The 63,651-nt window shown below is 39.7% G+C and overlaps 4 protein-coding genes and 1 long non-coding RNA gene across 5 annotated transcripts in view; 2 read left to right on the top strand and 3 right to left on the bottom strand.

Moving 5' to 3' along the window:
• The window catches only part of LOC110864958, a 1,241-nt gene extending 1,092 nt beyond the window's left edge, over positions 1 to 149 (bottom strand). The window contains exon 1 of the mRNA XM_022114133.2: positions 1 to 149. This exon is cut by the window's left edge and continues 206 nt beyond it. Coding sequence (XP_021969825.1) covers positions 1 to 87 — 87 coding nt within the window. The 5' untranslated portion in view covers positions 88 to 149.
• Positions 150 to 7,312: 7,163 nt separating this feature from the next.
• Positions 7,313 to 8,122, bottom strand: LOC110944518 (glucan endo-1,3-beta-glucosidase 11). The gene has a single exon (XM_022186178.2). It carries the CDS (start codon positions 8,045 to 8,047, stop codon positions 7,313 to 7,315), a length of 735 nt encoding a protein of 244 aa, XP_022041870.1. The 5' UTR covers positions 8,048 to 8,122.
• A 656-nt stretch (positions 8,123 to 8,778) lies between these two features.
• LOC110864956 (putative pentatricopeptide repeat-containing protein At5g65820) lies at positions 8,779 to 11,153 on the top strand. The gene is made up of 3 exons (XM_022114131.2): positions 8,779 to 8,922; positions 9,056 to 9,105; positions 9,222 to 11,153. Exons 1-3 carry the CDS (start codon positions 8,823 to 8,825, stop codon positions 11,043 to 11,045), a joined length of 1,974 nt encoding a protein of 657 aa, XP_021969823.1. The 5' UTR covers positions 8,779 to 8,822; the 3' UTR covers positions 11,046 to 11,153.
• Positions 11,154 to 12,606: 1,453 nt separating this feature from the next.
• On the bottom strand, positions 12,607 to 16,741 carry LOC110864955 (adenylosuccinate synthetase 2, chloroplastic). The gene is made up of 4 exons (XM_022114129.2): positions 16,317 to 16,741; positions 14,413 to 15,105; positions 13,454 to 13,765; positions 12,607 to 12,967 (listed from the first exon to the last, which is right to left on the bottom strand). Exons 1-4 carry the CDS (start codon positions 16,626 to 16,628, stop codon positions 12,797 to 12,799), a joined length of 1,488 nt encoding a protein of 495 aa, XP_021969821.1. The 5' UTR covers positions 16,629 to 16,741; the 3' UTR covers positions 12,607 to 12,796.
• A 270-nt stretch (positions 16,742 to 17,011) lies between these two features.
• LOC110863839 lies at positions 17,012 to 18,343 on the top strand. The gene is made up of 2 exons (XR_002549408.2): positions 17,012 to 17,213; positions 17,890 to 18,343. It is a non-coding gene; the product is annotated as an uncharacterized LOC110863839 (long non-coding RNA).
• Positions 18,344 to 63,651: the final 45,308 nt, after the last annotated feature.

The following is a 63,651-nucleotide window of genomic DNA, read 5'->3' as shown; positions in this document are numbered from 1 at the left end:
TTCTAAAGAATCTGAATCTTGGTCGGTAATCTGATTAGTTTCAGACGACGTCGTCTTCGGTCTCCGGTTTCTTGCGGTACGGTACATTGAAAGATTGTGAATGTGTTGATTGAATGAAACAGAAGTATTAGGGGTAGGTAAATCAAAGAAATTACATCCCAATAACATAGAATGGTAGTTTAAATAGTGGGTTTGCAAAAAAAAATTTACCGTTACAAAAATTTAAAAACCACGTTAATTTGCGTAAACATATCGTAATTTCCTCCGTTAGTCGGTTTCAATTGATTAATTATTCGGATTACTTTTTTCTTAAATATTTATATAGATTTAGGTGCGCTTTTAAGTAGTTATATTTAACAATTAAATCATGAATGTCATAATCTCATTAATTGTTTTATTAAACAACTAAACCGTAACCTTTTAATTATATCTCTATATAATTAATTAACGTAATTAATTCCGTAATTCGTGAACTAATGTTTAACCCTAACTGTACAATTAACTGTCGTCCGAAGTGTAACTCTTTGGATCGTACCTCATGGTAACGTTGAATAATCGATCATCGGATATCTAATATCCAACAATCTCCCACTTGGACAATTCATCAATTAATTACCTCAACGTAGATAGTGTTGGACGCCTAACTGCATCTCACTACCCCTAGCAAGATATAACGTTTTATATTCCTCAACTACTTCATTGTTAGGAATGACAATGAGTCGGGCTTGGGCCGAGTATTCGTAATCCCAGACCCGTACCCGGTTGTAATTCTTTGTCCCATACCCGATCTGTTACCCGTCGGGCATTTGTCGGGTATTACCCGTCTGGTATCGGGCATATCCGCAGTTATCGGGTATACCCATTAATACACGTTGGGACAAATGTGCAATTTTTACTTTGATGTTTATATAATTTACTATTTTAATGACTATAAGAAATGAAAATGTGATTAATAACTTACATATCATGTTCAGACCACATATACCAAAGTAAATCAAAACGATTACTTAATTAAGTAATTGTATCCGAACCACCTAATTGCATAAACATCCACATAATAAAGGGTGATAGCTTCCATATCCAATATACAGGGTGGAGATACAATAGGAAGTTTATTTGGCTAGGAAGGATAGGAAGTGATCTTGGCTATCCATTAAGTTAATCAAGGGCTAAGATTAAATCAGGGAAATTGAAAGGAAGAAAAGAGGCGCGTGAGTTTGTTCAAGGGCATTCTAGTCAATCCAAGCCAATAGTTTCTCTTTCCTCCGATTCCCCCCCATTTTTTAAACGTTAATAACTCTTTCATACGACATTATTTTTTTTATAAAAATTGCACCAAAAAACGAGCGTTTTTTTATCTTTAAAACGAGTATACTGTTGCTATATTTAAAAAAAAAAATTAAAACCCAGTTGCGTAAAACGCAATAGAAAAACCACCAGTTACGTAAAACGCAATGAAAAAAAAAACCTAAAAAATGACATTTTTCTAAAACGCAATGCACCAAAAACACAAAGAAATGACTTATTTGTAAAACGCAATGGCCAGAAAACACACAGAAATGTCTTATTTGTAAAACACAATGGCCAAAAAACACATAAAAATGTGTTTTACCTAAAACGCAATGCACCAAAAACACAAAGAAAATGACTTATTTGTAAAACGCAATGGCCAGAATACACTTAAATGTCTGTTTTCTAAAACGCAATGGACTGAAAACACATAAACAAGTGTTTTACCTAAAACGCAATGCACCAAAAACACAAAGAAATGTCTTATATGTAACACGCAATGGCCATAAAACACTTAAAAATGACTCATTCTAAAACGCAATGGACTGAAAACACCTAAAAAATGTGTTTTACCTAAATGAGCGAATTTATGGACAATTAATTTTTCTAAAAGCTCAACCCCAGCCAGGGGCTCTGCCCCTTGGACCCCGCCAGGGGCTGCCGTCCCTGGGACCCCGCTATCAGGGGCTGCCGCCCCCGGACCCCCGCAAAGATCGTAAAACGCAATGACTAAATCAAAAACCCAGATCATGAAAATGAAATTAAAGAATTTCTTACATGGATCGAAGCCGATTTCTACATCAATTGACAAAATTTGAATGATAGAAACACTTATCAACGCTCGAATCGAACGAATCGAGTGATTATCTCCAAAATCACCGGAAAAAAACGAGATTTTTTTATGAAATTAAAATGGGTTTTCTTCAAAAAAAGCTGAAGAACACGTTGAACGGGTTCTGAATCATTGATTGGTGATGAAAATCGCACTATAATGTAGTGATTATTGAGATAGAAAGTGAAGAAATAGTTGAAGATGGTGGGTTTTTGAATTTACTGGGTTTTGAAAAAGGAAGAAGAAGGAGTTGGGTTGACTAAAATACCCTTTCTCTTTATTTTAAAATTTGCCACATGTCATAATCCTATGGCTTCCTATCCTTCCTAGCGAAAATTAACTTCCTATTTGATCTTTTCCCCCAATATACATGCTCAAAAACAAGTTATTTGTTCACTAAGCACCTGCCAAATATATATCCACACATGACTATAAAGAAGGTAATAAGCAGTGGCGGACCCATGAATTTTTCTATGGGGGTGTGGAACATTTTAAAAAATATTAGGCCCCTAGGTATATAAGTAAAAAAATCGGTTCGTATCGGTTTGGGTCGGGTCATCTAAAACAAGCGAACATCAAACTAAATTTATATAATCATCAAAAGCATGTCAAACCTTGTTACAAACATAATTAAAACGTCGACGCGCCACGGGTTTTCATTTCTTGAAACCTATCCAAAACATCATCTAAAACTAATTTCTTAAGCAATTCTTTCTCTATATAACATAAGTTCATCGCTCCATAACATAATGTTTCAATTTTAATTTTCAACTATTCAAGCCCTAGAAATCATAACGTAAGTTGTAATCACCCTAAAAATATATAAACAACATAATCACCCTAAAAATATATAAACAACATAATCACCCTAAAAATCATCTAGACAACCATAAACAATGTCAAAACACACAAAATTTCAAATCTATTTAACAACTTTATTACCCTTTTTTCTCCTGTAATATCAACCAAAATCATCAAAATAACAAAGAAACTTACCCGTGTTCAGATTCCGGTTAGATTTGATGTCAAACGACGGTGGTATGGTGGCTGATTACGGTGGTCGCCGGCTGCTGGACTGTTGTCGCTGGGTGATGTTGTTCGTTGGCAGTGCAGAGACGCAAGAGAGAGAGAGAGAGAGAGAGAGAGAGAGAGAGCGAGAGAGAATTTCTAAAGGTTTTGGGCTTCAATTATTTTATTATAGTTTGAAATATTGTTGGGTTTGGTTAATGGGCTAAGACTTAGTGGGCTAGCTAGTTAGAAATTATAAGTGGGTAAAGGTATGGGTATTTGGGTTTAGTTAGTTAGATATTAAAAGTTATATAATTTAGGTAGTATTTTTTTTTTTAAAAATAAGAGTTTACTAAAAAAATTTAAAATATAAATTGATAACACCTTTTACCTAAGGGGTGCGGACGAAAAATTTCAAGGGTGCGGTCGAAAAATTCCAAGGGGTGCGAACGAAAAATTACAAGAGGGTGCGAATGGGATTTTCGACGAAACTTAGAACTAATTTTTTTTCCGCGGGGGTGCGCCCGCCTACCTTGGGCTGGGCTTGGGTCCGCCCCTGGTAATAAGTACATGTACTAAGTTTATATATATATATATATATATATATATATATATATATATATATAGAAATCTACAATATGATACTTTCGGGTATTATTCGGGTAAATGGGCCGGGTGTCGAGCAGGTATCACTAAATCCGATACCCGTACCCGATTTTTTTCTTTTTAAGCCCGTACCCGACCCATACCCATTGGGCTTCGGGTATACCCAGCCCGTATGTTTCGGGTTTTGGGTAAGCTTGGGCTTTTTTACCATCCCTATTCATTGTGTTCAAGTAAGGGGCTGTTTGGTAGTATCTGAATGACATTAAGAGGCTACCTTTTAATGAAATCATTTAAGAGTTTAACAAAGATAATGTAGAAGAATGTGACATGTGATGGTTTACCATTCAGATATTACCTCTTATCCAGTCAGACATAAGGTTACCTCTTATTAGGGATGGCAATGGGTCGGGTTTGGGACGGGTTTAGGTAATTCCAAACCCAAACCCGGTTAGATATGCTTGTCCCAAACCCATCCCAAAACCCATCGGGTTCTAGCGGGTAAATACCCATTGGGTATCGGGTATACCCGCGGGTTTCGGGTAAACCCGTTAATTTAAAAAGATTACTCGTTGGGTATACTCATCTCAAAACTCATTGGGTATCTATCGGTAACTATTAACCGGTTACATTTTGTATTGGTATTATAAAAATATATATCAAATAACTACAATGTATACGGAATAGAATACCTATATGTGTAAAATGGATGTATCATATATATACATATTTAATTATATAAAAGAAATTATATCGGGTATACAATCGGGTAAACGGGTACACTTTATCGGGTAATTGGGTCGGGTAAACGGGTATATAACTAAATCCCAAACCCGTCCCAAACCCGCGAAAAAAATAAAACTATTCCCAAACCCATCCCAAACCCGATTAACCGATCCCAAACCCGTCCCAAATGTGTCGGGTTTCGGGTTTACCCAGCGGGTTCGGGTTTGATTGCCATCCCTACCTCTTATTCATTCAGACATAAGGGCCATAAATGATTTCATTAAGAGACAGCCTCTGAATGGATTAAGAGGCTACCAAACAGCCCCTAACTCTTTAGTTAGCCAGGTACAGTAACCATGATTACCTTATTTATTTATCTTTTCACATTTTTTAATATTTAGGGCCTATTACATTTAGCTTCATTTGACTTGGCTTAGACTAACCCTAAGTTAGTAATAACATGTAAACATAGTTATGCCAAGAAAATGTTTTAAAGGTCTAAGTTTTTAACGAGATGCAAACTTCAAATGACTAGGGTTTCTAGTTTAAATGTTAGGGTAATAAACTAAACATTAAATAATAATAATATGAAAAAAAACCTTTGCTTACGGAACATAAACTAAACAAACGACCATAAACAAATGTAAATGAATATGAACCAACATATTACCAAACATTCACAAATGCAACTTAACGAACATGACCTTTGTTTGGTTATTTCATATAATTAATTGAACAAAACTCTTTGTTCATGTTTTTTCTTTTATCAAACAAATTTTTCGTCGAACGATTCGCTGAACGTTTTGGTCTTGACAAATTAAAATTTTGCCCCCTTGTTCAAAATTACAATCTTGCCATCGTTTAAGTTTTTTTCCGCAAAACTATGGTAGTAGTGTTTTGTTTTAATTGGTTGACTCGATGTAATTTCTATTGAGATTGTGTTATGAGTAATATGTACAAGTAAACAAAACGACATGTTATGAAGCTGAGAAATATTTGGCTTAGCACCTACAACGCGAGGGGGGCATAAAACTAGTTTATTGTTTAATGGGTAGCCACAAATAGTGTCATCGAAGGTTCAGTAACCTCTGTCAGACTCAAAAGGTTGTCCCAACTTCCTCACACAACACTCGTCACTTTAAGCTTAGGCTACACGGTAGGGAGACCGTCTAGCCCCGTCGTCGGCCCCCAAGACCGTTTCCACAACCCCGTCGTCGTCCTCTTAGTTGGCCTGCAGAAGTTCAAGCCGGCCCTCCACCTCATCACTTTTAGTCGTTCAACAACTACTTTAAAAAAAATAAATTTCGTTGTTCACCTGAAAGATCGACGGCGGTGATGGGTGATGGGGATCTGGTGAGGATCTGGTCGGAGAGATCTACGACGGTGAGGATATATATATAAATTTCGTCGTTCACGTGGTGGTGAGGATCTGGTCGGAGAGATCGACGGCTATGAGGATATATATAAATTTCCATGGGATAACCGGAGACGAGCGGAGGAATTCGCAAAGATAGAAGAGGGATGGATGGGAGGTGAGAGAGAGAGAAAGAGATTTGCAGAGAAAGTTGAGTGTGATGTAAAAGATAATGATGCAGAGTTAAAAAAAACATGTTGAATTTATAAAAATATAAATGAAATAAGCGAGGTTGGGCCATCAACCATTTCCTTGATTCCATCCTTGAATGGGCATCTTACAAAAGGACTCTGACGTGACGCTGAGGTAGAAGGTCATCCTCCAAGAACTACCCTCCTCCGTACCGAGTAGCCTTATACCGGTAAGACCGGAGGGTATGGGGGCTTGGCTTTGGCCCGGCGCCGCACCCCCACACCGCCCCCCTCATGTCCGTCCCGTCTTCACCGTTGTCTAGAAGACGAAGTCGCCGGCCCTCCTTTCTTCTCTCTCTTGCATCTTTCTCTCTCCTCTCTCTCTCTCTCTAAAATCAAATCAATTCAATATTTTTTATTGTTTTTATAAATTGTGTGGGGCCCCATCCTCCACCCCGTTAGTCCATCCCCTTTGGGCCTATCCTCACTTCCGGTGACGTGACGTCGGCTCATCCCCTTGGGGATACCCTCACCATACAATACACAATTACAACACTGACCAAACGTAGTTATCAAAACACCATATACGTACGTTCTTTCACATAAACATACAATATCTTTAGTATCCTAATCTTATAGCATGGGTCGAACACACCATCAAATGCTTATGTTCAACTCAGTTTAGGGGGTGTTTGGCCTAGCTTTTTTATCTAAGCTTATAGCCTTTTTAGCTTATTTTTATAAAATAAGCAATAATGGGTGTTTGGTTTAGCTTTTTAAGCTTATGCTTATTAGCTTATATAAGCTAATTCCAAGAAGCTTATGGGAACATGGTTTTTTAGCTTATTTGAATAAGCTTATTTGAAGAAGATGATTTTTTACTCACTACACACAATGATATTATACCCCTTCCCATAATACAAAATGACTTAACAAACAACTAAAGATTAATTATTAATTAGAGAAAAATGCCCGGATAGTCCCTGTGGTTTCACATTTTTTCACCTATAGTCCCCAACTTTCTAAAACTACCTGAATAGTCCCCAACTTTTCATTTTTTGTTCCCGGATAGTCCCTGGGTCTAACTTCAGTTTGTTTTCTCTGTTAAGTGGGCGTGAAATGACAAAAATACCCTTTCCTTTAAAAGGCCAAACCACAGGGACTATCCGGGCATCTTCTACATTTTTAGAGAAAAACCCCACCACCACACTTTCCGGCGAACTTTTCCGGCGAAATTAATTTCTGGCGACTTTAAATCTTGAACGCGAGTTATTCCGGCACCGCCGCCTTTTCGCATGATGGTCGTTGTTATCGTAATAACATGTTATCGTAACGCAAATTGTTGTCAGAATCAACAACTCCGGCGTTAGGTTGAAACAGTACGAAATCCAAGGACTCATCCTTAGGGTTTCGCTCGAACGCGAAGAACGGATACGCGTTTATTAAAAACGGCGAACACGTTTTAACGAGAAAATCCAAAACAGGAGACATTACTCCGTTTAAATCCGACCGGAAAGTTCCAGAAGACGGAGGATATGACGTTGCCATGACGGAAAGTGAGTGTGCTGTTGTAACGGTTATCTTCTGGTCTAGGTTAAACTTAACCAGAGCAGAATGAATGTTCTCCATCGCCGGAAGTAAGTAGCCGGAAAGTGACGTGTCATTTGACGTCAGCACTTCGTTTCCAATGGCAATGGAGGTGATTTTAGTCGCCGGAAGATAGGGTTTAACGTTGCATTGGATCCAGTTTTCAGCAGCGGATGGATCTTGTAGTTTTGTAAGGTATTCGTTGCCGATGCCGAGGGTGAAAGCGATGCCGGTGTTGGCGAATGCTTTGAGGACGGTAGGGTTTGCATCGTAGAGTTTGAGTTTGTTTGCACCGGTGGATTTGACTAAGGGGACTGCTTGCTGTGGTGAGGGGAGGTTGTTGGCGATTTGGCCGTAGTTGATGCCGATTGCGGTTGCGAAGAGTGGTGAGATGGTGAGGAGGAGGAGGGCGGAGATGTGGAGGAGAAGGGTGGTGAAATGGTGGTGTTGTTCCATGAGTGATAAGTTTAGATAAGTTGAGTGTCACCGACTGGAAGTGAAAGTGATGATGGACCAGTTGAGTGTCACCAGTTTTTTTTTATTCCCTTTGAGTTCGTTGTTCTCCTTTCATTCTACCACTGGTTCACTTATTTAAACCACTATTTGATTTAAAAGAACCATGATGCTGAAGATTTACAAATGTTTAGAATCGAAGTCTGACAAATGTTAGTTTCCAACCATCATGCGGAAAGGCGGCGGTGCCGGAATAATTCGCGTTCAAGATTTAAAGTCGCCGGAAATTAATTTCGCCGGAAAAGTTCGCCGGAAAGTGTGGTGGTGGGGTTTTTCTCTAAAAATGTAGAAGATGCCCGGATAGTCCCTGTGGTTTGGCCTTTTAAAGGAAAGGGTATTTTTGTCATTTCACACCCACTTAACAGAGAAAACAAACTGAAGTTAGACCCAGGGACTATCCGGGAACAAAAAATGAAAAGTTGGGGACTATTCAGGTAGTTTTAGAAAGTTGGGGACTATAGGTGAAAAAATGCGAAACCACAGGGACTATCCAGGCATTTTTCTCTATTAATTATCAACTTGCAAAATATAAGCTAATCCAAACACTTAAAAATAGCTTATCAAATAAAAAAAATAAGCATAAGCTACTTTAAAATATAAGTATAAGCCAAAAAAAAAAAAAAAAAAAAAAAAAAAAAAAAAAAAAAAAAAAAGCTAGTCCAAACACCCCCTTAAATTAGGGTTTTAGGGCACATATTACAGAAACTACACAGACAAAATGAGAAGAATAATCTTTGTAGCTCGTTATAAAATACCCATCTCCCAATTTCAATCCGGACAGCCTCCTTCCAATCCGAATCACTGTTTCTTCTCATCAGGTTAGATCAATTCTTCTCATACCCTGTTTGTAAATGGCCTTTAATTTTGTAAATTGGGTATTCAAGGCATAAATTAGTTAGGGTTAAGGTTCCTAATTTGATTTCAATCATAAAGATTCTTGCTTTGTAGCAGGAACTGTAGACAATGCATCTGTTAATGGAATTCAAAGAAAAAGTTCAGAGGTAAAGCTTGCACATTTATATTTCAAACAACCAAATTATTTGCTGCTTTTAATCAAACATTTATATTATTACATATTTACAGTTATCGTATCATAATGATGGAAATGTATGGTTAGGGATCATTCGGTTCGACTTCAAAAACCAGTCTTTCTCCCGAGACGGATACGCGATGGTCAGGGCTCATTCGCCTTGACGACAAGTCTGGACGTGTGCCCCATGATCAACCCTACGATGAATTTTCGGGTGATGTTGAGAAGGTTTATAGGATTTTAAGGAAGTTTCACACGCGGGTTCCGAAATTGGAACTTGCTTTGCAACAATCCGGTGTTGTGGTCCGCTCAGGGTTGACAGAACGCGTGTTGAACCGTTGTGGGGATGCGGGAAATTTAGGATACAGGTTCTATGCGTGGGCGTCGAAACAACCTGGCTATAGTCATAACCATGATGTGTACAAAGCGATGATCAAAAGTTTAGGGAAAATGCGGCAGTTCGGTGCGGTATGGGCGCTTATCGAGGAAATGAGGAGAGAGAACCCGCAGCTTATAACGCCCCAGGTGTTTGTTGTATTGATTAGAAGGTTTGCTTCGTCTAGAATGGTTAAAAAAGCAGTCGAGGTGCTCGATGAAATGCCCAAGTACGGGTGTGAGCCGGATGAGTATGTGTTCGGGTGCTTGTTAGATGCGTTGTGTAAAAACGATAGCATTAAAGAAGCCGCTTCACTTTTCGAAGACATGAGAGTTCGGTTTCCACCGACGATTAAACATTTCACCTCGTTGCTATACGGTTGGTGTAAAGAAGGTAAACTAATGGAGGCCAAGTTCGTATTGGTACAGATGAAAAATGCCGGTTTTGACCCTGACATTGTTGTTTACAACAATTTGCTTAACGGGTATGCGCAAGCGGGGAAGATGGTCGACGCTTTTGATCTTTTACAAGAAATGAGAAGAAAAGGTTGTGACCCAAACGCAACGTCTTTCACCATTTTGATTCAAGCACTTTGCGGTCAAGAAAAAATGGATACCGCGATGCAGGTTTTCTCCGACATGGAGAAACACGGTTGCGAGGCTGATGTTGTTACGTACACGACATTAATAAGCGGGTTTTGTAAACGCGGAAAAACCCAAAAGGGTTACGAGCTTCTGGATCACATGATACAAAAGGGTCATGTTCCGAATCAAACAACGTACTTACATATTTTAAACGCTCACGAAAAGAAGGACGAGTTAGAAGAATGTTTAGAACTTGTAAACGAGATGCAAAAAGCCGGTTGTTACCCCGATCTTATCATTTACAATACTATTATCCGGTTAGCATTTAAGTTAGGAGAGGTTAAAGAAGGGATTCGCGTCTGGAACGAGATCGAAGCAAGTGGGCTAAGCCCGCGACTCGACAATTACGTGAATATGATCCACGGGCTTATCGATCAAGAATGTCTCGTTGAAGCTTCTGAGTACTTCAAAGAGATGGTTGAAAGGGGTCTGTTTTCGACCCCACAATACGGGCTTTTGAAAGATCTATTGAATTCGTTGTTACGAGGTGATAAAGTTGAATTAAGCAAAGATGTATGGAGTTGTGTTATTAACAAGGGGTGTGAGCTTAACGTTTACGCGTGGACAATTTGGATTCATGCGCTTTTTACGAAAGGGCATGTGAAGGACGCGTGTTCTTACTGTTTGGACATGATGGATGCTGGTGTGATGCCGCAACCGGATACGTTTGCTAAGCTTATGAAGGGTTTGAGAAAGCTGTATAACAGACAGATTGCGGTTGAGATTACGGAGAAGGTGAGACAGATGGCGGCTGAGAGGAAGATAAGTTTTAAAATGTATAAAAGGCGCGGTGAGAGGGATTTGAAAGAGAAAGTTAAGGCGAAAAATGATGGTAGGAAACGAAGGGCGCGTAGACGTCAGTGGGGCAGTTCTAAAGCTGGTTTGATTTGATAACAGTTTTGAGCAGATTATTATTAGTGTGAGCTAGTTGTAACATGCGAGGCATTTCACATTGATGTATATAGTTTCAATACAAATTTTGATTGATCTATTCTGTTAGTATTGCCAAGCATTCTATTAATTGGTGTTTGCTAATTGCTAAACCATTTAAACCATGGGCTAATTATCAGAATACACATTTTGAAAGTGATTAAAGCTATATAAGTAATCAAGCTTAGATAGTAAAAAACAAATGCCAGAAACTCTTATTATAATCAGAAGCAAGTTATCTAAGCAAGAAAAATGATCATCAAGTATAAAGCACGTTCTTGATCTATGTATGCATTTATGTTTTAAAGTACATTTATATAACAGACATGAATGAGTATTATGCAGATTATGCAAGACCTGGTGGTCGGAATGGTTTGTGTGTTCTCTGAATTTGTGAACGAGGGATTGCGCGGATCATAACCCGACCCGTATGTGAGTTCTCGTGGATCATAACCCGACCCGTATGTTGAATGTATTTTGTTATTTGTCTATACTTGGAAACCAATTTAGTTAGTATTTGGATTTGTTAAACTATATTTTTTTATATTCATTATTATACATTTAATTTATGAACTTCTTAGCTACAGTGATTTTTGTCCTTCTGTGGATTTTTTCCATCTTTCCTTTTTTTCTTCTAATTTTTGCTTTTTGTTTTTCTTTTTTAAGTTTCAATCGAACCTGGTGTTATACATGTAACAAAACGAACGGTCTAATACTGACTGAACAACATCAGTACCGGAATTGGTATTCGTTTTTATTGTTCCGATCGATGTAAACACATCTCGGTATTTTTTTTTTTGTCGTATCATGACTTTTTTTTGTTTCTCTTTCGGTAAGTGCCGGCATCTTAATGAACCGAACCGATATCAAACGAATTCCGGCCATTAACGTTATTTTTACTATTACGTCTACGTTTCCATTAAAAATTGGGTTGCACCGCCGCAGAGCGCGGGGTAACCCATTACTTATTCAAATTAAAATAAATTCATGTTAAGTTATAATAAATCTTAAAGACCAAATCTCCTTTTGTACATACCAAATTATATAATTTTCTTTTTACACATTGTACATTTTTGCACATATATTGTACTTTGATTTTTTTTTTTTTTAATCATACAACCCCATGAAATTCACGGGTCTATAACCTAGTGGTTTATATATGTTTTTACATTTGACTTGTTTAAATAAGTTTTATAATCTGCTCTTCAGGTATTTTTACAAGTTTTACACACCGACACTTGTATAGAGATAGAATCTAACCCAGTGAACCCATGTTTCTTTAAAAAAAACGGCAGCTAACTTACACACCATCCAAACCTACTTATAAATCTACATTAATGTCCACCATAAGACTAGAATACTGAACCACTTGGGAAGAAACACCTTTACTACACCTTGGATACTGCGAAGTTATAAGCCCTTTGGTGTTTATTATATACAAGGTGTTTCCTCTGACCTCAAATCCATTTGTAAACAAGATAATATGATTCACCATTTCACCTACTCTCCAAACAGCAAGAGCTGAAAATTCTCAAAACACAGTAGTACTTTTGCTTTATTTGACAACCAATTCCAATAGCAAAAAGATGTCAAGAAACCAATTAACTCCACCCTCTATGTTATCAAAACCAAATTCACTCTCAAACAAAACAACATGAGAGATCATATCAAACTAAAATCCTTAATCCAAATTCACGCATGTCGTGACAACTTCATTTGTATATAAGAGCATCACGTCCAGGTCCAACACCGATGTAATGAACTGGTACTCCAACAAGTTGTTCTATTCTTTCCACGTACTCACGTGCAGCCTTCGGGAGATCAGAGTAGCTTCTTACCGATGAAATATCCGTCTGCCACCCTGGCACAGTTTCGTATTCCACCTATAACATAATACACGAAAATCTTAGATAGAAATCCATTTGAATAAATTTCACATGTATATTCCTACTAATAGAGACATTGTGAATTAATTTTCTTACGGATACCCAAAAATGGCTGGTTAGGCAAACATGCATTTCTACTAGGGATGAGTTTTTTCCCAAATACCCGTACACGTACCTGTACTCGTACCGGTTTTAGGTATTTGGTACATGTATCGGTTTTCTCAGTATCGGGATGGGTATGAGAAAAAAAGGATACTGGTACCGAATTTTATATAGAACTTTAAATGTTCTTTTATATTATGTTTTATTTCGTATCATGATATTTATGGTACTTTACCCAGTTTTGTTCTAATTCCGTACCAGTATTTTTGGTACGACCTCATCCTTAATTTCTACTTCTGAACATCATTATCTAATACTTCCCATTAACCCCACACATAATCCAAATAAAAGTAAGAGAAACAAGAAACGAAATAAACTTGCCTTTGACTGCTCGAGATCACTTAAATCAGCAGGAAATGAATTAAAGGGTGTGCCGTCAGGACGTTTGTAAGAAACACCCAGCTTAATCTCAGAAAGATCCGACAAAACATCAAGTTTAGTAAGATTCAAACTCGAAAACCCATTAATCTGGCAAACATATTTGAGAGCAACAATATCAAGCCACCCACAACGACGAGGACGACCCGTAGTTGTACCGAACTCATGCCCAGCTGCCCGAAGAAGATCCCCATCATTGCCCAACAGTTCAGTAGGAAACGGTCCAGATCCAACTCTTGTAGTGTAGGCCTTAACCTACATGATGAAAGCCATTAAAGACCATATAAACAACATCAAGAGCGAATCTAAGCAGTCAATAGCGGTTAGCGGACCTCGGATCACATAGTGGTCAAAAAAGCGGTTCCGCGATTATCGGTTCTATAGGCCGCTATTTGAGCGGCGTATAGCGGTCATAGCACCGCTTTGAAAGATCTTTTAATTTGGGCCAAAAAGTAGGGAAAAGCCCACAAAAACCAATTTTTCTCTTAATTTGGGGCCAAAAGTAAAGGCCCAAACTTGAATTTTGATATTACTAGTAATATTTTGCATGATATTACTATTAATATTTTTTTTTTCAAATATATATATTTTAATATATAGGGGAAGGTTAATATACAATAGTCCCTTAACGTGCGACGGTGCAGGAGTGAATTACGCATGTTCATTTTTAAAATACACACGTTATAATACATAATTACACATGTTATTTTCATAATAACGCATGGGTAGGGTTAAGCCCTAATTACGCATGTTATTGTTCACTCCCGCACTGTCGCACGTTAAGACCGTTTTGTATTTAGAACTTTCACTGTATATATATATCAAATAGCGGACCTGGACCGCTATTTGATTTTGGACCGCTATAACTACATAGAGAACGATTAAAAATAAATCATACTCACCACTCCAATCAAATCACCAATGACTCTGGGAGCAATGCCGAGACCAGTGCAGATTCCACCAGCAGACGGACTTGAAGACGTTACAAACGGGTACGTCCCGAAATCGATATCCAGCATAGTCGCCTGACCACCTTCGACCAAAATCTTCTTCTTCTGCGATATAGAATCGTTCATATAATGCACCGTGTCACAAATAAACGGTTCCAATCTCTCCGCAAATCGTTTATACGCTTCCACTTCCTTCTTGAGTACATCAGGGGTATAGTTAAAACCCTTGAACCTCGCAGCCGCATCCGATAACAAAAGATCGAGCTTATCCGGAAAAGTATCCATATGCCTCAAATCACTTACTCGTATACCGTTCCTAATAACCTTGCTAGAGTAACACGGCCCGATTCCTCTCTTGGTGGTTCCGATAAACGACTTAGCTAGCTCCGCTTCTCTGAGTCCGTCTATTTCTTGATGGTAATCGAATAACAAATGAGCGCGGTCCGAAACTAAAATCCTTCCCTTGCATGAAACACCGTTGGATTCAAGCCCGTCGATTTCTTTAAAAAGTCCGGGAAGATGAACAACCACTCCGTTCCCAATAACGCACATCGTCTCCTCGTTAAGAATCCCGGAAGGAACAAGATGAAGTGCAAACTTCTTGCCTTCGGAGTTATAGATAGTGTGTCCAGCATTAGCTCCACCCTATAGGAATATCAACAATGTTATTAGACAAATTATTGCGTGCAGGGGTGTTTTTGTCATTTCTTGTATTTCTTGTTAAGAGGTTGTTGTAGTCATCATCAGTGTTGTAAAAATCGGGATTAATCGGTAATCAGTAGTTTACCGATTAAAATTACCTAATCGGACCTAAAATCGATATTCAATCCAAGGCAGTCAAAATCTTTGAAGTATTTGAAAAATTATACTTATTAGTCCATTCCGGTTAACAATTTTGAAAACTATATAAAAAATTTTGGAACTTTTTGTTTGTGTGTATAGGGGTGGGTTATCGTACAATAGCCCCTTAACGTGCGAAGCGTACACAGTCCACGTTTCGAAATTACACATGTTATATACATAATCACGCACACTGTAAAATTCAAATCTTGCATGCCACCAAACTTGAAAATTACGCATGGTTAAAACTCCAACTATGCATAGGTTGGTTTAACCCTAATTACGCATGTTATATACATAAATACACACGTTATTTTGGTCACTTCGTACCGTTGCACGTTAAAACCCATTTGTATTTATGGCTTCATTATGTGTGTGTACATATATAGATAAGAGATCATTAGAAAACTTAAAAGATACAAGAAAACTTTGAGAAAAACACTTTTAAACAAGATTTATTTTTTTTTTCATTCTTTTTATACGTTACTATTATTCGTGGAAACTAAAAAGAAAACAAAAATATATATGTAGATCGACCAGCTACATATATATATATATCTTATGTGTACCTTCGCAACCTACATATATGTAGCTCGCCAATCTACATATATTTCTTGATTTGATTTCTTACAATACTAACTTTATAATTAAAGGAAACAGAAAGTAAAAAAAAAGAGTAGGTTTCTTGGTTTTCAAGTTTTTTATGGTTTTCTAACGAGCCTAACCCTATATGGGCCTAGTGAATTTTACAACCATGGTCATCAATTCATCATGTATCTATTTTTCACTAATTGAGGCTCCTAGCATTATATTTAGTTAAGCTGATTAATACATTTTTACTCACCTCAAAAAATACACAAATGTTAATAATGATTTAAATCCATATAAGCTAAACCCTAAAAAAAACTTAAATAACTGTAAAGCAAACAATAATCCCCAATCATATGCACATAATCAATATATAAACAATTAAACACAATCAAACAAATAACAAGCATTAGGTCAAACAAAACTACCTGACAACGAGCCACAACATCAAAATGCTTAGCCAAAATGTCAACAAGCTTGCCCTTGCCTTCATCACCCCACTGGCAACCCAACACACCGGATACCTGACCTAACGACCCGATTCGACCCGGTATTTGACCCGTCTTTTCTTCCGGAGCGACAATCGGTGAAGCTGAGCATGTAATTGAAACATTTCTCCGGTGAAGAAAGGTGCGATGGAAGGCGGTGGTGGTGTAGGTACGGCCGGTGGCGGTGGTGGACCTGAACGGCGGCGAGGTAATAGGGTTTGTGTCTAACTTGACGGAGGTGGTGGCGTTCATGACTGCGAGAGTGAAAGGAGTAAAGAGGCGGAGGTTTTGATGGGTTAAAACCCTCAGGTTAGTGGAATTTTATAAAGGACGATTTGAAATTAATACATTTCCATATTTTGGAAATTTGGTAGTTTATTCGATGTGATTTTGTTGTTAGGTACTTATAGACCAGTGAAATTAGCGTAGGAATGTTTTGGAAATTATTGGTACATATTGTAAAGAGAAAAATGCAATTTGCGTCTCTGTGGTATGTTTCAAACATCAACCTGAGCCCCTAAATTAAATTTTTGGTTTTTGAGCCCCTGACCTTATGAATTCATAACAGTTTGAGTCCCTGTCGTCAGGGTTCCGTCAATTTGACCGTTTGACAATTGTAAAAAGTCCTTTATGCCCTTGACCCTTCACATCTACAATTAATAGAAGATATGAATGACCAGATCAGTTTCATCACACTTCTCAACCCTTAACATCCCAACTCCCAACACCCATTATCATTATCATCAGCTTCATCTTCATCATCTTCGTTCATCATCTTCATCAGCTTCATCTTCATCATCTTCATCTTCATCGATAACAATCCAAGGTAAAACAGAGGTTAGATTCTTCATCATCTTCATCTTCATCGATAACAATCCACACCATCATATTGTTTGATTCTTGTGGGTTTTTTTGTCTCGGATATCAAAACAGGGGTTTGGTTTTGTTTGATTCTTATGGGTTTTTGTCTAGGGTATCAAAACAGAGGGTTATCTTCATACGGGTTAGATAACTCATATACGGTTTTGAATGTGTTTTGGTTTTGTTTGATTCTTGTGGGTTTGATTCTTGTGGGTTTTTGTCTCGGGTATCAAAACAGAGGTTTTGAATGTGTTTTGGGTTTGATTCTTGTGGGTTTGATTTTTGTGGGTTTGATTCTTGTGGGTTTTTGTTTCGAGGTTTTGAATGTGTTTGAGAACTGTTTAAAAAGAACTGATCGGATCAGTTTCGGATTGATCAGTTTCGGATTGAACACATCAATATTGATACTTGAAATGTGAAAATTGATTTTTGGTAAATCTCGAATCGTTTTGGTTGGTTGTTTGAGTTTGGGTATTTTGGGTTTGATTCAATGATTTGAATGTGTTATTTGGGTATTTTTGGGTTTGATTCAATGATTTGAATGTGTGATTTGAATGTGTTCCTCATCATTGATTCGAATGTGTTATTTGGGTATTTTTGGGTTTGATTCGATGATAACAGTTATTTGGTTTTGGTTTGATTCGATGTACAGAATGGTTGCGGATGTAAAGATACGCAAAACACCAACTACGAAGGCAAGAACACTTGATACCCTCCTAGAAGATGGTGCGGTGCACATAAGGAAGTGATTGATATGAATGAATATAACCCCAGTGTAGCTCTTCGATTTTCCTTGAAATTCCAGAGCTCGCTAATTACATATCTACCACTTGGGTTATATTCATTCATAACCCTAGTGGCAGATATGTAATTACCTACACTAGGGTTGTATTCATTCATATCTGCTACATTCCGAAGTGCACCCGTCAGTAAAGATCCACAATTGCTTGTGGATCTTTGACGTTTTGTCTCTATATTGTATGTTACGGTCGTTTGTTATCGAGTCTGTAAGTTCCGTCAAGTCTACGAAGTTGGTATGACGTTTTGTCTCAGTATTGTATGTATTAAAAGTTTACATTTAATATACAGTTTAAGCTTTAATGATTTGTTATATATAGTATACATTTAATTATTATATTGTATTTATTAGATTGCATTTATTTAAAAATAAAAGTGAATTTAGGCTTTAATAATTTGTTATATATTGTATACATTTAACTATTATATATTTATTTAAAAAGAGTTAATTATTAGATTGCATTTATTTAAAAATAAAAAAGTTAATTTGAATTATTAGATTTCTTAAGAAAAAAGCAAAAAAATGAATTTAGGGGCTCAGGTTGATATTTCACTCATACCATAGGGACGCAAAGTGTTATTAATATATGTCAAAAGACGGTCTTACCCCTGCCTCAAACAGTTAAACTGACGGCAGGGACTCAAAGTGTTATAAATTCATAAGGTCAGGGGCTCAAAAAACCAAAAATTTAATTTAGGGGCTCAGGTTGATGTTTGGGACATACCACAGGGACGCAAATTGCATTTTTCTCTATTGTAAAGTTGTTTGAAATATAATGGAAAAAGATAAAATATAAACAGTCTTGTCCTACAAAATGTACGAAAGACATGAAAAAAATAAAAAAAATACGGTAGTATTTTCGTAATTATTTACTCGTAGAGTAATTATTAAAATTACCTTACAAATGATCTTGTAGGGTAATTTTGTAAAATGACATTGTAGGATAATTTTAATCATGCAGGGTAATTTTGTAGAGTATCATAAATACTCTACAAATGATCTTGTAGGGTAATTTTATCTTTTAGTATAATTTTGATCTTGTAGGACAATTTTGTTGAGTATCATAGTTACTCTACAAATGATCTTAGGGTGCTTGGTGTGGTTTCGAGGAGTGACTCAGGGAGTCACATTCACCGATCGGTGAATGGATGCCGATGAGGAATCGGGGAGCAGGGAATGGTTTAGACGGCGTATACTTACCGATGCGGGAAGATGAGGGAAGGAGGAGAGAGAGAGGGGGTTTAATGGTGGGTCCCAATCTCTTTCAACAAATCGTATTTTCTTAAAATTCTTTACCACTCTCCATGTGTTTGACCATTGCCAGTGGCTGAGTGCAAAATGGGAAGTGGAATGTGCCAATGTGGACTTGACATGGCATGGCATTATATTATTGGCTAGAGAAAAACTCAAACACTCAACTAGTGATTGATCACTCCCTCCACCCTTATAGGGTAATTTTGATCCTTGTAGAGTAATTACGAGTAAAATAATTACGAAAATGCCACAACATTTTTTTTTCCTTTTCATGTCTTTCGTACATTTTGTACGATAAGGCTATTTGTACATGATATTTACCCGAAATATAACATGTTTGTATTTATGTTGTTTTATATAGATAAGAAATCATGTAAAGAAATAATTCTTGTACGAAGTGTAGGAGACAAGCTCAATCATTGATCTCCCAAGATCAATGGCTCAAAATTAGACAGTGACATTTTTGTAAATGTAAGGTTAAAACAATTGAAGAAACAAAAAGAGAAACGATATTCTGGTTATTTCTCACTTGAACTCTCCCCTGATTTTCAAAAGGCTATAACCTTTTCATACGTTAATATATTTTTTAAAATTACATCGTATTAACGAGCATTTCATTCTCTTTAATTCGAGCAGCCTATTGCTATAGGTTTCTTTAAAAATTTTACATGATTTTGAATACTCATTACGTGATTACGTGATTTTGAATACCCAGCACATGACTGCGTGATTTCGAATACCGATTACGTGATTTCATTATAGAATGTAAAACTACACTAAGTGATTACGTAATTACGTGACAATAGTTGACTATGTATTATTAAGTGACTACGTGATTTTGAATACTCATTTCGTGATTACGTGATTTTATTGTAGTATTTTATGTGAAACACACTGAGTGATTACGTTATAAGCATAATTGTAATACTATTAGTTATAACAAATTATATTGAATGTGTATTCAAGTAATGGATTTATATTAAAATTGTAATCACATAATGGTTTATGTTGAATGTGTAATCACGTAACAGGTATTCAAAATCACGCAGTCATGTGTTCGGAATTCAAAATCACGTAATGGACTAATGAGTATTCAAAATTCTGTAATTTTTTTAAGAAAACTATAGCGATATGTTGCTCGAATTAAAGAGAATGAAATGCTCGTTAATACGGTGTAATTTAAAAAAAATATATATATTAACGTGTGAAACAGTTAGGTAGTGTTTGGTATGCAGGAATGAGAAATGAAATGGAATGAACTATTGCGAGGGAATGAAAAAACTGTGTTTGGTTGGTCAACGTAATGAAATCACCAATTCCATAAGTCATTCTAGTCCCTTAAATTCATTCCACTCACTCCCTCTGTTTTTTTTTTCCATTCCATTCCCTCTCTCACCCTACGTCACAAACACCGCCCATCACCACCACCATCTGCCACCACCACCACTTGCCATCTTAACCACCTGCCACCAACCTCCGTCGACCACCACCACCGTCCTCCGTCGCCACCGCCGCCCTTCGCCACCGCCACCGACTACCATCGCTGCCACCCGCCATCGCAGACCCCGACCACTACCGCCACTGTCACACCCCCAAAATACCACCATGGAAACTCTATTAGGCGTGTGACGTACCAATAACGAGCCACTAATCATGTTGAACTCATAACAAGTTTTCAAATGAAATTTCCAATTATTAATGCAATGTACCAACAATAAGTTTAATGAAAATCCAACAAGTTCAGCGGAAGCAATAAGTAAATAGTAGTTTAACTGTTTCAAAGCAAATGTGTATAATCAATGAAATAAACCCATCATGTGTATCAAATCAGTACAACCCATGACCACTCCAGCTACTCCAGACAGCAAGTTCCAAATCCAAGAAATCTAACGACCTGCGAGCATGCAACGAGTGTATCAGAGCAACGCTGGTGAGTTCATAGTTTTTACGAAAACGTTAGTTACCAAGTGTTTAGTTAATCCATTGAATTTAATTTCGAAAGTAATTTTGATAATATCTCGATACTGAACAAGACGGCTCCTGTGGATGTTTTGCCCTTTCCCTAGTGCTCCTATCAAAGCAATGGGCCCGACTGGGTCATTAGTTCACAACCGTCCTCCCCGGTACGGCGTGAGGGTGCCAAACCTAAGTAGCGTTACCAACTAATACCCCGCTACCACCCACGATAGCAAAAGATGGGACTTAAGAGATAGAGAGTGAGAATATTATCCAACATCTCAGTTTTACCCAAAAGATTTATCCCTCCCCGGGATACCCACTGACTGTCCCAAACCACCGGGACGCATGCTCAAAGTAGTGAAATCACCTTAGTTTTGCTCGGTAAGATTATTTACTAGTTTAACAGTTGATCAAATACGTCCTATCACAGTTACCGATAGCAGTCAGTTCCATGTACGACTAATTCACATATTCATCGTTCACATCACACAAGTAGCGTATCAACAAAACACATAGGCATACTTACTCAAATCATCAATACACAATTAAGCAGGTCTCATGTGTGTTACATAAACAATAGTTCAAGCAAACACGTAATTCCTAAAGTGTACGACCCTTTTTGCTCAAGCCCAAACAAGCATATGACCACTATAGGTGTTCGGCCCAATACGTAAGCCGTCGATTCAGACTCAGCGGGGTGTTCGGCCCAACTCCGAACATACAGCCCAATGATTTAACAGTTTTCATGCGGCCCAAGACTTTACACAACCCACAATTTAACTAATTAACACAGCCTGTAACAACTCTCACTAAAATCAATACTTATTATGTTAATTGTCTAATAAGGAAAGCCTAACTAAGAAACCCAAGAAATTCTGCATAAACCCTAAAATTTTCAGAACATTCCAAATCAGGATCAGGGCCCCTAAAACTCAAGGGGGTTAAACCCTAATTGATAATTATCTTCCGAATTCGCTGTCTATATTGAATTTTCGTTATACGTCGACTCAGCAGGGCTACCCAGGTGACAAGCCTACCCTAGGCTAGGGGGACCTGCCCCGCGACACGCGATGGGGACCAAGGATCCCTCCGCGACACGCGGGAGGCTCCAATTTCGGGTATAAATATGGGGGCTTGGGACTTGATCAGATTGCTTGTTTCGACGTATAATTTCGTTTCATACACTGAGATATACGTAGATTACTACAAACACACACAAATCACGAAACGCTGCCGCGATAATCAGGGTAATAACTCGATCGCTATTACGATTCAACGTCCGATCGATTGAAACTATCCAACGAATGTTTAAGTGCTGCTCAAATTGAGTTTATACTTTGTCATTCGTCGTTAATTCGATGAATGTTTAAGTATCGCACTTTGTCATTTGTTGTGAGGGTTTTAATCTCGTGAATTGTCGTAAATGCTGTATTAGTTACTAACCTGGTTCGTGTGCATTGTTATTTAAATTAGGTTAACAGGCTAATCAATAGGCTACGCTCTGCTTACATAAATCTGCAATGTGAGTCATTCTCTTTTTATCAACTGTTTTACAAAACTCCAAGTTATTTTCAAAGTTATAATTACAGGGATTAAGTCTTTGTAATCACCAAATTACATCCGGTATGTGGGGTTTTGTATACATTACTTGATAACCGTCACCATTGGACAAACGGGTTAGCCAAGGGGTGATATGACCATAGTCACAGACACCATTGGGCACAGGCTACCGATGGCTGGTCGAGTGACAAATACCGTGGGTAGTTTGTTGATAAACAGAAACATTGTAATCGCTCTTAATACTGTCAATTATAACAAATGCGTCGTTTAAATAAAATGAATGATTCACTCAGTATTTCCCGCTGACAAAACCTTTTTCGAACATGTTTCAGGTGATCTGTTGTAATCCAGGAAAAGTGCCGTGAAGCACTACAAGCTTAAAGGAGTGGTTCAATATAAATAAATAAAGAAACATGTTTTGGAAAATAAAGATTTCCCAGTGAAATCCCTTTATTGTAAATTACAGGGTTTTATTCCTAAACTTATGTAATAAAGTAAACGGGCATTTTTAGTATTAAAAGATCCTGTATTAAAGACTTTCGCTGTCGCCTAAATTAAATACCACGGGGTTCCTGTCCTGCGGCTCTTGACCAGGTCAAACCAGGGCTAGGGCCGTGACAGGAAAAGGTGGTATCAGAGCCACTGATTTAAGCCTATTAAAGTATTTAAAATTTCTGATTGCCATTCTGTGATTACGTGTTTTATTAACTGATTATTTGTTAGTTACATTATGGGTAAACAAAGACTTTCGGCTATCTATCACAAATTAGATACTTCACTTAAAGAAAAAGGAACCTCATCCTCAAAATACCCAGCAGAAATTGAGGAAGGAATCCTTGTCCGTAAGGCACAATATGAGAATCCTCTTACCCCAGAGAAAAGAAATTCGATTATTAGGAAAAGTCGAGAGAAAGGAAAGAAATCACAACCAAAGAAAGTGAGGTTTAATCCAGAAATCCAGGAAATAGGCAATAATCCACCTTGGGAAGACAAATTAGATGAAAAATGGGCAGATCTTTACATGTTATCCACTGTAGCAGTGAATGCAAACCTTTAAATCAGTATTAGTACCTATAGTACCTACAAGCCAGAAGCTCTAAAGAAAAGTTATCCCGTAAATAAATAAGTTACGATAAATCCTAGTGTATTTAAATTTCAGTTGTCCTTTGTATTAAATTAATTATACGGTATGCAATAATACTTAAATGTTATTTGTGAAATTTTGTTATAAAATTTTAACTTAGCATTTTGTGTGCATTTTGCATATATGCTAAACAGCATGAATGAGCTATCTGAAACCTTTCAGAATCTCAATCTCTATCCTGTACCAATAGAAGTTTCCAACGACTTCACTGGTTACATTGCTGATGTGGAGGAACCTATGGAATTTCAAGCTCCACCTCTGGAGAAAGCAAAGCCTAAGAAAAGAAGAAGATATGTTGGATGGAGGAAAGTGCGCAGGAGGAAACCAGCAATTAGGAAAATTCTCAAAATAGAAAATCCTATGGATAAAGGAAAAGGGATAGAGACCGGAGAAAGTTCTAGGCCAGCAGGGATATAAGTCAAGGAAAATTCTAAGCAAATGGGAATAGAAATCGGGGAAAGTTCTAGGCAAATCGAGGAGTTGCCGCTGCAGGAAGAATTAGATCGTATACTGGCAAGTTGTGACATTATCAGGCCTATTAACAATAACCTCTACTCTTATCCTGTTCAAACCCAACTTCCAGTGAATTTTGAACCAGCTATTCCAGACCCTCTAATCCGCACTCAACCTTTAGGAGGAATGGACGAGTGGTGGACTAACGATTGGCAGTTTCAAAACATAATAAATAGTCCTTATACCTTTCTCCCTCAGTTCGACCCAGAACCTATACCAAACCCACCGATGAGCAACGAAAACTTAGCCGAACTCCGCCAGTTTGGCGAAGAGCTGATAGGCACAGGGAATAGGATTCGGGAAATGGGAGAACAAATCTCCTGGAAATACGACGAGAGGGAACGTCGCTATTAAAATGCTAGTTGACAAAGGAATAAAGGGTTGGGAAACTGTATTTGTATAATAATAGTAGTAACAAAAATATAACTTTGTAAAATAGGAATAAAACGTTGTAAGATAAACAATGTGTACGGATGCCTAATATTTATAAAAATGGAAGTCGAGAAATCGACAATTTTGACTATACATGTGTTGAAAGATTTATGTGATTATGTGCAATTATTTTATTATATTCTAAATTATCGATTATTTGACACTAATAAATTACCCCTATAATAATTACCAGATGGAAAACGCTGGTAATGAACCAGTTAATGAAGCAAATCAATCTGATCAAAATCAGGAAAATCAATTTATGACTAGGCAAGATATCGAGAATATCGTTGCTCAAGGGATAACCAATGCTATTCCCGCAATCCTGGCTGCTGCTCAGAAACCTGCTGAACCTCAACAAATTATTCCTAGTAAATGTACTCCGAAAGATAACGGTAGTAATAGCATAAATGGAGGTGGCAATCATGACGATAATAATCCACGACTTCCTAAGAAAATGAAAGCTGCAACGCCTGGTTGCACCTACAAAGAATTTCTTGCCTGTAAACCAACAGAATTTGCAGGAAATGAAGGGCAACTGCAACACTGCGTTGGTTAGAGAAAACCGAAGCAGTAATTGCGATAAGTAAATGTGCCGAAGAAGATAAGGTGATGTATGCGTCACACCTTTTTAAAGAAGGGGCGCTAGAATGGTGGAATACGGTACTTCAAGCCAAGGGAAGGAATGTGGCTTATGCCATGAATTGGGAAGATTTTAAGCAACTAATGGAAAGAAAATTTTGTCCCGAATATGAAAAGGAACAAATGGCAAATAAGTTCCTGAGCCATCGTATGGTAGGTGTAGATTGTCGAGGATATACTTCCACATTCTTTGAATATGCGAGAGTAGTACCAACCCTGGCTTCGCCAAAACCAGTACTCATTTCCCGTTATATTTGGGGATTAATTGGAGAGATCCGTAATATCGTTAAAGCTGCAAGACCACGCACTATTGACGATGCGGTAGAATTAGCTAACACCTTTACTGACGAACTGGTACGTACAAGGGAAGAAAACCGGAAGAAAGAATTAGCTCAGAAAATTACCCAAGGATTTCGTATGAGTAATAATAGCAATACTAAGAAAAGAGGAACGGGGCAATCCTCAAATCCGCCTTTCTGCAGGAATTGTAGAAAGAAACATTTTGGAAGATGCAATGTGACCTGCAACTTTTGCAAAGCTGTAGGACATCGTGAAGAAGACTGCAGAAAGAAAACAAGAATCTGCTATAACTGTAGAGAAACTGGACATTTTCAATCAGAATGTCCCAAAATGGTCAAACCAGCAGATAAGAAAGCCAAGACGACTGACGGAGCTACCAAAAAGAATGCCAGAGCATTCCAGCTGACCACTTAAGAAGCAGAACTCATTCCCGATGTGATAGCTGGTACGTTCTTAGTTCACGACGTGTTTGCAAAAGTATTATTCGACTCTGGTGCAAATCAAAGTTTTATTAATACCTCATTCTGCCAAGCTCTTAACTTACCTTTAAAGACCCTTAGGCAGATTTTTACAGTCGAAACGGCAGATGGAAATTCTGTCAACATAGATAAGGTTTTGCAAGAAGGAAAGATAGAACTCTTAGGTCATAAATTTTCTGCGAACCTATTACCTATGAAATTAGCCGGATTCGATGTCGTGTTAGGAATGGATTGGTTAGTAACCAACAATGCTCGAATCCTTTGTGATAAGAATTCCGTAGAAATCCAGACACCTACAGGAGAAGTAATTTCAATTATAGGAAATAAACCTTGAAAACCACTGAAATTCATTTCAGTAATGAAGTTAGCTAGTTATTCAAGAAAACAAGAAGTAGTGTACATGATTTCAGTAATCATTAACACTAAGAATAAGGAACTTCAGGAAATCCCAGTAGTCTCAGAATATTCCGATGTATTCCCAGAAGAATTACCCGGGTTACCACCTGATAGAGAAGTAGAGTTTAGGATTAATCTAATTCCTGTAACTACACCAATAGCCAAAGCACCTTACCGGCTAGCACCCACTGAAATGCTAGAATTAAAAAAAAACAGTTAGATGAATTACTAAGCAAAGGATTTATACAACCTAGTTCATCCCCTTGGGGAGCACCAGTGCTGTTTGTGAAGAAGAAAGATGGATCAATGAGAATGTGTATCGATTATAGGGAACTGAATAAGGTTACAATTAAGAATCGATATCCATTACCTAGGATTGACGATCTTTTTGATCAACTCCAGGGAGCTAGGTATTTTTCTAAGATAGACTTACGCTCCGGATATCATCAGTTGAAAGTACAAGAGGAAGACATACCTAAAACTGCTTTCAGAACAAGGTATGGTCATTATGAGTTTACAGCCATGCCCTTCGGGCTAACGAATGCTCCTGCAGCATTCATGGACATGATGAATAGGATTTGTAAACCATACTTGGATAAATTCGTAATTGTCTTCATCGACGATATACTTATTTATTCCAAAAGTCAGGAAGAACATTGTGAGCACCTGCATGCACTCTTAACTTTGTTAAGAAAGGAAAAGCTTTACGCCAAATTCTCGAAGTGCGAATTCTGGCTGCAAGAAGTGCAATTTTTAGGGCATATGGTAAATCACGAAGGTATTCACGTAGATCCTTCTAAAATAGAAGCAATCACCAAATGGAAGGTCCCACAAACAGCTATGGAAATCAGAAGTTTTCTAGGTTTAGCTGGATACTATAGACGATTTATTAAGGATTTTTCTAAGATAGCTGTACCCTTGACTAAGTTAACCTGTAAAGCAGTTAAGTTTGAATGGGGACCTAGACAAGAAGAAGCTTTTAAGATATTAAAGCAAAGATTGACAAATGCTCCAATTCTAGCCTTGCCAGAAGGAACTGAAGATTTTGAAGTATATTGTGATGCTTCAAAATTAGGATTAGGATGTGTGCTAATGCAACGCAAGAAGGTAATTGCGTATGCCTCCAGGCAATTGAAGAAACACGAGGAAAACTATACAACTCATGACTTAGAATTAGGAGCTATAATTTTTGCCCTTAAGATATGGAGACATTATTTGTATGGAAATAAGTTTACTGTTTATACAGATCATAAAAGCTTAAGGTACATATTTGGGCAAAAAGAATTAAACATGAGGCAAAGAAGATGGATGGAAATCCTAAGTGATTACGACTGTGATATTCAATATCACAAAGGAAAAGTAAACGTAGTTGCTGACGCCTTAAGTCGTAAGTATCATGAGAAGCAACAACGAGTTCGTACTCTTAGGTTAAATCTGCAATTAGATTTAATGGAACAATTAAAGGAAGTTCAAGAAACAGCAATCAAGGACGATGCGAAAGGAATGAAAGGATATATAAAAGAGTTAGAACAAGGAAAAGATGGAATTTGGAGATTCCACCAGAAAAGAATTTGGGTACCTAAGCAAGGAGAATTAAGAAATAAGATTTTAGAAGAAGCCCATAAATCTAGGTATACCATGCATCGCGGTAACAATAAGATGTACCAAGATTTAAGGAATAATTTCTGGTGGATAGGTATGAAAAAGGAGATAGTTGAATATGTATCAAAATGTCTTACTTGTTTCCAAGTTAAAGCAGAACACCAAAAACCTTCAGGACTACTACAACAATTAGAAATGCCTGTATGGAAATGGGAACTCATAACAATGGATTTTGTTACTAAGTTACCCAAAACCAGGAAGGGTAATGATGCGATTTGGGTAATTGTGGATCGATTAACCAAATCAGCCCATTTTCTACCTATGAAGGAGACCTTTAGCATGGAAAGGTTAGCCAAGTTGTACGGAGACGAAGTAGTATCCTTACATGGAGTTCCGCTCTCCATTGTATCGGATAGGGATAATCGTTTCACTTCCCATTTCTGGACTAGTTTCCAGGAAGCAATGGGAACTCGACTAAATTTAAGTACCGCATATCATCCGCAAACAGACGGACAAAGTGAAAGAACAATACAAACTCTAGAAGACATGCTCCGAGCATGTGTAATTGATTTTGGTGGTAATTGGGATAACCACTTACCCTTAATTGAATTCTCCTATAACAATAGTTATCATTCAAGTATTGAAGCTGCCCCATTCAAAGCACTGTATGGACGCAAGTGCAGAACTCCAGTTTGTTGGGCAGAAATAGGAGAAAGTCAATTATCAGGTCCTGAAATCGTACAAGAAACCACCGACAAGATAACTCAGATCAAAGAAAGACTGAAGACGGCTCGAGATCGCCAGAAAAGTTATGCAGACAATCGTCGCAAGCCACTAGAGTTTCAAGTCGGAGACAAAGTACTTTTGAAAGTCTCTCATTGGAAAGGAGTAGTACGATTTGGTAAAAAAGGAAAGCTGAGTCCAAGGTACATAGGACCATTTCCAGTAATGCAACGAATAGGACCAGTTGCTTATCATTTACAACTACCAGAAGAACTAGCTGGAGTACATGATGTGTTTCATGTATCCAATCTCAAGAAATGTCTATCAGACGAATCCCTGGTAGTACCTCTTCAAGATGCAGAGGTAAATGAAAAGTTAAAATTTATAGAGAAACCACTGCAGATAGAAGATAGAAAGATCAAGTTTCTTAAGCACAAACGACTAGTATTAGTCAAAGTCAAGTGGGATTCAAAAAGAGGACCAGAATACACTTGGGAACTGGAATCAGAAATGAAGCGGAAATATCCTCATCTATTCCAGTAAATCTCGAGGACGAGATTTTTATTAAGGTGGGGAGGATGTAAGAACTCTCACTAAAATCAATACTTATTATGTTAATTGTCTAATAAGGAAACCCTAACTAAGAAACCCAAGTAATTCTGCATAAACCCTAAAATTTTCAGAACATTCCGAATCAGGATCAGGGCCCCTAAAACTCAAGGGGGTTAAACCCTAATTGATAATTATCTTCCGAATTCGCTGTCTAAATCGAATTTTCATTATACGTCGACTCAGCAGGGCTACCCAGGTGACAAGCCTACCCTAGGCTAGGGGGACCTGCCTCGCGACACGCGACGGGGACCAAGGATCCCTCCGTGACACGCGGGAGGCTCCAATTTCGGGTATAAATAGGGGGGCTTGGGACTTGATCAGATTGCTTATTTCGACATATAATTTCGTTTCATACACTGAGATATATGTAGATTACTACAAACACACCCAAATCACGAAACGCTGCCGCGATAATCAGGGTAATAACTCGATCGCTATTACGATTCAACGTCCGATCGATTGAAACTATCCAACGAATGTTTAAGTGCTGCTCAAATTGAGTTTATACTTTGTCATTCGTCGTTAATTCGATGAATGTTTAAGTATCGCACTTTGTCATTTGTTGTGAGGGTTTTAATATCGTGAATTGTCGTAAATGCTGTATTAGTTACTAACCTGGTTCATGTGCATTGTTATTTAAATTAGGTTAACAGGCTAATCAATAGGCTACGCTCTGCTTACATAAATCTGCAATGTGAGTCATTCTCTTTTTATCAACTGTTTTACAAAACTCCAAGTTATTTTCAAAGTTATAATTACAGGGATTAAGTCTTTGTAATCACCAAATTATAGCCGGTATGTGGGGTTTTGTATACATACTTGATAACCGTCACCATTGGACAAACGGGTTAGCCAAGGGGTGATATGACCATAGTCACAGACACCATTGGGCACATGCTACCGATGGCTGGTCGAGTGACAAATACTGTGGGTAGTTGGTTGATAAACAAAAACATTGTAATCGCTCTTAATACTGTCAATTATAACAAATGCGTCGTTTAAATAAAATGAATGATTCACTCAGTATTTCCCACTGACAAAAGCTTTTTCAAACATGTTTCAGGTGATCAGTTGTAATCCAGGAAAAGTGCCGTGAAGCACTATAAGCTTAAAGGAGTGGCTCAATATAAATAAATAAAGAAACATGTTTTGGAAAATAAAGATTTCCCAGTGAAATCCCTTTATTGTAAATTACAGGGTTTTATCCCTAAACTTATGTAATAAAGTAAACGGGCATTTTTAGTATTAAAAGATCCTGTATTAAAGACTTCCGCTGTCGCCTAAATTAAATACCACGGGGTTCCTGTCCCGCGGCTCTTGACCAGGTCAAATCGGGGCTAGGGCCGTGACACAGCCCACACGGCCTGGCCCAATCAACAAATCCGATAAATATAATGGTGTGGGCTAAGCGGCCCTCAAACCCCTTGGCCCAGTACTTTGTATGAATTGCAACAATTTATACAATCTAATCAACTTCCTAATTTCTCATGACTTGCTAGTATGATTCATGCACATAATCAAAACATCACATTATTCATCCGAAGCTATTATCCCTTTTGGTTTGTCAATTCATTGTTTCATCAACCCTTATCATGCATATAAATATATGTAAAGACCTTAATTCCACATCATCATCTTACACGTTTATAATGACATATGATGAACACCAAAACACATGCTCAAGATGCTTATAATTAACAATTACATGTCATATAATTTTAGAGTTAACATGCTGTTATATATAACCCTTATCATTAAATTAGTCAAACAATTGCAAATCGTGACTCCCACTTTATAGATTTCAACTATGAATATCCCAACCATAATTAACTCAAAATTGATCAACCAACCATCCAACCATTTACTCACACTTAATTATTCAATCATGTGCCTCCTGCTTATTTATGATATCCGAAATCTAAACCCTAGTTCCATACACTACCTCAAGCAATAACATTATATAACTTATTAATCATGCTGTTAACAACCCACATACATAACTAATACAATTGTTCTCAAATATATATAAATCAACACCACACAACATCACGTTACAGAGCAGGTATATGCACAAAGTGGGAATTAATTCGGTGCCAATAATACTAACCAGGTGTCTATGAGAGAGAGAGAGAGAGAGAGAGAGAGAGAGAGAGAGCTGAGTCGAGAGGGGGAGAGCCTCGAGTGCTTCCGGCAACGCCTTCGTGTCTCCGATGGGTCATGATACATTGCAGACGTGAATAGGGGTGCCATTGATGGCTGCCATTGGTGAAGGGACGATGGGGAGAAGGATAACTGCCGCCAACTATATGGTGCTAGGGTTTCGCTTACAAGAATTCTTGTGGAATAATGCAACTCATGTACCCCCTTGTGTATGTGTGTATGTTTTCGAATGAGTGGCCAGGCCCACTTTAGGTTTCGTTTTGGGCTCAGGGATTTGTTTGGCATGCACTTTGTAATAAAGCAAATAACCATATTGTGTGCATGTGTTTAACTGGTAGCAACAAGGTCGGCCCAAACCTTTGGGCTTTACAGGAACAAGCTGCCCACTAGTGGAGTTGGGCTTTAAGTGTATGAGCCTAGAGAACAATATATAGGTTGGGCTTTAAATGTGTGTGGCCCAACCACCAACATTCCAGATACAAGGATGGCCCAATTCACACCCAAGCATAACCCAATACATCTTCGTTTAACAATATGATCGTAACAAGAACGCGAAAGAGAAACAATGACACTACCCTTGAAAGTTCGGGTTGTCACATCATCCCCGACTTCAAAGAAATTTCGTCCCGAAATTTAATAAGCAATCCCAGAGGAGTGAAGTGATAAATCAAGATGATAAATCAAGATGACTACGGATTTTCCTCAGGTGCCATATCATCCCCAACTTGAAAGGGAATTTCGTCCCGAAATTCTCCAGTCTCAGCAAAAGTTGATTCAACCGTCTGAACATTTGAGGATACCAGAGCTTTATCAGATCTTTGTGTTCCCACATGGACTCCGATCCACGTATTGAGTTCCAACGAACTCTCGCGATCAGGATTTGACTATGCTAACGAATCCTCACGTCCCGGTCCATGATTTCAGTAGATTCCTCAACAACCACAATTTGTCATTAACCTCAGACACTAATAAGGGTATCACAAGTGTTTCATCAGACAAACACTGCCTTAGATTCGAGACATAAATGATATCATGCACGTTACCCAATTCGTCGGGTAACTCGAGTTTATAGGCGGCGTGACCGATTCTTTCCAGAATTCTGAATATCTCTACGTAACGTAAATTAAGCTTGCCATCCTTCCCAAGCGTACCATACCCTCCCAGGGTGAGATTTTCAACATGATACTAGCGCTTATAACGAACTCCCGGTGTTTCCTAAGTTATCAGGTTTCCTGGCGATCATAAGTTGTCGCCACACGATTTCCAATCTAAATAATCTTCCCCAAGTGCAAGTTCTGGACCCGTGATTAGGTTGTCATCCACCTCAGTCCACGAGGAGATTGGCATTATCTACCATGCAATGCCTCAAACAGAGTTGTATGCATACTAATACGGTAACGGCTACAGTAGAGCTCACCCAAAGATAAGTGTCCTTCCCAAATGTTTACTAAAGTCAATCACGCACATGCTCGCAGCATGTCTTCGTGTGTCAGGATGGTTCGTTACTCTGCCCGGTTGCCCTACAGTGATAAGTAATGCTCATGTCCAGGTGTGAGCCAAGGGTGTTGCGTATTGCCGGTCATAAATCAGGTATAGCTCGAAATCAAAAGGTAACAGAAGCTGGCACCTCGTGCCTAAAAGTCGCCTCTCTCAGAGGAACATTCACAGCTGTGAAGTCTCGTCAGTTTCCTTAATTGAAAGAAAATGTGCTGATAACGTGAGACAATCAACGATCACCCAAGTGAGGCTGTTTCCGTTTTGAGTTGTAAGTAGACTAGTGCCAGATTCCACGGCAATCTGTTCTCATTTCCATATGGGTGTTTCTGGTTGCTGATACTGTACCTTGACTTCCCGACCAGTCCAACATCATTCCCATGCATAGCTAGGTGGGCCTTCATGCCCGATTACCAACACAAGGCTTATAAATTCTAATGTCTCACATCAAAACCTAGACGACTAGAATATCGAGGCCGGGGTGCTTTGCGTAATACAAATTTCCTACAGTTACTGAATAATGAGATCCACATTCGTTCTATGAGATAGCGAATATCGTCCGGCCTGCCAAGGTTGCTTTTCCATGCCCCGCATGGGTTCAACTTGAAAATTTTCTCCCTTCAGCTCTGCAGCTTGAACAGAGCGAATCTGATCAGGTAAGTTAGAGTCGATAGTGAGCTACAAAGCTCATACACGTTCAAGTTCCACTGTCGTAATCCTCCCAAATGTTCCATCTAACGATGTCATTTACTGATTTAGCTCTTTCGAAACCAGAGTACACGGGAGGCCCTTGTGATCGGTCTAAGTAACGCATTCGGCACCGTCCAAGTAATGCCTCCAAGTAAACCCAAAGACCATGGTTTCCACCACTGGTTGTGTGTCGTGCAATTCCTCTTTGGAACTCCATTACGTAAGTCATCACTCTCACGCGTTGCATCGACGTGTAACTGGGACTCTGATTCGAACCATAATGATATACCACCGAATCATCCACACTCTCGGGTAGGGACGATGCTTCAGCGCATTGCAGAGTTGGGATTCGAAAGCTGAAAAGACGTCCTCCTGTCCTGTCTTTCACGAACATAGCACCCGGCTGTGGTAAAGAGATTTAAGGTGCACGACTTCCGAAAATCCTGCAATTATCTGCGATAGCATCAAGCGAGACCAAGAAATTGTTGTATCCTCGAACGGGTCTTAGTGAGATCCACGTGCATTCCCACTTCGTTGATTATATGACCCAAAAAGGTTACCACTCGAATTCAGAAGTTACATTTATTATGACTTCGCGCGGTGTGGCTCCTCCCTCAGGAGCTCTCAAATAAGATACCAAGCTGTCCATGGTGCTCTTTTCTCCTGGAAAGGATTCAAAACGTCACCCAATAGCATGGTCGGTTCACATGGTCTATAAAGCTGCTGGTGTGATAATTACCCCAATGGTCATGGAATACAAAGTCGTATGGCCGAATTGCGTCTGATAAGCCACTTTAAGAACATTCTCCCCTTGGACTTGCATCTGCTAATAGTTTGCTCGTATATCAATCCTTGAATGAAAGTTTGTCCCTTGCAACTATCGACAGGTTGTCAATACATGGTCGAGGCAAACAGTTCCCAACTGTCGCCTTGATGAGTTCTCGGTAGTCAGTACCCGCACAAAAAGGCTTATCTTCACGAATGAAACTGGGGCTCCCCAAAGCAAAAACTAGGTTCCTGTCCAACAGTTCTCGTAGTAGCCTATACAGTTCTTGCAACCCTCCCGGTGCAAGACGGTAAGAGTGCGAGTACTCGGAGCTGCCTTTGGCGTGAGATCAACTGAGATTCCGACTAACAGTTGTGGTAGTAAACCTGAAAGTTCCTCGAATCACACACTGAGATGAGTCACGACAATTGGTGGATCCTTGATCCTATTTTCCTTAGCCTTAACATCAGTAACGTGTGCCAACATAGCGGGGTAATCCTTCCGTAGACACTTCTGGGCCTTCTTTGTTGATACTATGCTAATCTTTACACCACTCTGACGCTTCAAAATGTAAAGTGACGCAAAATTTCCTCCCTACAGGGTATATCTACGCGATATCTAGTTAACCAATCTACACAACTACTGCATCGAAACCATCAAAGATAATAGGAGGAAAGTCGATGCCGAACACTTGTCCCACTGGGTCGAGTTCGCATCCCAACAAACTTATGAGGTGTCAATTGACTTGTCTTCGGCCGGTTCCACAATAGGTTCGGTTTCGAGAAGTATCAGGGCTAAACAGATCTGAGGCGAAGCGATTTGCTACCCATTCAAGCTACCATGTTGCTATTATCCTACCATCGCCCATGTCATTCCTAAATGTCCTTCCGCGAGCACCACTACCGGTGTTGTTGTTACGATCACGTGGATTCCCAATACTGTCATCGCTCCCTTGGTTGTTGTCGTCTTGAATTATCAACGGTCAAACCGTGTCGTAGGCACCTTCATTTCCATACTCTAGGCTACGATTACTAGTACCGTGATGTTGCCGTGACTGTTGCCCCCAGTGTTATTGCCTGTAATGGTGTCCGGCGTCCTCTCGTCAACAGGGTCCATCGTTTCACAATTCATGCCTCGTCCTAAGGCACTACTCATGGTACGGGCGGTTATACATTCCGTTCTACAATCAATCGTCATCGATTATGTCCTGTTTGATTCCTAAGGGTTGGCTCCCATGAGTCACTTGCTAGGGTTAAGGATTCGTTTGAAGCCAATTCACTGGTGTTCGTCGCCGATAACCAGAGTTGTTCAAATACCGGGGTCGGTGAAGTACTACGCTCATTCTCCTGTCCATCGATCTTCCAAATTGATTAAATACAACACGGTTTGTTTCCAGAGCGTTGCAAAAGTGAGCGCATTTCAGGGTCTAAGACGTGAATACACTGAGTTCTAGCAAATGGAGAGAAGTGAGAAAGGTATAGACCAACTCACGGACGTTCATGCAAGCACCTAACATTCTACACGGTTCGCTAGGCGTTCAGATGTGAGTTCAGGTAATACTCGATAGCATCGAGATTCAAAAGGATTCAGAGAGAGGTGAAAAGGCCACGTTCAAGTAAGAGGAAATCACTGCTATGACTCTTATAGACTGTTGTGTTTCACATCGATCAAATAACAGAACGGGACCCCTTTTTCACTTGTTAGGTCTCACTGGGACTCACATGCACCCTACATTATTATTATGTGTGCACCCACAATAATATTGTGTTTTGCATGCTCATCCCAGCTCCTCCTAACTCATGTCAAATGGTTCCTCGAACTCGAGTAGCAAACAAAAAGCATCACGAAACGTGAGTCACGAATGTTTAGGGAAATACCACCCTATCAGTCATACAACACATGCAAGTAATACGTGAATTCATACTGTTGTGCTAAACGTGCAATCACATGCTATATCATATGTAAGTGTTCACTAGTTACGTAGTACAATGAGTAAACGAGAGACGAACCTTGCTATCTGGAGCTGAGTGTCATGGTCGTATTCTTTGTTGTCAAAACTGTTTGGTTATAGTCTGGTTTTATAAAAACTTTTTAAACCAAGTTCACTATAACCAGTGGCTCTGATACCTAACTGTCACACCCCCAAAATACCACCCATGGAAACTCTATTAGGCATGTGACATACCAATAATGAGCCACTAATCATGTTGAACTCATAACAAGTTTTCAAATGAAATTTCCAATTATTAAGGCAATGTACCAACAATAAGTTTAATGAAAATCCAACAAGTTCAGCGGAAGAAATAAGTAAATAGTAGTTTAACTGTTTCAAAGCAAATGTGTATAATCAATGAAATAAACCCATCATGTGTATCAAATCAGTATAACCCATGACCACTCCAGCTACTCCAGACAGCAAGTTCCAAATCAAAGAAATCTAACGACCTGCGAGTATGCAACAAGTGTATCAGAGCAACGCTGGTGAGTTCATAGTTTTTACGAAAACGTTAGTTACCAAGTGTTTAGTTAATCCATTGAATTTAATTCTGAAAGTAATGTTGATAATATCTCGATACTGAACAAGACGACTCCTGATGTATGTTTTTCCCTTTCCCTAGTGCTCCTATCAAAGCACTGGGCCCGACTGGGTCATTAGTTCACAACTGTCCTCCCCGGTACGGCGTGAGGGTGCCAAACCTAAGTAGCGTTACCAACTAATACCCCGCTACTACCCACGATAGCAAAAGATGGGACTTAAGAGATAGAGAGTGAGAATATTATCCAACATCTCAGTTTTACCCAAAAGATTTATCCCTCCCCGGGATACCCACTGACTGTCCCAAACCACCGGGACGCATGCTCAAAGTAGTGAACTCACCTTAGTTTTGCTCGGTAAGATTATTTACTTGTTTAACAGTTGATCAAATACGTCCTATCACAGTTACCGATAACAGTCAGTTCCATGTACGACTAATTCACATATTCATCGTTCACATCACACAAGTAGCGTATCAAAAAAACACATAGGCATACTTACTCAAATCATCAATACATAATTAAGCAGGTCTCATGTGTGTTACATAAACAATAGTTCAGGCAAACACGTAACTCCTAAGGTGTACGACCCTTTTTGCTCAAGCCCAAACAAGCATATGACCACTATAGGTGTTCGGCCCAATACGTAAGCTGTCGATTCAGACTCAGCGGGGTGTTCGGCCCAACTCTGAACCTACAGCCCAATGATTTAACAGTTTTCATGCGGCCCAAGACTTTACACAACCCACAATTTAACTAATTAACACAGCCCACTCGGCCTGTGTCACACCCCGATTTCCACGTGTATCACCGGTGGGCCCGGTGGGGAGTACCGTGACGTAGTTGGAGACATCATAGTCAAACCACACAATATAATAATGCACAGCGGAAGCATAAAGATAATTATATTCAACTATTGTTCGTAATATCAAATGTATTACAAATAGTCGAAAGGTATCCACAGGGGATCAAATAATAATATCGAAAAGTATTGTTCAACAGACTTTGACATCTAAAGCTTGCAAGACTTGAATAATGATGCCTGGAGTAGCCAGCCTATTACGTATAGCACCTGCACTTAATCTTTTTGGAAAAATACGTAATAGGCTGGCTACTCCAGGCATCATTATTCAAGTCTTGCAAGCTTTAGATGTCAAAGTCTGTTGAACAATACTTTTCGATATTATTATTTGATCCCCTGTGGATACCTTTCGACTATTTGTAATACATTTGATATTACGAACAATAGTTGAATATAATTATCTTTATGCTTCCGCTGTGCATTATTATATTGTGTGGTTTGACTATGATGTCTCCAACTACGTCACGGTACTCCCCACCGGGCCCACCGGTGATACACGTGGAAATCGGGGTGTGACAGGTTGGTATCAGAGCCAACATTGAGTGAATTAAACACTATCCTTATGTGTTTAATCTCAATGACACAATTGCACATATTCGAGTCTAGACTTAACATAGGAATACTCCCGATTCTAATCTGGAATTTATTGCTTCCAATTATTTTTATATATTGGATACGTCGCCAAGCGAAGGAGCCGTAATAGGGGTTCTCCACACCCGGAGCCCGAGATGCTGAGCTTCGTACCGCGGCTAAAATGAAACGAACATCCAAGGAGAAAGCATTCAGAAATAAGATGAAGAAGAAACTCCTTTTACTGAAGATCGTTTCCTTATTAATCCTTATAAGGACATAATTATCTTTCAGTCCTTACGAGGCCAACGTTATTCCTTTCAAGTCCCGCTTAGGGCAACTTTATACTTTTACTTTTATATAATGGAATGATTAAATTTAGACTTTCATTCTAGATAAGAAATATTAAATAAACGGAAAATAACATTTCCTTTTGCAAAATCTACCATTATAATGAAATGGCAAAATCTAAAAAGGACAAGACCTAGCCACGTGTCATTTTAAGATCGGGCCAAGATGGTAGTTCCATAATTAGATTCAGATCCATATTTAACACCTCAATTCAGAAATTGCTCTGCGATAAATATTAAAAAAAAAAATCTTAAGAGTGAAACCTAGCCCAGTGTCTTTTTAGACCCGGCCAAGATGGTAAGACCTGATTAAAAGATTTGGAATTCCAGTTAACCTCTGTGATCATGTTAACATCCATGGCAGATGTGATTCGTTAAAAAAAAATCGCACGCGTCATTCCTATAAGAGAATCCTTCGATGGATTCCAAAACCCAAATTAGTGATTTATAAATCATGGGTTAAATCGTCAATAAAGATGATCATTTTTAAAACATCCATTAGTGATGTAGTGCCTACGGGCCAAACTTATTAAACATCCATTAGTGATGTAGTGCCTACGGGCCAAACTTATTAAACATCCATTAGTGATGTAGTGCCTACGGGCCAAACTTATTAGACATCCATTAGTAATGTAGTGCCTACGGGCCAAACTTATTAAACATCCATTAGTGATGTAGTGCCTACGGGCCAAACTTATTAGACATCCAATAGAGATGTAGTGCCTACGGGCCATACTAATTGTCATATAAGACAAAAGGCAGTGGTAGTCTATGACTCCCTGTCAGAAAAAGGTAATGAACTAAGGTTCAAACCTCAAGGCTTTGATTCTCTGAAATCCTAGCTTATAAATTATAAATGTCCTAGTGACTAGGCCTATTGTGCCAGAATACCTTCATGCTGTGATTCTCTGAAATCATAGCTTATAAATTATATATGTCCTTATGACTAAGCCTGTTGTGCTAATAGATTTAAGGGCCTTGATTCTCTGAAATCATGGCTTATGATTTAAAAATTTGTCCTTGTGACTAGGCCCTCTGCGCCACCTTAATATCCTTGATGTTTTATAACTAGGATAAATTATAATGAAGATGATAATTAAATATAACTAACAAATTAACCAATATGGTTTATATTACCATGGTTAATAAATCGTTTAAGACGATAAAACTGTAAGAGCTTCCGTATAAACCTTGCCCTTGTTTGATTTTATGTAGCATATAAAGCTACATGGCTAGGTCAAAGGAAGAGAACAGTCACTCTCTGGAAAATCGCGATGATGAAAGGATTAATATAACCAGAGGAGAGCTTCGTACATTGATTGATTCAGCAGTATCTAAAGCTGTAGAGGAGCGATTTAGGGAATATAGTGAGACTAATAGTAAAGCCTCATCTATACCTCACTCTAAATCTGTCCCTAAAACTCATTCAGAGCCTCATAACGAGCCGCCCTCTAAGAATGAAGGACCAAAGAAGGATGACGATCGTCATTCATCAAATGAACACAGTGTTCCATCCATGAAGCAAGTGTTCGATAATGAACCACGTACCAAGTCTTGTACCTATAAATACTTTGCTTCCTGTAAACCCCGAGATTTCACGGGGGAAAAGGGAGCAGTAGATTGAATGACTTGGTTGGATGAAATGGACACGGTGGTGGACATCAGCGGTTGTGCTGAAAGGGATGTAGTAAAGTATGTATCCCAATCGTTCAAAGGAGAGGCACTGGCATGGTGGAGGTTTCTCATTCAAGCTACTGGGAAGATCCCGCTCTATAACATGACATGGGAGCAGTTTGTTACTCTCATTAGGGAGAACTACTGCCCTCAACATGAGGTCGAAAGAATCGAATCGGATTTCTTATCGTTGGTTATGACAAACTTAGATTGTCAAGCTTACCTTACCAATTTTAATACCCTGTCCAGACTGGTTCCTTACCTAGTAACACCAGAACCCAAGAGGATTGCTCGTTTCATTGGGGGTTTAGCCCCAGAAATCAAAGCCAGTGTTAAGGCTTCGAGACCTACTACATTCAGGTCAACAGCAGACCTGTCGCTATCTCTCACACTCGATGTGGTTAGAAACAAGGCTGCCAAGGCCTCTGTAGATGGAAAGAGAAAAAGGGAGGATGAGAATTCTCATCGCTCCGATAAGAAGAGTTCCAGGTTTAAAAGAGACAGCCAACAGTCGTTTGAGAAGACCAAGTGCGAAACATGTAGGAAATACCACCTCGGGAAATGCAGATTTGAATCTCAGCCTCTACCGTGTGGAATTTGCAAGTCTCAGGAACATAAAACCCTGGATTGCAAGGAGCTAAAAGATGCAACCTGTTATGGTTGTAACGAAAAGGGGCATATCAAGACCAACTGCCCTAGGAATCAGAAGAAGCCCGAAGAAGCCAAAAGAACAAACGCATGAGTCGTCTGGATGAACTCCCAGGAGATGGTGCAGTATGATAAATATATAGCAGGTACCTTCCTTATCAAGCAGTTATGCAGAAATTAGTTATTACTGGCACATATAATTCTTTAATGAATCATAGTTGCTGAGAACTGTTGTCTCCGCCTGTTTAGGACTCCGATCATTTAATACGAGATGGAAATTTGTCGTTGATACTAAAGAAAACGCTCCAACAAATCCTAGATTGATGTTGATATATATTAGGAATCACTCTTTTCTGATATCCTTATGGCAAGCTTTCGAGCTATCCAAAATTCATCAATGTAATAAAGACAGATGTGATGTTTTGATCCCCTATAAAAAAGATGATGAACTAGGCCCAAATCTTAAACGCCATTGATGGTCTTTCGTGACCTAGGCTAAACATAATGAATATATTAAATAACATTCGTTGAGAATGTTAGTACTATATTAGCCCATATGGTCTATAAATACCATGGTTAGTATATGTTAAGGCCGTCAGGATAAAGAATAGCGGTTGTTGGATTGCAGCTAAGAAGTTATTTTTATTGGTGTTAGGGACCAATATCGAAAATGGCAAACTCAGATGAGACAGCCGTCGATCGTGTTATGAATGATGTGGCACATGCAGATGATGCTACGATTGTGAGCCTTAGAATTTCCGAAGATGTTCTTCAAACAATGATAAACGTAGCGGTTGGGAAGGCTGTGAAGGAGGCTGTGAAAAAGTTCAAGGAGCCCCATGCTACTCACTCCAAATTTTATCTGGAACCACATTTCCTTACTCATAAGGAGGACCTTGTTCATACCTCAAATGCCAAGGATAAGCTAAAAAGAAAAAGGGAGGAAAATAACTCCCAGAGCTCTATAAAGAAGAACAAACGAAAGTCCAACCAGAAACCGGTATGCAAGACCTGCAAGAAGTGCCACTATGGGAAGTGCAGGTTCGAACCGAAATCCCGATCACCACCAAAGGTATGTGGGATCTGCAAATCGGGGGAACATACAACGTTGGACTGCAGGGACATGGAGAATGCAGTCTGCTTCGGCTGTAATGAGAAGGGTCACATCAAGACCACGTGCCCTAAATATGTCAAAGGAAAAGCGGCTAAAGAAGGAAAGCCTAAGAATGAAAGCGCCTAAATACCTGAGCTAGTTCATAAATAATGGCCTCAGGTACTTTCCCTATCTTTTTATCAGAAATTTAAATGCTAAGAGTTTTATTTTGGATTGGATACCAATAAACCATAAGCTTAGCAAACTTTTATAATATTCACAAGGTATAACTTACCAAAGAAACCAAATTAACCGATTCTTCTAGTATCGGCAAGAAATCCTTCTGAAAAATCTAAAAGTACTCTTTCCTCGCATAGAATACGACAACATATGTTATTTTCATATATTTTTCTCATTTGTTTTTCTATCGCCTGCGAATGCCAAACTATGTTTGATAAAAGTACCATATGAGGATTGGCGTATCCTAATGTGTCCCATAGATTATTTCCATGCCTGATCAGTATGGAAGTTTAATACATGGAACCCCTGAGATATCCCAATGGTCATATTGTCCTAATGTCGACTAGTAGTATTCAAAGAAGATATCCAGAATGGTATTGCCCAAGTAAATGTTCCCGAATTGGAAATTCGTGGACTTATATGTGTCACTTGTTTGGCACAAACAATAATGAATGAACTGGAGCCTGAGATATGAAAAATCTCGGTAGTCTCCCTGTATCTAGATTATCTTCTCATAAGTTTTCCCTGCTTACCTCCTGGAAGGCAGGTAGAATTAATTTTAACATTACGCTGTAGGCTGGAGCATTGTGAGAACTCTATATTGCCATAGAACAATCGAAACCTTGATTAAGTAAGTTTTAAGATATAGGCTCATATAGCCTGACCCAAATATTCTAAAGGTTTTATATTATTAAATAAGAAAGACGGTTCATATTGCTTATATATTAATGACCGCAACCCCAATTAAACAACAACTAAAAATTGCCATAAGATGCCCAGGATCTAAAGGCAAATTGTTGGTGGATAGGCCTGAAAAAGTCTGTAGCCGCTTATGTAGCCAAATGCTTGACTTGTACGCAAGTCAAAGCTGAGCATCAAAAGCCGTCTGGCATGCTACAATAGCCTAAACTTCCTGAATGGAAGTGGAAATGTGTAACAATGGATTTTATTACCAAGTTACCCAAAACGAGGAAAGGAAATGACACGATATGGGTTATAGTCGACAGACTGACTAGGTCGGCTCATTTCTTACCCATCAAGGAGACTTATAGCTCCGACATGTTAGCCCAGTTATACGTTGATAAGATCGTAGCCTTGCATGGCATGCCTGTGTCCATTATCTTTGATCGGGACACTAGAAACACGTCGTATTTCTGGAAGAGTTTCCAGCAAATCTTTGGGCTCATGTTTGAATTTTAGTACGGCTTACCATCCTCAGGCAGACGGTCAGAGAGAGCGTACTATTCAAACGTTAGAAAACATGCTACGTACATGTGCTATCGATTTGGGTGGTAGTTGGGATAAGAACCTACCACTAATCGAATTCTCCTACGACAATAGCTACCATACCAGCATTAAGGCTGCGCCTTTCGAGGCATTATACGGTAGAAAGTGTAGAGCGCCCGTCTGTTGGGCGGAAGTCGGAAATGTCCAATTATCCGGACCAGAGATAGTGTTCGAAACAATGAACAAGATTGTTCAGATTCGTGACCATCTCAAAGTTCCCGAAATAGGCAGAAGAATTACGCAGACCCAAAAGCGTAAAGCTTTTCACTTCGAGGTAGGTGAAAAGGTGCTACTAAAAGTATCACCCTGGATGGGGGTGATGCGCTTCGGTAAGAAGGGCAAACTGAGCCCGAGATACATAGGACCTTTCGAGGTTATCAAACGTGTCGGATCAGTTGCCTATAAGCTAAACTTACCAGAAGGGCTCAATGGAATTCACAATGTGTTCCACATCTGCAATCTAAAGAAGTGCTTCGCTGATGAATCATTGGTGATCTCACACACAGATGTGCATATAGATGAGAGCTTAAAATTTTTGGAAAAACCTTTGTCGATTGAAGATCGACGGGTGAAGAAGCTTCGAAGGAAGCATGTACCGATAGTAAAGGTCAAATGGGATGCCCGTAGAGGTCCCGAATTCACGTGGGAAGTTGAAGCCACGATGAAAGGAAAAATACCCTTATTTGTTTGAGTAAATCTCGGGTCGAGATTTATTTTAAGGGGGTGAGGATGTAACACCTCGAAATTTTGGGTCCAATAATGTGTTAACACGTGTCATAAGTTTACACGTGGCATTAAATATTAAATAAAGGACTAAAGTTGACAAACCTTGAAAGTATGTAAATTCGAGGGTTATAAATGTCAACGAAGGGTAAATATACGGTATAGTAACCCTAAACGATGCTCGTACCTTCAAACGAATAAATCATGGATCGTACGGAAGCGAAACGCGGAAGAAAGTGAGAGATTACAAGCTACAGGGGTTAATCGTGTCAACATGTTTAATTATACCTCTGAGTGGCCCTTTAACACTCCCGAGGCTTTGTAACAGTATTATACACTCACTAGAATATATTGTATAAATTCTGCGAAGTTCCGCTTTAAAACGAGAAATTACGATCGAATTCGTATGAGAAGGGTTAAAAGCGTCAATAATGAAAGTTAAGGCTTTCAGAATAATTAAATAAACTAACCAGGGACTTAACTAAGCGAGTAAATAACACGAGGCCCTTAGTTGTAAATAATCAAGGGCCAAATCGCAAAGTTACCCCTTCAAAACCCGAAAGGTCAAGTTAATGATTACTAAAGATTTCATTATTAATTACTAAAGATTTTGTTACCCCTTCAAAACCCGAAAGGTCAAGTTAATGATTACTAAAGATTTCATTAATAATTACTAAAGATTTTGTTATTTATTACAAAGATTTAGTCATCATTACAAAAGATTTAAAATCTTTGAAAAATAACCCTCTCGCGGGCCGCGTTGTGTTTTGGGTTAAGTTGAGGCGGGCCGCGAGCCTCCTAAATTGTACGCGTCTGATGTTGAACTCAGGCGACCCGCGTACAAAGTGCATGGATCTTCCATGCGGGCCGCGTCAGGCGCCCAGATGCAGAAACATGCTCAAATTGGCTGTTCAGCCTTCTAAACGCCATGAGATGCATTTAAACCCTGCCAATTGGTCCCTAAACAACCCCTAAGCATTAGGAACTCATGTTGGAAGGTTGTGGATAGTTGGGGGACTTGTGTGTCAAAAAGTTGTGGTGAAAACTACTATAAAAGGCCATATTAAGTTCACAACTTAATCATAACTCAAAACAACTTCTCTGATCATTTCTGAAGCTCCCAAGACTTCTTCTAGCCATCTAAATCGTGCTCAAACTTCTGTAAGTTGTTTAGAACATTTGGAGTTTAGTTTTTGCTTAGTATATAGCTAAAAATTCAACCGTCGTAACTACGGTTTGGCTTCGATATAACTCCTAAATAGCTCAGTCATATCTCGAATCAAAAGTAGTTATAAGTTGGTATTTATGTGGGTAATAAACCTCTGAAAGGGTTCCCCACGATCACCACTCTAACTATGTCAAAAATCGAGTCAAACGAATGCATAAAAAGTCAACAGAATTCCATTTTAACGATTCTTGCATAATCTATGATATAAATGATATGAAACCTGTTTTGATAATCATAAAACATGATAATAAGTATATAAACTTGTTTGCGCTCGTTTGAATCGACCATTTGCTATATTGAACCGGTTCGGAGCCGAATGTCGCAAAAGTTTGACTTTTGTTTTGACTTCAGTTCTGACCCGTTTTAGTGAGGTATAGATATTCCTTAGGACTCTCTTAGGACCAGGTCACATATTGGAATGAACCTCTGTGATCGGTTCATGAGTTATCCGAGTCTTTTGCGCATTCCCGTCATTCGCCTAAAAGTTGACCGTAACGGCCTTTTGAAATTAAAACGAGTATTTCGGATACGTGAACGGACCAGAACCTTGCTTAATAAATTATAAGCATGTCCTTAAAGTTTCACGTCAATCCGAGGTCTAGAATGAGAGTTATGCTAATTAGTGCAATTAAAATAAACTTTTGTAATAAAAGGCGCAATTAGCATAACGCCCATCTAAACCAAGATTTCGTCACCAAAACTTTTACCCACTGTTATAAATTAATATTTTGGGAATTTTAAAGATTTTTAATAATTTTTACCTTGCTCATAACCTGCGGTTATGGCTACGGTTCGGTAAATACCGAATATGCCCTTTTCGGCCAAAACATGAGTTCTACAAGGTCTTTTGACCCGATTCCAGTTGCCACTGATTTCAAATAATAATTAAAGTATTTTAGACTTTATAAACTGTTCGGGAAACTCAGATTTCCTGTAGAACTCGAAAAGCCCTTTTAAAAGTCTTTAAAATGACCGAAACACCCCAACGGGGCATAATATTAACTTAAAATCGTTACGGGCATCACGGAAGGTATCCTACTGATACCACAACCTCTTTAAGGCATATTGACTTAGGAAATAAGCGTAAGACTCTCACGGTTACCCGTTGCGCCTATTGCGCGCACGGTTCGGCTTATGTAACTAGTTTACATAATTTAGCCGAAACGGGTCAAACTATATTGTTTTAACCCCAAAATCCAGAGTATGATTGTTATACCCATATGAAACAAGTCTTCAAACTTGTTGGGTCAAAATCACACTCCATTCACGGTTTTCGCCTTTCACGCGATTAAACCGTAACAATTCTTTAAGACTAACCGGTCTAAGCTTAGGCTTAATTAAAGACCCGTTAGCATTCTAATTGGTTATTTATACCATCGTTCCAGACTAGAGCCTTCCGGTAAATTGTACCTACGCTTACTTAAGTGAATACGGCTGAGTTATTATTCTTGCTATTTTAAGACAGGAGCTAGCTCAGGTAAATACTCTTAACTTATTTCCCTATACGGGCTTGGGATACGGTATAATAATACCGCTTGGTCGGGTATTGAATATTTAATCGGATTGTGATTAAGTTATTGAGGTAACCCGGTTTGATCTGTATTGTTTGAAATAAAAGCCTTTAGGGGTTAATGACCATGTCCCGGATATCCTTGACATCATTGTATTATAAAATGGTCACGTCTTATGCACGGGGTGTAGGCATACACCTGACAGCTGCATAAGGGAAACGGTATCTCACGCTCAGTGGGCCTATACTTGTGACGTGTCTGTTAATCTTGACTCGGTTTCTACATCGGGCCCTGAACGTACAACGAACATGTAAATCTGTATACAAGATCATAATTATGATTGTCTCAAGTTATAAAAGATTAATTTTGCCTCTGTGCATTTTAATCAAAGTGTCAAAATAATTTGTGCCTGGTGCATCTAAATCAATTTTCCTAAACTATTTTCAAATGAGTCAGTTGAGTGTATTTACCAGTGAAAACTGACGTATTTTCAAAAGTCTAAGTGACAGGTACAAGTACGTAATAGGCTGGGAGCTGCTCATGACATTAATAAGGAATCTTGCAAGTTCTAGGCGTCTAAAGTCTGTTGAACAATTTCTTTGATTTGATTCACCTGTGGATCCTTTACTTTCCGTCGTAACACTTGATATTATTTCATATCCGGAACGTAATATATTTATCTTTTGCTTCCGCTGTGCATTCATATAATTGTGTGGTTTGACTATATTGTTACCAACTACGTCACGGTAATCCCCCACCGGGCCCACCGGTGATATACGTGGAAATCGGGGTGTGACAGCCTGGCCCAATCAGCAAATCCGATAAATATAATGGTATGGGCTAAGCGGCCCCTCAAACCCCTCGGCCCAATACTTTGTATGAATATCCGAAATCTAAACCCTAGTTCCATGCACTACCTCAAGCAATAACATTATATAACTTATTAATCATGCTGTTAACAACCCACATACATAACTAATACAATTGTTCTTAAATATATATAAATCAACACCACACAACATCACGTTACAGAGCCGGTATATGCACAAAGTGGGAATTAATTCGGTGCCGATAATACTAACCAGGTGTCTGTGAGAGAGAGAGAGAGAGAACCGAGTCGAGAGGGGGAGAGCCTCGAGTGCTTCCGGCAACGCCTTCGTGTCTACGATGGGTCATGATACATTGCAGACGTGAATAGGGGTGCCATTGATGGCTGCCATTGCTGAAGGGACGATGGGGAGAAGGATAACTGCCGCCAACTATATGGTGCTAGGGTTTCGCTTACAAGAATTCTTGTGGAATAATGCAAGTCACGTACCCCCTTGTGTGTGTGTATGTTTTCGAATGAGTGGCCAGGCCCACTTTAGGTTTCGTTTTGGGCTTAGGGATTTGTTTGGCATGCACTTCGTAATAAAGCAAATAACCATATTGTGTGCATGTGTTTAACTGGTAGCAACAAGGTCGGCCCAAACCTTTGGGCTTTACTGGAACAAGCCGCCCACTAGTGGAGTTGGGCTTTAAGTGTATGAGCCTAGAGAACAATATATAGGTTGGGCTTTAAATGTGTGTGGCCCAACCACCAACATTCCAGATACAAGGATGGCCCAATTCACACCCAAGCATAACCCAATACATCTTCGTTTAACAATATGATCGTAACAAGAACGCGAAATAGAAACCCTTGAAAGTTCGGGTTGTCACATCATCCCCAACTTGAAAGAAATTTCGTCCCGAAATTTAATAAGCAATCCCAGATGAGTGAAGTGATAAATCAAAATGATAAATCAAGATGATTACGGATTTTCCTCAGGTGCCACAGCCACCCTCCGCCGACCACCACCACCATCCTCCGCTGCCACCACCCGCTATCGTCGACCAACACCACCCACCGTCGTCACCGCCGCCACCACCACCCGTCGCCACTACCTTTGACCACCATCGCCGCCACCTGCCACCACCGACCACTGCCACCCCGACCATTACCGCCACCCTCCGCCGACCACCACCACCATCTTCCGCGGCCACCACCCGCTACCGTCGACCACCACCACCCACCGTCGTCGCCACGACCACCACCCGTCGCCACCACAATTGCCGCCACCCGCCACCGAAGACCACCGCCAACCCCAACAATCATCGCCGCCCCCGCTAACAACCATCACCCACCGACCACCGCCACCCACCGCCCCAACCACCACCACCGCCACCCGTCGCTGCCACCGCCACTAGCCGCCACCGATCACCGCCACCATCCATTGCCGATTTAGTTCATTCCTCTTTTCTTACCTACTAAACAACACAAGGTAATGATTTATTCTATTCATGCATGGTAACCAAACAAGACTATGGAATGTAATGATCCGTCTCATTCCTTTGTTCATTCCATTACCTTGCCCATTCCCTTCCCTTGTTTATTCCATTACGCCATACCAAACAGACCCTTATAGCCGTTTGAAAATCAAGGGGGGAGTTGTTCTTTTGATAAATGACTAAATTACCCTTGCTCCCAATTACACTTGTCATCCTCTAGATGTCACATATGCTTCGTACAAAATTTATGTCTTGTACATGATCCAACCTAGTTTTATATATGTGTTTTAGGTATGCGATAGGGTACGCCCCGCTTGCGGTATGCGCATATAATGTATATATGTGTGGGCGAATGGGGGGAGTGAAAGTGCACTAACTTTAACGTTATTTTACTAATTTCGTGAAAATAACATTAAAAGAGGGGGATGGTTAATCATGCATCATGTGGTGGCGTTGATAGCTGAAAGGCAAGGGAGTACATGCACTAATCCGCCTTTGTTTTAATTGTTGAGTGTTATGTGCCTTATGTCCAAGGCTTGATGCAAAACTATTATTAAGCCGGGGGTCTCACTGGAGCAACATTTCTATTCCTATGTGGTAGAGGTAATGCCATCCACATCTTACCCTCCTCAGACCCTACCTTAGTTTTGCTATTGGTGAGATTTACTGAATATGATGATGATGATGATCATGATGAGGTGTGTGATAGGGGTTTAGGTTTGTCTACACGTTAGATGCATTTTACATGTGATTGTCTTTTTGTATTTATGTTTATAGGTTGTTTATGTTCATGTATAACTCGTCAGGAGGCTCAGTTTTCTTCATTTATACTCGTTTTTCGCCCGTTTCAGCTTCTTTTCTCTCCCAAGACCTGCAAATCATAAACGACTTGATAATATACAAAATCTAACTAAAAACAATACAATTTGGACTCGAAAATTGTACAAACTATACATGGAACTAGATGTATTTTCAATACATCAAATATCCCCACAGTTACCTCTTTTTTGTCCTTGAAAAATAATTATGCTATGGAATCATAATCAGGTTTACATCTGGTTTCAAAAACTAAGTTACTTAACTTTGAAATCTACTCATGTGTTAACCATGATTGCAGGTATACGCATCCACTTAAACCCAACACCAGTTTCCAAGCCATTATCATGATTGTTTAATCAAGTGCAATAGTCAACCTAGGGTCTCACACTTTGGAAGCCACAGTTCCACCTAATCCCGCCTCAAATTTATGAAACAATAGGAACGGTCACTGGACTATTTCCTAAGCGTTTTATACCAAAACTCAAAGAATTTAACATCAAAATTTCTCCTCTATTTTTTTTCATGAGCACTAGACACATTTATACCTAAGCTAGAGGTTGTCTCAATCAGAGTCACCATCCCCGAAAGCGACAACACGAACTTCAATATTTTTATCATATTTTTATTAACCTAAAGGGAGTCTCGAACAAGGTCACCATTCCCAAGGGAGACTCCATAGGCCTCATCATTTATCTAGCTCATTTATTTAATGGAACACATTTTCCTTTGATAAAAAATTCTGTCAGTTTTAAATTATAACGGTATATCTTATACTATTTTCGGATCAGTTTCCCTATTTCTCCTATATGAGAACCCACAAGTATCAAGCGGCTGGGCCTACCCACACATCCCAAATCAGACATGTTTTCAGTTATTTATCATCTAACATATATATTATTTGAAAACCATATGCCTGATTTTTTCTATCATTTGCCATATTTTTTATTATGCAAACTTCAAAATCAGGGACTTTTTTTTTCATTTTTCATTTTTTTGATTTTTGGGATTTTTAATTTTTTTTTTGGAATTTTTCAAATTTTTTCTGACCCAAACGACTCAACTAATACTAGCTAACTAACACTATGACTCAAGTGTTCCATCCCCACATTTAAAATTTGCATTGTCCCCAATGCGGGAATGGAAACTGACTCAAAAGACTAAAATAAATAAGAATAAAAAGACAAGGGCAAATCAGAAAGGACTTAGCTGGTTTTATAATTGCCTAAACTCCAAAACTCTCGTCCAGTCCAACTTGATCGTATAACATTCCATTCGCGATCGGCTCTGACATCTAGCAAGCTCGAGATTGCCTTTACATATGATGAACAACTCCGAAACCACCCAAATGGAGATTGAGTATGGGTGGTACAATTCAAACTTGCACAAACACAGCAAAACAAAACCCAAACGTAATACTGACTCTAAACAAAAACCAACTAAAAAACACTAACTTAGACTCAAAGTATAGAAAATAAATAACTCAAAATATAGGGAAACACGTACCGTAATTGATCCAAGTGCGAAGAACTGACCAAACCTGGTCAAAAGTCAACTCTAGCTGCAAAAACATCCCCGTCGCGCGACGCGAGGGGTACTACCACCTTCTCTCACGTGACGCGAGAGAATACTTTGACTCGTTGACCTGGTTGGTTGTCGCATGACGTGACAAGATTACCCATTCCCTTTTGCGCGACGCGAAATGGTGATTTTCACATAAAGTTTCTCTCAATTATGAGCTCAGTGCCTTAGAATTTTCCATGATTCAACCATATTCGTCCAACACACTTTTAAGCCATAATTTCTTCACGAAAATCACTTGAGACTCCGTTTCTTCGCGTTCTCAACTCTAAGATGAATACTTATCTATGCAAAAAGACTCAAACATAAAACACATATCAAAAATCTACGAAAACTACCAAAAAGACCAAAAAAATCGAAAATCTACGACTAAGACTCTAACATCTACAAACTCTACAAAATTGGGTAGTCACCCAAACTCTCTAATATCTTGTTCTCACTTATAGGATCATGAAGATCCAACTCACCTTTGAAATCAACCTTATGGGCTCTAGCAAAAACACTCGAACTGCTACATGTTCCTCTCTGAATCTTATCATCTCTCTCGCTAAACCTAAAGTCATTTATGGGATCTAGACCTAGAATTGAAAACTACAAGATGATCCCCACACTGAGCTTTTCTCAGTGTTCCTAACATAAGGTCTAGCCACTCTATCTCCTCTTCTACCACTGTCGTCGGATGATCCCCACACTTAGGTTCTTGCTCTAACTCTAGACTAATTATCCTCTCTCGTCACCTCCTCTCTCTCACTTCCCCCTTTCTCTTAATTTTAATCATCGTTGAGGGTATGCCTTTTCATAAAGCTTCCAAGATTGCAATGTCACCCTCCAGTTCAAACACTACGTCTTGCTCATAAACCGGTAGACCAACCAACTCCTCTCCGAACTCTTCCTCCAACGTTAGCTCTCGCTCTCTATTCTCAACTTCACTAACTCCACCCGAGAAAACTAACTCACCCTTTCTTCTTATGTTCTTTCTAGACATAGCAACATTAAAAACGACGCTCTCCTCCCCTACACGAAGTGTGACGGTGCCTTTAAAGACATTGATTAAAGCTTTAGCAGTGCATAGAAAGGGAAGACCGAAGATGAGATGCACGTTTTCATCAGCTTCCATGTCAAGGATTACGAAATCCACGGGGAACACGAATTTGTCAACTTTGACAAGCAAGTTTTCCAAAATGCCCCGTGGATATTTGACAGATTTATCAGCGAGCGAAAGTGTTATGCGCGTTGGGGTAAGTTCACTAAGGCCTAGTTTTTTCATAAAGTGAGTAGGGCATTAAATTGATGTTTGCACCTAGGTTCGCCAACGCGTGGTTTCAAACATCACTACCAAACAAACACGAGATTCTGAAATTCCTCGTGTCTGTCAATTTCTCTGGTTGCTTGTTCATTACCCTGCAGAACAGTCCGCAGTCAATGGAACATTTGAGAGCTCCCCTGTTACACCCCAACCGATGGCGGAATCATCGGGGCGCGGCACTAGGCGAATCAGATTGCTCAAGAGAATCCATAACAACTATATTGCGACATTATTTATTACATTTGTTATCCCACACTAACAATCAGACAATCCGATTGGTTGGACACTTTAGTGAGAACAAGTTCACAGCAGTTTGTCACTCGACCGGATTGTAGTCCGATCGGGTGACATCCCGTTTGTATTGAACGTGTTGAAAATTGTTTAAGTATTGAAGTTTCAAAACATCACATGGTCGGATGGTCGGTCGGTCGGGTGGCAATCCGTTCGGTGTTCAAAACTCTTGAAGTTTGAAATAAAAGTTAAGTGTGGGGCCAAGGTGCAAGCCGATCGGGTGGCAACCCGATCTGGTGACAATCCGATCCGATAGTAGTCTGGTCGGGCGGTACTCCGTCCTGGTCGGCCTGATCGTCTTACACTTGGTTGTTTTTGATGGTTTGTCGTTTTCTCGAGATGATTTGATAACGTGCTAAACAACAGGAACCTCGTCAATACTTGGTAGCCTGATCGGACAGGAATCACCCAAATCCAACCAGTTAACTGTTCGAGACGGTGTCCCATGTTTAACCCGAAATCGGTAATCTCATGGATAGAATCCAGATCTTGAACCAACACATCAACAAGAAAGAGTAGAAGATCAGAACAAGCTCCGATTCTATTGGTTTTGAGTGCATTGAGTGTAAAAGAGTTGAAAGAAAGTTAGAAACCATCTCTCAATTCCCTTTTCATCATGAATATGTTCAGATCTATGCAAGATCTTTGTTTATTTGTGTGGAAATCGTTCAGATCTAAGTTGTTCTTGGTGGATTGAAGCCAAAACATGAAGTTCATAAGAACACCATGATGATATCATCCTAGAACACCTCAAATCTAGTGATTTCATGGTTAAAAGTTAAGATTCAAAAGATAGAAAGGTGTACGAGTGCGTGCAGATCAAGGAAGTACAAGATTTAGGTGGAAACTTACAAGAATCGCGAGAAATCTACAGAAAAGTGGGCAAAAAGCGTTGGTCGGACGAGAGGTGCAGAATAGGTAAGTTTGTGATGTTGACAGGGGTATTTATAGGGTTTCCATAAAAGGAAAGGGGGGAGAGGGCTGGTCGATCGAGTGGCTACCCTGGTCGGGTGGCAGCCCGATCGAGTGGCACCTCGATCGTATGGCAGCCCGATCGGGTGGCAGCTCGATCGGCTGGCCACTCGATTGGAGGGCACGGCGCGATGAGTTTTGCGATTTCGATTCACGTGTTGAGCGTTGCGATGCGATAGGGTTTCCTATTCAAATTACTTTTAATCCCAACTACTATATCGACATACAATCATCCTTAATTGACTTGCGTTAAGCGTTTGCGATTCGATTGCGATTGAGTTTCGATTGCGTTTCGATTAATCACCACAACATAAACATAAATAAACATGCACAAGTAACATATAAGACACACACACACACGTAAGACAATATCCAGAACGCGTAATTCGAGTTGCGAGTGCGATTGCGATTAGCGATAAGCGATAAAACATGCGATAAACATCGAATAAACCTCGATTATTAATAGATACTCTACATAATACAACTAACGCAAATCATAAAATAGACTATCTACAAGTCAAAGAAGTCAAAACAGGAATTGAGCAGGGAGTGACAGATCGCAATTAGCAATCTTGTCTCCCTTTGACTTCAATCTTGACTTTGACTTTGACTTTCGAAACACGGGGTGTTACAAATATCTTCCAATATATAATGTTGATAGTGTATAATATAAAATGTCTGAGGGGGAGTGTTATGAATGCAACCATTTTATGGCCCAACCCAATGTTTATGGGCTTTAGGCTTTTAGGGATTCTATTGTACTAGTTTATATATACTATATATATGTCAGATGAATGATGAGATTGAATAAATTTTCTCCCTATATTTCTCTCTTGTTCATAACAAGTTTAAAATAAATTCACATAAACACTAATCATCGTCTTCGTCTTCAGCAAAGTCGTTTCGTGGAACTCTCCAAACGTGTTCAACCAAATCCGCTCGAAGGTTGTTGTTTTCTTATAAGTTCTTTTTTTTCTCTTCATCACAAAATTCTACTGTGTTTGGTTGACTCGTCTCCTCATAATGTTCGTAAATTGCGTGTCCCTAATCCTCCATAATCATGTTAAGTAAAAATTTTGTTAAAAATGGGAGAGAACATTCGCAAATTATGCTTCCCTGATCTTCCATTCATAGAAGCTCTCCAGCGTATGAACAAGTATGTGGAATTCCTGAAAGACCTCCTGAAAGGGAGGGATAAATTGGGGGATGTAACAACCCGCACGTTCGTGCGTTGTTACGACTCGTTATACTCGTTACGCCTAGCACCAGAGATTCGGATCATAATGTACCTATATCGCATATATCGCTATATCGCAGTATTTTCGCATATTACGCATACTTTATCGCTATCACATCACATTGCACTTGCTGACAACCACGAAGATGTTAAGTGAGAACCAGTTCTACCCTCCTTGATAGCCGTGATGTGTCGCAGTGCAACTCGATACTCAAGAAAACGCACATCGCATCACACGCATTAACGTTCATGATGACGTTGAGTGAGGATTTATTCTACCCTCCTCGACGACCGTGAAGCGTCGCAAAGTAACACATATTCGAAACGAAACCCAGTTATGGTATCGCAACTTTGAAATATGGATATGTATATACGACCCAACGTGGCTAATTATAATAAATATATGAAAATGTGGATGAGAATGTGTAACCAGACTATCGCAACGCTCAACAATCGAAACGGAACGCCAAAACTCAGCTCGCCGGAGGTGTTTGATCGAATGGCACTTCGATCGAATGGCTATCCGATCGGACTACCATCCGATCGGACAGCCATCCGATCGGACAGCCAACCGATCGGACAACCATCCGATCCGATGCACTGCACCGCCCTTCTCCTCATTTGCCTATAAATACCCCACTTGTCACATCAACAACAGTTGATGTGACTGCACTCTCTCGACCAGACGCCTTCTCACCATTTTTCTCTCGATTTCTCTCAATTCTTGTAAGTTTCTATCTCAAATCTTGTATTTCTACGATCTACACGCACTCCTTCATCTTTTTCACCATCAAATCTCACTTTTTCACCGTTAAATCCTCGGATTTGAGCCGTTCCAAGGTGATGTCATCATGGAGTTCTTAGGAACAATGAAGTGTGACCTCATCTCATCAAGAACAGTCCAGATCTAATAGATTTCACGGTGTATAAACACAAATCTCACCTAGATCTAAGCCGAATCTAAAGTTTTTCAAGGTTTTCTTCAAACTTTCTTAACCTTTACTAAACAACCGATAGAACTAGGGCTCATTCAGATCTTCTACTCATTCGTTAGGGATGTGTCGGTTTGAGAACTGATTCCTATCAACGAGATGACCGACTTGTCGTGTAAACACGAATAACCATCGAGAACAGTTAACTGATCGGACGGGGTGATTCCCATCTGATCCGGTGACTCGGACTTGGTGGAGTTCCATTGTTTAGCTCGTAGTCGAAACGTCTCGATCAAATCGAAAAAACTTAACGAAATAGCCAAGATGTAAAATGATAAGATTGCGGGACGGGTTACCATCCGATCGGATTGCCGTCCGATCGGACTGCCACCCGATCGACCTGCAATCCAGTCGGGTTGCACTTGGGGTCAAGACTTAAACAAATTTTCAAACATTCAAGGATCTGAACAACGAACGGATTGCCGTCCGATCGGATTGCCGTCCGATCGGATTGTCGTCCGATCGGATTGCCATCCGATCGGCTGACTTTTGGATCCTCAACACTTAAACGTTTTACAAATTCTCATCACACATCAGTTTCAACGAATTATCACCCGGTCAGATTTCCACCCGATCGAGCGACCAGTCTGCTGTGAACTTATCATCAACCAAAGTGCCTTGCCAATCAGATCACCGTCCGATCGAATAGCCACCCGATCGAGTTGCCACCCGATCGAGTTGCCACCCGATCGACTGGCCGTTCGATCGACCGATCTGAAAGGTAGAGATACTACTCTGTTTTCAAAATGCTACAACGAAAACTTCTAAAGGCAAACCATCATGCACAAACACATCTTTCCCAACGAGGTAGCAATCCAATCGAATGGTCACCCGATTGAATGACCATCCGAACGGATTGTCACCCGATCGACCAACCACTCGATCGGATTGCCATCCGATCGGAGTACTGTCCAATCCTTTGACACCTTGCCCCGATTCACGCACTGTTCAACGCTTACGCTATCGATCTATAACCAGGATTATCTCACAGGCGCCCCCTTCAATCCAACCAAGTTGCTGCTTGCTGAGCACCGACTGTGAGTATACTTGAACCCTTTTTGCTTTTGCATTTTTGGGTGTAACATACGTTGCTATCAAATCAAATCACATCAAATGCTTAAACTAATTATCAATTGCGAATAACCAATGTGCATAGTTATACGTGATGCTAGTTACATATGTGCTAGGACTTATACTCGGGATGTCCCACCATGACTAGTATAGTACTATTGCGCCCGACGGGGTCTAGTTTAGCAATCGCGATCGAAGCTCGAGGACTTAGCTGGTAGTATCAGTTTTGTGAGTATATATGTCGTGTATTACGTTTATGTATGTGGAAATTCGCAGCTTTTATCTATTGCACTATTACATATCAAACTTGTATACTTGCCAATACTTTTGTATTGACATTATTTTAACGTATGTTACAGGTTTAGTCGCATTCTACATCAAATCAAGCTAGGAGGTCTAGAAACTCACCAAAAATCTAGGTTGTCGGATTTGTATTGTTCGAGAGGACAAGAAATCTGTGATAACTTATGTGATTGTACTGATTGTTAGTGTGGGACAACAAATGTAATAAATACTGTCGCAATATAGTTGTTATAGATTCTCTTGAGCAATCTGATTCGCCTAGTGCCGCGCCCCGATGATTCCGCCATCAGTTGGGGTGTGGCAGATTGGTATTAGAGCCATAACTATAGAGAATTAGGCAAGACTCGACCTAGTCCGGGTTGATGTCTTAGAAACGACCTAGTCTATAGTCTAGGTACCAACAGGCCGACTCGTGCGAACCCAATAGGATTTGCACGGGCCTACTTGATACTCTCGATCGAATCCGCTAAAAACACAACTTCCCGTGAACACCGCATACTACAACTTCGCGCGAAGAGCCTTTTTTAAGGCTGGAATATTACTTAGCCTTTCCTATGGCCAACACAATACACACACTTTCGAAAATATTCGCATAACACAACCGAGTGGTCCAGTCGAGATCAGGCGTGAAAACCAAGAACTCTCGATAAGATCGCTCACTCAGCGCATTTTTCTAGCACGAGAACTTTCCGTTGAGCCAGGAGTGACATCCATATCTCAACGAATGTCTCCATTTCAAAATCCAGTGGAACTCCCGAATTTATTCGAAGAGCACAACCACAGTTAGGAGCAAAATTATTAAGTCAGGGGTGAAACCCGTATCTTAATAAACCGTTCCACTCTCTACAAAATGGTTTTTAAAAGCTCTCACCAAGGACTCGGCTATAATGATAACTCGATCCACGCGATGACTAGGAAGACGAGTGCCATGAGCTGCATCCCAGTGGAAGCATGAGTCTTCTAGGTCAACGCGCGTGCACGGACTTGTTGGGTATAGTTGGGTTACCTTGGGTAGTCGATGCCTAAAACACCCGAGGCACTCTGTCTATTTTTCTAGCTTACGAATCGCCGATTTTACGCTTTATGGAATCTATTTACGCCTATGTGTTTACGATTTAAGATTTTGCGCTTTATCGATTTACCAATTTTCGCTCCTTGTTTTACCAAACGCACAACTCGCACAGCTATCGCAATCTAAAACGAAGACCGAATGTTCGCAACAAAACTAATGTCTAATTACGCGCTTAAGCTCTCGCTCTCTCCCTCTCATCGCATCCTCGCGTATTCTACACCGAAATGTATGTGGGTAAGTATAAACTACAACTATCTATATCTAGATATAAGAAAATCATTGTGTGAGAACTTAGGAATCTCGTGTCTCCTATGTGGCTCCTATGTGAAAGCTGTTATATTGCACGCTACAAGTTTTGATCGCGCTCAATCGAATCGCTAACTCAAAAATCATTATGATCGAATCTCACTCCAAATATCTCTATGTCTAGATGCCTTCCAACAACTCTACCTCGAGACGAACAGCTAGGAGAAGAGCCAAACGAAGCGCCGATAAGAGGATTGCCTCGCTTGTGGCCAAGGAAGTGGCCAAAGTCATTCCTCAAATTGTCGCTCAGGTGCACTCTCTCAGCAACTCTTGAACCTCAGAAGACTTCAAGACAGAAGCACCGCAATCTGCTTTCCTCTACAAACACTTCAAAGCCTGTGATCTGATCGGGTGACCATCCGATCGGAGTACTGTCCGATCCTTTGACACCTTGCCCCGTTTCACGAACTGTTCAACGCTTACGCTATCGATCTGTAACCAAGTTGCTGCTTGCTGAGCACCGACTGTGAGTATACTTGAACCCTTTTTGCTTTTGCACTTTTGGGTGTAACATACGTTGCTATCAAATTAAATCACATCAAATGCTTAAACTAATTATCAATTGTAAATGACCAATGTGCATAGTTATACGTGATGCTAGTTACATATGTGCTAGGACTTATACTCGCGACGTCCCACCATGACTAGTATAGTACTATTGCGCCCGACGGGGTCTAGTTTAGCAATCGCGATCGAAGCTCGAGGACTTAGCTGGTAGTATCAGTTTTGTGAGTATATATGTCGTGTATTACGTTTATGTATGTAGAAATTCGCAACTTTTATCTATTACACTATTACATATCAAACCTGTATACTCGCTAATACTTTTGTATTGACATTATTTTAACGTATGTTGCAGGTTTAGTCGCATTTTACATCAAATCAAGCTAGGAGGTCTAGAAACTCACCAAAAATCTAGGTTGTCGGATTTGTATTGTTCGAGAGGACAAGAAATGTCCGATAGAACGGTCGTTTGATCGATCAACCTGAAAGGTAGAGATACTTCCATGTTTTAAAAATGCTACAACGAAAACTTCAAAAGACAAGCCATCATACACAAACACATCCTTCCCAAATGAAGTAACAATCCACTCGAAAGGTCACCCGATCGGATGACCATCCGAGCGGATTGTCACCCGATCGACCGGCTACCTGATCGGATTGCCATCTGATCGGATTGTTGTTTGACCTACTGACACTTTGCTCCGTTTTACGCGCCGCTTATCGTTTATGCTATCGTTCTGATCAGGCTAACCTTACTCTCTAGCGCTCTCTTCAATCCATCAATCGTTGTGAGTATACTCGGTCCCATTTTGCTTTATGCACTTTTGGGTGTTACATACGTTACTTATTCTAAATCACATCGAACACACTACACAATACTTTAACGCTAATCGTTACCGCATGTTATACGTGACTTAATGAATGCTTGTTTGTTATGTTTACACATGGAATGCTGTCTACCTGCCTTAGCAATGATAGTACTATAGTTTGGACTCAGCACTTGTTCACTCAGGGGTTGTTAAGGACAATTTGTTACATGGCTCACAGTGGTGAGTGTGTATTACGAACTGCCTTGGGCAGTCAACCCGCAGTCATTGGTATCGATAGGTTCATGTCGATAACTAACATGCCTCATTTTACACTGTGTACGTGCTGGTTATGCGTAACGATTTCGAACTCTATTATATCTATTAAACTTGTATGCTCACCTTTACACTATGTGTATTGACTTTTACTTTAACGTATGTGACAGGTGCTTGGGATGTTTATATGCTTGGCTTGTTGTGAAATCGAGGTTAGGAAAGGTCTAGAAACAAATAAACAATTGTCTGTATTTGAAATCTTAGTTGTCGGAACAAAACAATTTGACTAGATCTTGTCTGTAATAATTATGTTATCTTTTATGACATGGTATGGGACATGTTGCTTTTAATAATAGGTAATTATAGTTGTTATGGAAACTTCTAGACAATCTGTTTCGCTCAGTGTCGCGTCCCGATGATTCCGCCATGGGTTGGGGTGTGACAGATTGGTATCAGAGACATAACTATAAGGAATTAGGCAAGACTCAACCTATTCCGGGTCGATGTCTTAGAAACGACCTAGTCTATAGTTAGGTACCAACATGCCAACTTGTGCATACCCTGTAAAGGTTATGTACGAGCTTACTTACTATTTCTCGCTATTCTCGCGCACGCTACACTATCACTGCACTTTAATTTTCGAAAATGAACAAGGGATTAGGTCGAGACTAGGTGTGGAAACCGCAACCTCTCGACTAGATCGCTTGTTCGACCCACATTTTATCTATAAACACGAGAATTTGCGTTGAATCAGGAGTGAAATCCATACTTTGACGCCGATTTTCGTCTCTAATTTTTATCAAAAAAACAGGAACAAAGTTGTTAAGTCAGGGGTGAAACCCGAACCTTGACGACTTATTCCGCTTTCTATTTTGGTCTTACAAAACTCTCACCAGGGTCTCGACGGACTCCAATGACCTGAAGTCGCACTAAAACTGGTAGGATGCTTGCCGATCGCCCAGATTCGAGGAGAGAGCACAGTCCCAAAGGTCAAAGTGTGTACCAATGGTCCTTGCGAATAGTCGAACCGCTTTTGGTAGTTGATGTCTATCAGCCTAAGACAATCTATTTTCGATTTCAAGCTCGCAATCACCGATGTTGTGTGTTTTCGAATTTGATCTGTAAATATCAGAGTCGCCTTGACGATTTTATGTGTTTTATGTGGCTTTATATGCTTATTTGTTAGCGTATTGAGGTACAACTGGTTTCGATTTAACGCTTTTGTTCATCGCTCGACACGCACAACACATATCATATCGCTGACAAATCGCTACTACATGAGAAACGACTTTACGCCATGTTGCATGCTATATTATACGCCTATACTATACTACTCGCTATGTTATTCGCAATTGCTATTCTCGAACGCTCGCGGACTTTGAATGATAGGTTTCTGTATTCTGACTGCCTCTTGTGCTTATATGCTTCGGTGTTTCTGTGATTCTGTGCCATACGTGCTTACGTGCTTCTGTGCTTATGTGAATCTGTGATTATGTGCCTATGTGTTTATGTGGTTATACGTGTTCCTGAACTTTAGTAGTATTAGGCGTGTGAGGTGAGAATTCCATTGTATTGTGTTTGAGTCCTATGGCGATGTCTGTTGCAGACAATGTCGTCATCTGGATCCCGTCACACCCGCACTGCTCGCCAGAACCAGAAAGACAAACGTCTTGCTGCTCTCGTTGCCAAACAAATGGCAAAGGCTGTTCCTCAGATCGTGAGTGAACTGTACGAGAACATGAGCAAATCATCCGAGGAATCCAGGACCGAAACTCCCAAAGCTGCTTTCAGTTTCAAACAGTTCAAGGCATGCAGACCGAAAGAGTTCACTGGCGAAGATGGCCCTACGGCCTTATTTCAATGGTTCGACTCGATCGAAGTCACCCTGCGTCAGACTGGATGTCCTGACAATCTCCGCACTCTGAATACTACCGGCGTCTTCCAGTCCCGCGCATTAGACTGGTGGACGACCGAGAGGAACAAGCGCGGAAATGATGCAGCCTATGGTCTGTCATGGGACGAGTTGAAGAACGTTATGCTCGAAGAGTTCTGCCCTCCCCATGAGCGCCAAAAGCTGGAGGATGAATTCTGGCATATCAAGCAGAAAAATGGTGACAACGCTGCTCTGACTACTCGCTTCCAGCAGCTCAGTATTATCTGCCCCGATTAAGTGAAGACCGCTGACATGACGATCAAGAAGTACATCCGCACCCTGCCGGATTGTGTTGCAGATTTTATGCATGCTTCAAAGCCAGCAACGATCGAAGAAACTTACTTGCTTGCCGCTGAAATCAACGACAAGCGAGTAAAACCTGGTTTTTGGGA

This window comes from Helianthus annuus, chromosome 6 (assembly GCF_002127325.2).
Source record: "Helianthus annuus cultivar XRQ/B chromosome 6, HanXRQr2.0-SUNRISE, whole genome shotgun sequence".
NCBI lineage: Eukaryota > Viridiplantae > Streptophyta > Magnoliopsida > Asterales > Asteraceae > Helianthus > Helianthus annuus.
This window is presented reverse-complemented; position numbering and strand designations above follow the sequence as displayed.

Excerpts from the sequence above, each read along its gene's own strand:
- LOC110864956 (XM_022114131.2), top strand. The coding sequence starts at position 8,823 with ATGAGAAGAATAATCTTTGTAGCTCGTTATAAAATACCCATCTCCCAA. Across the intron at positions 8,923-9,055 it reads TCACTGTTTCTTCTCATCAG|GAACTGTAGACAATGCATCT; the intron begins GTTAGATCAATT and ends GCTTTGTAGCAG. Across the intron at positions 9,106-9,221 it reads TTCAAAGAAAAAGTTCAGAG|GGATCATTCGGTTCGACTTC; the intron begins GTAAAGCTTGCA and ends ATGTATGGTTAG.
- LOC110944518 (XM_022186178.2), bottom strand. The coding sequence starts at position 8,047 with ATGGAACAACACCACCATTTCACCACCCTTCTCCTCCACATCTCCGCC.
- LOC110864955 (XM_022114129.2), bottom strand. The coding sequence starts at position 16,628 with ATGAACGCCACCACCTCCGTCAAGTTAGACACAAACCCTATTACCTCG. Across the intron at positions 15,106-16,316 it reads ATGTTGTGGCTCGTTGTCAG|GGTGGAGCTAATGCTGGACA; the intron begins GTAGTTTTGTTT and ends ATATTCCTATAG. Across the intron at positions 12,968-13,453 it reads GTGATCTCGAGCAGTCAAAG|GTGGAATACGAAACTGTGCC; the intron begins GCAAGTTTATTT and ends ATTATGTTATAG.